The following is a 61875-nucleotide window of genomic DNA, read 5'->3' as shown; positions in this document are numbered from 1 at the left end:
GCCCAGTGTGGGCCAGCCCAGAGCCAGGACTCAGAACATATCTGCTGACTGGATGAACAGTAGCTGAGCAGCTGGCCCGAGCCGACAAGAGGGTCAGTGAGAAGAGCTGGTTAGGCGTGGGGTGGTCTGGCTTCCGCCGTCCCAGCACGTGTCCCTGGTGAGAGGTCAGAAGCTAGGTCCCTGGAACTTCCCTGGTGGTCCAGTGGTTAACACGTCGCACTTCCAATGCAGGGGGCGTGGGTTGGATCCCTGGTCGGGGAACTATGATCCTACATGCCGCATGGCCAAAAAGTAAAAAAAATTAAAGTAGGCCAGGACTTAAAAAAAAAACAAAAACACCATAAAAAAGCTAGGTCTCCAATGCCTGAGGGTCCCCCATGAGGATTTTGAAGTTGCTGCCCTAATCCCACCTCAGAGATGGGCCCCGAAAGGGGTGGGGGTGGGGCCGGAGAGAAGAGATGCTGGGAAAAGAGTGTGGAAGGGCCCCCGGAATGATGAGGAGCCCAGCTCATGGGCTGCAAGCCTGGGAGGAGGACAGGTAAGAGGTAAGAATTCCCCTGGACTTGTCAGGGCTTGGGAGACGGGTTGGCAGTGGGAGTGCGTGTTTGTGTGTTGGGGGGGGGTGGGAAGCGTGGGTGTTTGGCCTGAAAGTGATGGAGGGCTGGGAGGCTGGAGGAGTCGGGAAGGGAAAGTCCTCCTGCGCCTCAGTGTCCTTTCTCAGATGGTGATGGGACAAGGGGTGGGGCCTCTTGAGCCCATGAGCAGCCAGCACGTGCTGACAGAGCCCCCTTGCCCACTCACCCTCTGCAGCACGTGGTGCTGTACCCACTGGTGGCCAAGAGTCTACGCAACATCGCAGCCGGCAAGGACCCCCTGGAGGGCCAGCGGCACTGCTGTGGCATCGCCCAGATGCACGAGCACAACTCCCTGGGTCACGCCGACCTGGACGCCCTGCAGCAGAACCCCCAGCCTCTCATCTTCGACATCGAGATGCTGAAGGTGAGGGGCCACCAGGCCAACCCCCTACCACCCAGCTTCAGAGAGGGTGCCGGCTCTGCCCGCCTGCCCAGAGCTGGTGGCCTCCCTGACTGTTCGGGGGCTGGGTGGGACAGGCACAAGGAGTGCCTCCCTCCTAGGGCCCTTCCCCGCTCCCTCAGGTCTGCCAAGACAGGGCTTTTCACCATCTTGCTCATTGCTCTGTTTCTAGAACCCAGCACAGTGCTGGGCATGCAGGAGATGCTGTACACGTGTTTGTTGAATGGTCAGTGGATGAAGAAGTGATTCTGCTTCTGGTACCTGGTGTCCCAGGCCCAGCCAGCCCAGAGGCTGACCCCGGGCCCTGACCTGGCCTATGCCCCGGCAGGTGGAGAACCCTGGCACGTACCAGCAAGACCCGTGGGCAATGACGGATGAGGAGAAGGCAAAGGCAGTGCCGGTTATCCACCAGGAGGGCAACCGGTTGTACCGCGAGGGCCACGTGAAGGAGGCCGCTGCCAAGTACTACGACGCCATCGCCTGCCTCAAGAACCTTCAGATGAAGGTGCTGCCTGGGGGCTGTGGTGGGTGAGGGAAGGGGTCCGGAGGGGCCCAGGGGGCCCAGGTTTCAGCATCTTTTCCCCTGTCCCTGCCTCCATGCCCCCAGGAACAGCCTGGGTCCCCCGACTGGATCCAGCTGGATCAGCAGATCACCCCACTGCTGCTCAACTACTGTCAGTGCAAGCTGGTGGCCGAAGAGTATTACGAAGTGCTGGATCACTGCTCCTCCATCCTCAATAAGTATGACGGTGAGTGCCGGGCGCCAGGTCACCAGGGCAGGGAGGCAGCCTTCCACATCACCCCCGCTCTGAACTCCCGAGGGAGCCTGACCCAGTAGCTCCCACCCAGTGGGGCCGTGGCCCTGCTGTGCCAGTGAGAGAGGAATGGGGCTTGGGGGGGGTTTGGCATCCTCAGGGCAGGAGGGCTCCGTCCACGCCGGGCCCCTGGTGTGGGCAGTCAAGGTGGGGTGCTGGCTGGCCCCCCTTTCTCATGCCCTTGGGCACTTGCCGCCCACTGGCGCCCCCTGCAGACAATGTCAAGGCCTACTTCAAGCGCGGCAAGGCCCACGCGGCGGTGTGGAATGCCCAGGAGGCCCAGGCTGACTTCGCCAAGGTGTTGCAGCTGGACCCGGCCCTGGCGCCTGTGGTGAGCCGTGAGCTGCGGGCCCTGGAGGCGCGGATCCGCCAGAAGGACGAGGAGGACAAGGCCCGCTTCCGGGGCATCTTCTCCCACTGATGGCGCCCCGCTGGCCCGGCCGCCCCGCCCACTGCTGCTGCTGCCGACGCTGCCAGCCCACCCACCCCCCTACTATATCATGCTTCTCTGTATATAAAGGCCTTATTTATCTGTCTCTCTCTCCCTCTCTGGGCTTGCCAAACTGATCCACTGGGAAAGCTGGGGTCATTGCCCCTCATTTCCTGGTACTTGGGTGGTTTGGGGAGGCAAACAATAGGGGTTCTAATCCCAGCTCCCCGTTCATCAGCTCTGAGACCTTTTTGGGCCTCCATGTGCCTGACAGAGAAACGAGGATGGTCTCTGTCACAAGGGAAGTGTTTCTTGGTGGCCAAGGCCGAGGTGCCTGGGAGCCTTCAGTCTTAAGGGGGAGACGAAGCAAGTGCAAGCCAGGAGGCTTACTGCCTGGGTGAGGTGGGCTCCCGGCGCAGCCCTCCCCATCGCCCCCCTCCCAACCCCCAATCTTACGGTCTCAGCTCATGCAGGCAGTGGTTCCAGTGAGAAGCCAAGTCTGAGCCCCTGGTAACTGAAAGGCCAGCCCAGGTGGGGAGGGGAAGGAGGCTGGCTCTCCAGGTCCCAATCTTGGCCCTGCCCTCTGACCTGCTGTCTGACCCCGGGCACATCCCGGCTCCTCTTTGCCCTTCAGCATCTCTGTTGAACTAGAAACTGTGAGCTGGGCTGCCCTGTGATGCCACGCCGGTGGGCAGTCAGGCGGGATGCAGGCGGTGTTTATTTCCGTGGAGTTACACACGCTGGAAAAGCCTCTGGACCCTTGCTGCTCCCTCCTCCAGCCCCCAGGGCTGGGTCCCCCAGCATGAAAGGGAACTATCCCTGAGGGCAAACAGATGCAGGCCAGCCATGGGGCCAGGGGCCCAGCCTTCCACTGGGGCTCTTCGAGTGCATGAATAAATAACCCAAGTCCAGCCACAGTTGGAGCCTCACTCTTCGCTGTCCAGCTTGAGGCTGATGCTCCGCGCCTTGCCCCGCGCCAGGGTGGTGGGCGGCGTCCCAGGGCCCTCCCGCTCCGCCTGGCTGGGGCCCCTCGAGCGGAGCAGCTGGCTCTGCTTCCGAAGGAAGTCCACAGGGGCAGCCCCACCATAGCTGCTCTTGGCCAGGGCGGCCCTTGAGGGTCCCGAAGTGGCATGAGGGTGGGAGCCGGCCTCCAGCTGGCCCAGGTGGGCCACGTAGCCATCGGACAGGAACTGCGGGCAGAGGTGGGCAGGGTGAGGGGATGGCTGGTCTCGGGCCCACACACTGCCCTCACCTGCCCTTCCCAGGCTCTGGGCAGTGCTGGCTGCAGTACCAGGCTGGCACAGCCTGACCAAACCCCGCCGGGGAGCCTGCCCCTCTCTGGGCCTCGTCCTGAGTTTCCTCATCTGTAAAATGGGGTTTTGGAGGGAAGTAACAGCAGCTAACGTTTAGCAAGCACTTGCTTTGTGCCCAGCCCAGTGCTCGCTGACAGGCAGTAAATCACGGGCTTTTCGTGACAGCTGCGGAGATCCATTCTACAGACAGGAAAGTGAGGCTCAGAAAGGTCAAGGCTTGTGCCCAGAACCATGCCAGCGTGGAACGAGCACCCAAGGTCTTGCTCATACTCCAGCTTGAGTTACCCGTTCTGGCCTGTCCAGCAGCTTCCAGCTGCTCGTGACCTCCCAGATCCTAGGAGAAGCCCAAGTTCCCCAAAGCCGGCCAGCCTGTTCACAGCCTCCCTCCTAGGTGCTTCTTAACGCATGAGTGGTCCTCACGGCACAGCCTCAGGCTCCCATGTTCCAACTGGCTTGCAGCCCCACCTTCACTCGGCCCTCACCTGGCACTGCGCCTGCAGCTTCCTCACGGCACGGCCCACGATGTAGGTCTGGCTTGGGGGCAGGCCCAGCGCCGCATACACGGCCACGTCTTTGGGGGACCCGTAGGCGGCCACGAAGTTCAGTTCCACCTGTGGCCGGAGAGGCCAATCAGGAGCCCAGGGACGGGGGAGAGGGAGCGGGGCGGGAGACAGAGGGTGGGGTTTGGTGGGCGTTCAGTGCTGAAGGGTTAGGGGCGGAGCCGCTTAGTCTCCATCACCAGGTCTGGCTGGGGGGTGGGACTAGCCGGATCTCCCTAGTTGGCCCCAAGGACTCTAGAGACCCTTGCGGGGATGTGCGGTCTGTTAGGCTGGGAGCCAGGGCCATACGGGTGGGAACAAACGGGCCTCCTCTCGGGGCAATCACGGGGTTCGGGGGCCCTCCCCAACCACCACACCTCCTGCACCAGGCTCTGCAGGAACATCGCCTTCTGACGCAGTGGGTCGTGAGTGAGACCATCGCAGAAGGAGACGACGCCGTGGGGGAAGTTGTGCTGCGACAGCCAGGCCACCACGCGGTGCTTCTGCATATCAGGACGGCCCGTCACGTACACGATCAGGTAGCCCGCGTCCTGCCAGTGTCTGCAGGGAGGGGCGGCGGTCAGCCCCGCGCACCAGGAGTGGGGACCAGTCCTCACAGCGAGCGGGGAAGAGAAGGGGCAGCCGCTCCTACCTGACCACGTCCACGGCGCCGGCGCGCACCTTGGGGTCGCTGCCCATGATGGACACACTGGCGGTGAAGGAGCCGTCGATGCTGAAGACCACGGCCTCAGTGCCGCGGGCCACCACCGTTAGGCAGCATTCGGCGTAGGTGTGGTCGCCCCTACGGCCCGGGCGGGGGTGGGGGTGGGTTGCTGTGTGAGCGGCGTGGGGGCGGGGCCCACGGGAGCCCCGCCCCGCAGAGGCCGGGCCCGCACCACGCTCACCTGACCACCATGCGCACCGGGTAAACGCCGACGCCCAGCGCACGCTCCAGGGGCACCGGGAAGGTGAGACGGCCAGAGCTGTTGGTGACCTCGGTGCCAAAGTGGATCCACTTGCCCGACAGTGGCTGCGTCATGATGTAGATGTCCACCTAGCAGGGAGAGAGGGTCAGAGGGTCCCCCTGAGCGGAGCGGAGGGAGGGGGGAGGGGGGAACCCCTGAGCGGCGTGGAGCTGAGCGGAAGAGGGCTGAGGCTGAGGCGGGGGAAGGAGGACGGGGTTGGGGGCTCAACCTGCCAGGACCCGGAGCTGTCCAGGGAACAGGAGGCGGGACCAGGGAGCTCCCGCTTAGGGCCAGGTCAGCCCGAGGAGGGGGCTGGTCTACATGGGACTGAGGCCTCTGTGTCCTAACCTTCTCTCCCGTGAGCGTGACCACATCCAAGGGTCCATACATGAAGCGCCCATTCAGCACCTGGGGGCGGCCCTCGCACACCACCGTGTCGCTCGCCCGGTGGTTGGAGGTGACGTTCTGGCGGGAGGAGACAGTGTGAGCCCACGGCCAGGAGATGACAGGGAGGCGGGAAGAGCTGGTGAGGGGGACCCGCGCCCAGACGTGTGTGCGCGCTGCCTGGAGGAGGCGGGCCAGCTCGCTCCGAGAGAGGGGCGAGGCCCGATGGGTGGGCGCTTCTGCTGACCCCGATCAGAGGTCCTGGGGGTCCTCTGTGCGGACTGCGGTTCCAAGGGGCGGAGGCAATATAGACCCTGTGCAGAGGCTGAGAGGGGCGAGACGAGCGCCAACCTGACTTGGCGGAGGGGGCGGGGAAGAGGGAGGGGAGGAGACTTGGTGGTACCTGGGGCGGGGCCGAGGCAGGAGGAGGTGGAACCTGAGAGGGGTTTAGGGGCGGAGATCCCAGGGAGACTTGAGGTCCCTAGCGGCAGGGCACGTACCCGAATCTTGACTTGGGTGCGTTTGCGCTGCCACTTCTCCCTGGGGAAGGCCGGGCTGTAGATGGACGGCTCCTCGCACTCGGTCAGGTGTGGCCGCTCCTTCTCGATCACCTGCGGGGAATGGGCCCCAGCGAGGCCACATGAAGCGGGGGGTGGGGGGGGGGCGGGGGAAGAGTCTCTGGGGTTGCCCCTCCCCCAGCTCCGGCTCCCTATCCTTGCCTGCTTCCCCACCGCACCCCGCCCCCCACCCCGCATCCCTGGGCCCACCTGTCGCAGGATGAAGGCCACCACGTCGGCCGATTCCCAGTAGCTGGCGTGGAAGAGGTGGGGCAGCGTGACGGTGGGGAAGGCGGTGAGCGCCTCCGGGCAGTACAGCGAGTAGTCAATCCTCTTGGTCCCCCACCAGCGCTCCAGGACTGCTTGGCCGCGGTGGGCAGTGAGTCAGGGGTGGCCTCTCACCCCAGGCCCACCTGTCTGGCCTCTAGGGCTCTTCCCTCCCTCTCTTCCACCAGCCCTGCTCTTTGCCGAGTCCAGAGTTGGGTGCCGGGGCCCCCTCGTTCCAGAGCAAAGGCTCTGGGGCAAGGGTGTTTCTGCTGGGCTTCAGCGGTGGAACAAGTATCCGCACCCCCACCACTGCCCCTCACCCCCAGGCGGGGTGGCTGGCCTGACTTACTCTTAACCACTTCACTAGTGGTGCTGGGGGCAGTTGGCTGGGCTGGCGGGTCACCGCCCAACTCATTGCCCTTCCAGAAAGCACCACTGGCAGACGTGGGTGTTGAGGGCACCAACATCTCCAGCTCCTCCAGAAAGAGGCCTGAGTGGGTCTGCAGAGTGTCGGCTGTGGGTGGAGGGCAGCCTCAGTGGTGGGCTGGGCCAGGCCACCCTCCTGTCTTTCTACTGGGGTTCCAGGACTGCTTCGCCCCACATCTCCCCCATCTCCACTGCCAGCCTTCCCTGGTCAGGTCTTGGCTGAGGCTGAATTGCCCCAACATGTGGGTGGATGTGAAAGGTGGGGGCATTCTCCCGTTAGCAGCATTCCTGCCAGAATGCCTGCCACCATCACTCCAATTCAGGCCCGCTTGTCTCATGGGGCCAGATGGGTACTCACTTAAATGCATGTGTACACAACCCACATCAGGACGTGACCTCAAGTGCCCATGGAGACACAGTGCATCCCTAGACACGGATACCGCACCCCTTCACCCCCGCCCCAGTGGCGAGTGGCTGCTTTCGACGTCACTGCCTCTCTTCTTTAGTCCAGTTACCACCACTGCCCCCAGCTTCTGGGCAGAGGGTCTTGGGGATCCAGACTGCCCAAGGGGCCAGGGGACGGCTCCTGGTCCTGGGAGTGGTGACCTGAGAGAGTACCAATGATGCGGGAACTGCCTCTTGGTTGGGGGGGGCCTATCTGCATCGCTCACTGTTGGGGCCCTTCTCCTCCTCTTCCCTGTATTTTGGTTGGGTGCATACCCAGCAGCAGAGATGAGCCATCTCCCAGAGGGAACTTCTGGTAGCGGGGCACCGCCAGGGGAGCGATGGCCTGGAACTTGGGGGCCAGCAGGGGCTCAAGGCGGGAGGCACAGGGGTCGGCTGCATGGAAGAGGTTGTAGATCTGCTCGCAGGCTGGCCGCATCTGGGCCACTGGTACCCAGAAGATAAAGGAGAGAGGGGGTTCAGCTGGGCATTCTGGGAGGTAGGGGTGGTGGGGAGCAGCTCCCTGACATGCTGGGTGACACTGAAACAGCGCTTCCCAGACTGTACTCCCTGGGAGGTCCCCGGGGTCCTGCTTAAAAGTGAGACAGGTCTCTTGGCTAACAAGGGATCACAGCCTTCGATTTGCTGATGCTCGGGATGAAGCGTTCCCTAGGCCTGTTGGACCCCTTCTCAGGAAGGGCATCTGGGCGTACGAGTTCCTCCTGGTGCATGCTGGGAAACGTGGCCCTGGCAAGTCCCTTCTTTCTGGGCCTCAGGTTCCCCCTCTCTAGCCAAGAAACTTAATTTTTACAGTGGGGAATGGCATAAATGCTCGAATTTCCGGTGAGAGGGAGAGGTTGGAGGAGCTAAGGGGAGGGGCAGATGGAGGAGGAGGCGTGCCCCCCACTTGCACCCCAAGGGCTCACCCTCCAACGTGGGCATCACGGTTTTGCGCAGAGCCAACACCAGGCCAAGCGGGGAGCCAAAGAGGAAGAAGCCGGAGACCTTGAAGTCAAGGCGGGCGGCACAGGGGGCACTGTCGGGAGCCTCAGAGGTGGCAGTGGGTGGGCAGGAGGCTGTGCTCGCCCGCCGGGGCTCCCCGGAGGAGGTGGCTGGGGGGGCTGCCTGCAGGCTGCGTGCGGAGGTGGCTGTCAGCGCTGCCACCTCTGCAGCCCAGCACAAGCCCAGTTTGGGGTTGATGGGGTGGGAATGTCACCTGTTTTGAGAGCCCTCGGGCTCGGGACCAGCCATGTCGCTGGGGGTGCGCTGGGTGGGCAGGGCAGAGGGTTCTGGGCTGGCCCGGCCCAGCCCCTCAGCCCCCTCTGCCAGGGGATCCCGCATTGGGCCTGCCTCCGGGGAGAGCAGCTCATTGTTCTAGAAGAAGCAGGAGACAGAAACATCCTTAGGACTGGAGACAATTGATTTCTACTTATTTGGAAGTGAGGAAGGAGGCATGGGGGTTGGGCAGGGACTTAGAGCCAGCAAGCAGAGCCCCAGAGGGGATGGACAGAGGCAGCAAGGAACAGGCTGGAGAGAGGTCAGATTCCTGGGGCAGAGAACTAGAGCAGGGGAGTCTCCCCGCCACCCCGGCTCCTCCGGTGGAGGCGGGTCCAGCCACACTAACCATACTTCCACGGCGGCTGCTGCTCCGGCTCCCAGTGCCCACACTGGCACTGTGGCAGAGCGCATCAAAGCCCAGGATTCCGCCGACGCCGTCCCCGATCAGCACCACCTGGGGGAGAGGGCAGCGTGGTCAGGAGGGGCTGCAGCAGGGGCAGGAGGGTGGGGGAGGCTCAGCCGGCAAGTTCCCCCCAGACAACCCCTAACCCCTGACCTGCCCGCAGAAGCCGGCGCCCTCAGAGGAGCGCAGGAAGGCCGCATAGGCCTGGTTGGTGCGGGCGATGACTGTGGCCACGGCGCCCTGGTATCGGGATGATGAGGTGGCCAGCAGCGGCAGGGCGGCCAGGGGAATGTGGTCCTGGGAGCGGGACAGGCTGTCACCATCATGGCTGTAGGGGCTCAGGCTGCAGGAGGAGGGGCGGAATGAATGGGCGGGGCCTCCAGGCCTACCCCTGCCCCCTCGAAGTCCCCCTGACCTGTTAGCAAGTCCCAGCACCACGGGGGCTTTGTGGGGTCCACCAGTATCCTAGAGGGCTCTGTGATGGAGCCATAGACTAGAAACTGAGGACAGCTGGGCGGGTGACTGGCCCAGGTGTCTGACTTCCTGGCCTCTCCCCCCACCGCCCCGCCCCATGGGGGCCTCTCTGGTTCCAGGAGCCTCCAGGTGGCTGTCCACACCTCGGGGACCCTGTGTGTCCACCCCCGCTTTCCACCCCCTAGACCAGTACTTGGAGACGAGGGCATAAGCAGCCGCGCAGATGGGTGGGCAGGGCACCAGGCGCAGCGCCACGTGGCCCAGGGCCTCGGGAAAGTGGACGCGGGTGACGGCCTCGAAGGCTAGGCTCAGTGTCTGCACGTCCGCCCGCTTGGAGTCGGCATCTCCCGGGCCCGAGTCTAGGATGCTGCCACTGTGCAGGACGAGGAAGAGGGCGTGGACCTCGCACGTCTCCGCCCCCAGCTCCCCAGCGCTGTCTCCATCTGGGCCCTGCAGGGGGCACAGTGTGACGTCAGAGCGGTGGCTGGTGGGTGGCCAGGCAGAACTAAGGCTCGGGGTGGCCGGCCATACTCACTTCCGAGTCCCTGGGTGCCCGGGCCCCGTCCCCCAGGTCTTTGGTGCCCTCAGTTCCAGGGTCTATGGGAGGGGGAGAGCCAGGGAGAGAGACTGAGGGCTCTGTGGGGATGCCCTCACCTGGCACTTCAGGTGCCCCCGCTCGCTGTCTGCCTGGGCACTACCCCCTGCCCCCATCTCCCTCAGACGTGCCCCTCTCACCCGACTCCCCCAGGTCATTTCACACTTCTAGACCTTAGCACAGGCCAGCCAGTCCCTGCTGTTCCCAGAGACACCTCTCCCCACAATGCCCGTTTGCCTGGAAGATTCCTTCCGATCCTGCCCTGTCCCATGTGGTAGCCACGAGCCACATGTGCCTGTTTAAGTTGAAGTGAATTAAATTACTGTGCAAAATTTAGGTCCCCAGTCACACTCACCACATTTCAACAACTTGAGAGTCACATGTGGCTAGTGACGAGTACCTTTCCAGCATCTCAGAAAGTTCTTTTGGACACAGCTGGTCTAATCCTTCAAAATCTATACTTCCTGTATGAAGACTTCCCGGCCTCCAAATGAATTCCTCCATTCTTTGTTCTGTCTTTTTACATTCCAACCATCCATCCACCCATCCACCCATTATCCACTCATCATTCATCTGTGTATTTAAAGAGCACCCTTTCTGGGTTGACATTCATCTTAGTCCCCGTTACGTTTAGGAATGAGTAGTTCCCTGAGTCCCCACCACTTAGGGGGTGCGGGTGGCCGGTGACGGGATAGGGTACCTTTACCTGGTGTCCCCTCAGCCTCCATGGGGGAGGCAAAGGCGTCGATGAAGTCGTTGGAGTTCCACTTGGTCATCTCCTTGGGGAAGACCTCGTCACTGTCCGAGAAGCCTTCTGAAGGGACCAGGGACTGTGTCATGGGGCGGTAGGCACTGCTCAGGGCCCCCCCGCCCCCGGCAGGGCTGGGGTGCTGACCGTGGGCATCAAAGAACTCCTCCTCGGAGCTGTTCTCAGAGTCCCGGGCGATGTTCTGCATGCGCCACTCAGACAAAGTCTGGGGAGACACGCCCCCTGCAGGGCCACGCGGGCCTCAGCCTGGGCGTCCGGCCAAGGGCCGTGCTCCCCGACACCCCACCACCGGTCCCCATGCCCCAGCCTCACCCCCATGCTGGGATGAGTAGGAGGAACGGGAGGATGAAGACCACTGCTTGCTGAAGCTGGCATCGGGGGAGGCATCGGGGCCTGGGGGGGCCTCGGGCCCATCGGGGGTGCCGGCGTGGCTGGCCCCGGCCCGGGCCTCAGAGCTCGGCTTCCCTGGGGGCTGGGCCTCGGGGCCCTCGCTGCCTGTGTTGCACTTGGCCATGCGCTGTGCCAGCATGCGGGCAGTCTCCTCCTCTAGTGCCCGGATGTCAGCCATGCTCAGCTCTGTCCACTCGTCCTGCCAGCACCAGGCCTGTCGGTGGGCCCGCAGCATCACCCGGCGCAGACCTGTAGGTGCCCAGACATCAAAGCCGTGCCCTCCCCACCCCCTGTGTCCCTGCCCTGCATACCAAGCCCTTGAATTCCCTTGAATTCGGGTAATGGCTCCCTTAGGCACACCACCCACCCAGAGCTGCAAAGTAGGGAAGGGTGAGTGCTGTCCAGGCGATGGCAGTGGGAAGTGGGGCATTTTTCTTCCTGTCCTACCTACCTCCCTGCCCACAGCCTCTTTTGTCCCTCCAGACACCCCAACTCTTAGCTCTGAGCTCACCCCGACACCCCAGGAAGCTGGGAGCAATGTTTGTTCTTGATCTTTCAGCTGGCTTCCTGCTGACTTCATCAGAGGAGTCAACAATTAAGGCGTTAACAGTTAATGAAATTGTTGATGGTTAATGAAGGTGTTAATAGTTAATGGAAGTGTTGGCACTTAATGAAGCAAAAACACGATACCCATTCTGGGATATTTTCATCTTAAGCAGAGGAGTAAAGTTAGAAACCTCAGTATCTAGGAAATAAAGTAATAATGATTGAATTATAAACTTTTGGAAGGAAATGCATTAGAATCTTAATAATGGTTATATGTGGGTGATTTTCAGTTGCTTTTTTTTGGCTGTACCACATGGTGAAATTGAAAGTGAAAGTTAGTCACTCAGTCGTGTCCGACTCTTTGTGACCCCGTGGACTGTAGCCCATCAGGCTCCTCTGTCAATGGAATTCTCCAGGCAAGAATTCTGGAGTGGGTTGCCATTTCCTTCTTCAATGGTATGTGGGATCTTAGTTCCCTGATCAGGGATCAAACCCAAGCCTCCTGCGTAGGAAGTGCAGAGTCTTAACCACTGGACCTCCAGGGAGGCCCCTAATCTTATTTGTGCTTTTTGGACTTTTTCCAAATTTAGGATAAAGAGCCTGCATTATTACTCTCTGAGCTAAATTTCCTCATGTGGAATCATAATAGTCTTTACCTTGAGAGGTGCGGGGGGTGTGAAAGATATCTTGCATGGGAAGTGATTAGCAGAGGATTTGGCATCTTGTGATCAATATCAGCTTTTGCTATCAGGCCCAACCTTTTCCTCATTTACAAAAGGGACAATTAAGGAAGCAGCTCCCTGGAGGGGAGATTCCATGAGAGTCCGTGGTGGAGTGGAACCCAGGTCCCTGGGGGCCCCCGTCCTTCTTCCTGTGGGGAGCCCAGCATTAGACCTGGGAGGTGGGGCAGGGCTAAGCCACGGGAGTATGACCTAGGGCCTGCTGGAGACCAGAGCAGGAGGATGGAACTCAGAGCTGGGGTGGGAGGGACTCTGACAGCACCCAGCTTCGGCCTGCACTCCACAGCGTGTTGCCAGTTACAGCTGGTGACCCTCCTGAGAGTCTCTAAGCCTCGCTTGACCCACAGAACATTGGCGTCTTAGAATTTTAATGGATGAGCAGATGCATCTCTGAGTGTCTGAACCGGCATGAACCTCAGAGATTATGTTGCCAGCTTCTTGCCCTTCTGACTCTTCCCTGTACCTCAGGGCAGGCTCCCCCAACCCCAGTTAGGCTGCGCTGCTCCCCCCTGCCCCAGCACCCACCCTATCAAATGGAAAGGATGGTTTTATGTTTCTGTGTCCCCGGCAGACTGGGAGCATCCCTGGCTCAAACATGCGGCCTGGTGCATGCTAAGTGGAACTGCCCAGGACAGGGTGCTCACCGACGTCATGGATGAACTGCTCGATCTTGGCCTGCATGCCCCAGTAGCGGAACTCGACCTTGCACAGCTTGTAAGCGCACATGAGGGGCCCGGTCTGGGCTGCTGTGCGCGCCCAGTCATCAGCCAGCGGTCCTCGGCCTGTCTTGGCCGAGCGGTACAGCCGGGGGTCCTCTTCTGCTTTGTACTCGCCTGGGGCCACAGCATCCCGCACGATGTCGATGGTATCTGGGGGGGTTCCGACAGCCCTGAGCAACACCAGCCCCCTCCAGCCCCTGCTACTCCTCCCCAACCTCGGGATTGGGAGGGCAGCTTTTCACGCACAGAAAGCCGAGGCCAGGAACTGAGCCTGGGACTTGTCAGAGGCCACCTCTCCAGGTGGCAGGTGGTCTGAGAGGGTCTTTGGGGTCATTACTGGCTGTAGGTCTCACCCAAGATGCGCTGTCTCCGCTCAGCTCCACTCAGGTTGAAGACATTGGGCTGCTGCCCCCCATCGGGCAGGTAATAGGTCTCAATTTCAATGGAGAATTTCTCCACAAAGGGGCAGGTGTACCTGGGCAGAGGGCAGGGGTGAGGGTCACTGCTGGGCCCACCAGGGCCCTTCCCCTCCTGGCCCCTGACCCACCCCACCCACTCACCGGGTTCGGGTGTAGGGATAAGCATTCCAGGATTCCTCCTCCACCTGCAGGGCAGCCTTGGGCAGCAGTGCCCGGAACCAGCCTGGGATGTGGGAGCCCACGTGGTATACCTTGTGCGTGTACTGTCCACTGCCACCCGGCCCATCTGTGTAGGGCCGGTTGGCCAGGATCTCCACGCCACTGCCCTCACCACTCGACTCCTCTCGGCTCTTTTTCTGCAGCCCAGGGCAAGAGGAGGATGGGCAGCTCAGCCCTAACTCCGCTCCTGGGATGGGCTCCCCAGTTAGGCCTGGTCCCTGGCGCAGCTCTGAGGCCCGAGTCCCAGCCTTTCTAGGTCTCTGAAATCCCACTCTGCTCCCTTATAGCTACTGGGGTCAGGATTATAGCCTCTGACCAGTCCCCTCTGGGGTTCTGCAAGCAAAGACTTGTTCAGTCATTCAAGTATTTGCTGTCTGCTCTATTTCAGGCACTGTCTGGGCTTATATTCACTGGGATCTGGTGACGTACAGAGTAAAGACCCCTGCCTGCCCTTGTGGAACTGTACACTCCAGCGGAGGGAGACACAGTAGACAGAAAACAGAAAAAAAGCATCTTAGAGGGTTCTAAGTGCCATGGTAAAAAGAAAGCATAGACTAGGGTTAGGTGGATAGAGTTGGGGGTTGCAGTTTTGATAGGATGGGCAGGAAAGGCCTCACTGAAAAGATAACATGACCCTGATTTGAAGATGACTTGGGGGGGAAAGGAGGGTGCTGGGCAGATATGGGGTGGGGTGGGGGGTGTACTTCAAGTAGAGAGAGAGCCCGTGTAAGCTCCTAAGGGGGACAAGCTGCATGCCCTGCCAGCAAGGCGCCAGGGTGGGCAGGCTGGAAGAATCAGGAGAGTAAAAGGGATCCCTGCCTTTCTAGGACCCCAACACCAGCTCCTGCCACACCCCTCCTAGTTGGAGAGCACTAAGATCTTGTCCTTATGTAGCTCAGGAGTTTGAACATGGCCCGCCCAACCCTCTGAGGCCAGATCCCAGCCCTCTTGCCTGCTCAGATTCTGGTCCCACATTTCAGGGGACTCCTCTGGAATGGGCACCGGCCTCCTCCCCTCCCCGGGCGCCTGCCCTGGCTCACACTTCTCCGCCCAAGCCTGGCTCCCTACCTGCTTCCTCTCAGCCTAGACCTCACCCTCTGGGTTCCCTGCCTGCTCCTCTGACAGTCTCCGGCCCTGAGCCTCAGCCCATCTCCCTGACCGCTGGGGGTGGCCAGGTTCCTTCATCCTCTGGGAAACCTCTCCTAGTCTTTCTCTACCCCCTGGGACCCCTCCTCACTTTCTGCCCCCAACTCTTGCCTCCTCATGCGCTCCTCTCCCTACCCCCAGAGGATTACGGGTTCTAAGGAGGATTAAAGGAGATCAGATGGGGGCTGAGCGTTCAGCAGGGGCTGGGCACTCAGGGTGGGGAGGCACCACCAGGCCCTTCCGTCCCTCTTCGCACAGTCCTTAACCACCCCACCCCTCCCCCACACCCGACTGGGGACAGGCTCTCTTCTGCTCTGGCCTGAGCCCTCCCAAGCCCCGGGGCTGGACTGGAGGGGGATTGAGCTGGGCCTGGCCCCTTGTCCCAGGTGTGGCCTGCGCGCTCCTGCGGATACCCAGCATGAAGCATGCCCCCATCCCCTCCTCGGCCTCCTACTTGCCACCGCCCTCACCTGGATCATGTAGAGCTGGGCCACCTGGTACTCGTCCAGGCTCATGGGCAGCAGGATGTGGTACTCCTTGATGAGCATCCTGAAAGCGCTCGGCCGACCGCGCGCGGCCTCCGCGGCTCCTGGCGCAGGGCACCGCGCGGCCGTCAGTGCGGGGCGGCGGCGCGCGGCCCCGAGCCCTGCGCGCGGGCCGAGGGGCTCAGGCGCGGGGACCCCATGCCCGAGCTCGCTACAGGGCAGGCAGCGGCGAGCCCAGCTCTGCAGCCAGCGCCGCGGGGGGCCGGGAGCCGCCGCGAAGCTGAGCGCTGACCTCTTTTCCGCGCAGCCCCCGCCCCCCACCCGCCCATCGCCATGGCAACCGCGCGCTGACGCGGGCCCCCAGGAGCCGCGGGAGGTGGCCGGCGGGCTGGCGGGCCAGCCTTGCCTCTCCGGCCGCGGCGGCGTCCTAAGCCCCTCGGAACAGCATCCTTTGGGGACCCGCCCCTGGGAACCCTGGGGCCCCTCCTTCCGGGCCGCCTTCCACCACCGGCCCCTCGGGGCCCGCCCCCTGCATCCCTTTCCCCGAGTCGGTCCGTGTCCCCCACTCCTGGACATCCACTTAGAACCTTGTCCCCCGCGTGTCTCTCCGCGGAGCAGCCCCGGGCGCCCCCCGCCCCCCGCACCCGAAACTACCTTCAAAGACTAGATAACACCTCCGCCCCGAGACCTGTCTTCCCCACCCTGACGGGCAGCCCAGGCCCCAGCTCCCCTTTCCCCGCATCGTTCCTGGCCCCCAGGCACTCGTCTATGGAGCTGCCTCATCCTCCTCCAGGGCTGATCACTCTTCAGGCTCAGGCTAGAAGTACCCTACGGGCCCCCGCCCTGCAAGCCCTGCTCCGTCCACCTGCGCCCCGACTTCGCTGCCGCCGTACCCCCACCTCGCACCCACTGAGCAAGCGAGAGGCCCTCACTTCCCTCTGCTCCCCGGCGTCCCCGTCCCCCGCCGTGCTCTCTATCGGCCCGCCCGCCAACGTCCCGGCTCACCTCTAGTCTAGGGTGGACGCCCCTCACCCGGTACGGGCGGGGGCCTACGGGCCGCGGGTCGGAGCCCCGAGCGCCCCCAGCCCCGGCCGCGGATTCCAGCAGTGGCCGGACCCTCTGGAGGCGCAGCGCGGGCCCATGGCCCCGACCTTCCTCCCGGTCTGCCCGCCGGCACCCCTCCGGTCCCTCCCCGCCGACCGCCGCGTCACTGCGGCCGCCCCGCCCCCTTCCTGGGCGCGCGGCCCTCCCCACCCCGGCGGGGTCTGGGCCGCCCCGCCCGCGGCGGCGGAGGGCGGCCCCAACCTTCCTTCCTTCCCCACGGCGGTGGGGGAAGAGGCCCTTCTCCAAATGCTGGCGCTGCTTAGTTCGGCCGTGTTCTTTGGGATCCCCAGACACTCTGGGATCCTTCCTCCACCCTGGCCCGGCCCTCCAGTGTGCTATGGAAATATGACAAGAGTCCCATCCCCAACTTCTCCGGCCCTGGGAACCCGGGGCCCAGGGTGGGGGAAGCGCCTCCCCGTCCCAAGTCTGGCCAGCGGCTGGTCTCTGACATCCCTGGCCTAGCCGGTGGGGTTCCGGTGTCCCAGACCGCCAGGTCATTCAGAGGGCTGCAGTCACTTTCACTTCCAGTCTTGGGGCTCCTCCCGGAACGGGGCCCCAGCGCTTTCCCCACCTGTATCTTCCGGGTTCGTAAGTCTGGCCAATGGCGCCAAGACCGTGGGCAAAGGCTGCCAGGGCCTAGGGCTGGGCTCTTGGGACCGCACCCAGTTGGCTAGAGGGCACTGGGACGGTGCAGGGCGGCGTGGCGCAGGGTCTCACCCACACTGGGGAAACCAGTTCTCTCTCGACTCTTTCTCAGGTCCTGGGGGTTGGGAAGCAGCCTGGCTCCCTTTCTTTCTTCTTAGGGCTCAGAGATAGGGTGTACTCCGAGCCCCAGGGCTGATTCCAAGCTTAGGATGTTAGGGTGTTAAGGCATGCGAGGGTGGGGCTTAAGTGAACTGGCATTTCTACCCTCCAGGCACCTTTAGTCCAGAGAAAGAACCCTCTAGGCTCAGGCTGGAGACAGAGCCCTCCAGCTGTGGAAGCAGCCCAGGCCTTGTGCTGCCCCCTGGTGGCATCTTGTGAAGGAGGGCAGGGCACTCAGCTATTGGAGTTCAACTCTTTCCACAAACAGCTGGCAGGCTGAGGGCCAGGGAAGGGCAGGGTCCCACTCAAGGTCAATGGGCCGTGGAGGCAAGGCAAAGCTAGGTTTGGCGGGCCTCCCTCCCACTCACTGTACCCGACCATCTCCCTCCGAGTCTCTTCTTTCCCTTTCTTCGTGGCCCACCCAGGCTTAGAAGCACCAGGCTCAGAGAAACTATGAACTGTGGGCTTCTCTGGTGGTCCAGTGGTTAAGATGCCATGCTTCCAGTGCAGGGGCATGGGTCCGCAGTGCACGGATAAAAATAAATAAGTAAAATAAAATAAAAAAGACTCCGAGCTGAGAGAACAACTCCAAATTATATTTTATTTATATAAAAAGGGCGTATTTAGCAAAAGACACTGAGAAAAGAGTTGTTATGGCCCAGGAGAAAAGGCAGGGAGGCCATGGCCTTCTGAGGCCCTGCTGGGGGAGAGGGGGTCTGGGCAAAGTGGGTAAAAGTCCTGGGTAAGTGCTGAGTGCTGGAGGCCACAGAAAGGAGACAGCTCCAGTTGGATCAACACTGTTGGCAGGTCATGGGTGAGACTCACAGTGACCTCGCTGCTAACTCTTTCGGGGGGTTCCAGTTAGTGCTGCCGACTGGAGTTAAGAGCCACCCCACTGGTTCCTGGAGGGTACCCACCAAAGGACACAGGACAGGAAGCCCAGGACGGGAAGTGCAACTCGGGGTGAAGGCCAGGGAGAAGCAGGTGCTCTGCAGTGGCCAGGAAAGGTCCAGAAGCTGAGGTGGAGTCGGGTCCTGTTACGTGCGGGCGTTCCGCTCTGTCTCTGCCAGGCACTCTCTGACGAGGGCCCGGGCATGGATGATGCCTGGGGTGGGCATGGGCAAGTAACATACAGGATCTCAGCGACCCTCCACAGTCGCAGGTCTGCCCTCCAGAGGAAGACCCCTCCCTCACACCCCGTTTCCTTTCAGTGAAAGGGACTATAATCTAATGAGGGACTCGATGACATTAGAGGTTTAGACGTTAACCAGCAAATTTACCCCGCTGAGATACAGCGTTGGGTGGCATCACCAACTCAATGGACATGAGTCTGAGTAAACTCCAGGAGTTGGTGATGGACGGGGAAGCCTGGTGTGCTGCAGTCCATGGGGTCGCAAAGAGTTGGACACAACTGAGCGGTTGAACTGACTGACTGAAATACAAATTCCCTGGTCCTTCCTTAGAAACTGACTCAATTTCAGTTCAGTTCCAACACGTCTCTGGATAGTGATCCTTGCCCTCGTCTAGGCTTGGTTCAGGCGGCCTCCAGAAGTCTTTCCTTCCCTACCTTGTGAAGAGTTGTTCAGTGTTTGCCTCCTGGCCTCACTCACCTCTCTTCAGGCGTTCCATGGCGCTCTTGCTGCCAGCATAGGTGGGCCGGATCTCTTTGCCCATCTCTTCTATGACAGACAGCAGGTCGGTGTAAGTGCTCTGGGAGCCCTGGGCGCCAGGTGGTTTCATTGCCTGCGTCAAAAGAGAACAGGGCAGTGAGTTCAGGCCAACAGGGCACCTCCAGTCCTTATCCCACGGGCAGTCCCTCAGCTCCGCTCACCTGCACATAGCCCATGGAGGGAGGCCCAAAGTCATTAAACAGTGGTCTGAAAGGGCCAGCGGCTCCCGGCACAGAGCCCGATGGTGATGGGACACTTCCAGCTGCAAGAGGAGCGAGTAAGCGGTCAGCGCGGGTCAGGAGCGCCTCCTCCCGGCGCTCCAAGCCTCGGACTAGATTCGCCCCGATTCCCTCCAAAGGCACGCTCCATTCCAGGCCGCTAAACTTCAGGACAAGCCCCCCTCCCGCTGCGCTCAGCCAACAACCCTTACGCGACCACGCCCACTTTACAGGCCAGCAAACTGAGGCTCGGCGAGGACAGGCGGCGGGCCTAGCACACTGCAGAACTCGGGCCGTCTTCTCTTCGGAGACCTTGACCGCCCGGGCAGGCAAGCAGGGATGGAGCTGGGTCCTCACCTGTCGGGACCGGGGTGCCAGGCCCAGGCGTGCTGGAGCCGGGGGTGCTGCTGGGGGCGGGGGCGATGGGCTTGTAGGACATCCCCAACTCCTGGGTGCGGCGGACGCCGGCCGGCCGCTCCTCCCGGGTTGGCTGCCTGGCCTCTGAGCCGCACTCTGATTGGCAGGCCGGCAGCACGCCCCTGGTAAATAGAGCTCGGGCCGGAAGGGCGGGCGGGCACGAACGATCCTTCACTCCCGATTGGCGCGTGGAGATGTCACTCGGCCCTCCTCATAGGCAGAGACCGGCCCCAACAGGCCGCAACCGCTGCTGATTGGCCTCCGCCTTCCGGACCTCGCACCTGTCTGCTTCGGATTGGGCGGTGGCCGACACCCTCCACAATTGGAGAGTTCGCGGCCCGGGGCCGGCGCGCTTTCAATCCGATTAGTCCTCAAGCCTAAGGGGCGGGGCTTCGGCAGCCTGAGAGCTGGGTCTGGTCCGCCGCGGTTCGCGCCGAGCTGGGTTCCCCGGCGCGGGTGCCGCCCTCGCACCTCACTCACGTTGCTTTGTACGTCAGCGTCCCGCTGCCCCGTCCCGGTTCGGCTGGGTTGTGGCCGCCGCTGCCGTCACCGCCGCGGCGCGCGCGCGCGCGCCTGTCCTCCGCTCTGGGTGCCGAAGGACGCAGGGCTTTGACGTTCCCAGCCCCGCGCCCCACCCTGTGCGCTTTTACGTCACCTTTCACCGGTTCCACAACCTGTCCCCGATTCGCGCATGCGCCCTCCCCGAGGCCTCCCCCATATGTTCCCATGGCAACGGGTCCTGCACCTACGCGGGTGATGCGCCTCTCCCTTCCAATTGCCTGGACTTCGGGTCTAGGTTGGTGTAAGGTCCAAGGGCGACTTCAAAGACTCCTCAGCCTGCCTCTCCCCCCCCCGCAACCCCACCAAATCCCCATGCCGGTGACTCATAATGACAATCGCAGGAACAGCTCACCTTGAATACTTAAACTGTTTGTCGGGCCCTGTACCATGGACCGTCCTGGATCATGGACTACAGCACCATCTGGGGTCAGACTGATGGTTGGAAGCTTAAATCACGTCCGCTAGCTGTTTGGCCTTGGGCAAATCACTTCAATAGGCCTCAGTTTCCCCGTCTGTAAAATGAAGACATTCAGTTCACTTCAGTTCAATAGCTCAGTCGTGTCCGACTCTTTGCAACCCCATGGACTGCAGCATGCCAGGCCTCCCTGTCACATCGCCAACTCCCAGAGTTTAGTCAAACTCATGTCCATTGAGTCGGTGATGCCATCCAACCATCTCATCCTCTGTTGTCCCCTTCTCCTGCTTTCAATCTTCCCCAGCATCAGGGTCTTTTCCAACGAGTCAGTTCTTCGAATCAGGTGGCCAAAGTATTGGAGTTTCAGCTTCAGCATCAGTCCTGCCAATGAATATTCAGGACTGATTTCCTTTAGGATGGACTGGTTGGATTTCCTTGCAGTCCAAGACACTCATAGGGTTGTTGTGGGGATTAAATGAATATTCATAAAGTGTCTACTGTTTCATTTCCTTTTTCCTATCCATATCTCCACTAAGATCCCTCCCCTCAAATCTCATTCCTCACAACCCTGGATCTTAGACTCTCCTCCAAACATTAACCTTTTTCCTGAGACTCTTCCTCCTCCTCAAAATCTCATGCCCCTCCCCACCCCACCCCTACCCCCGCCAGCTCTGTAGATTTTTTTCATGCCGAGGACATTGTTTATTCATTCAACAAACATTTTCTCACTCCATCCTCCATCTCAGGCCTTGTGCTGGACACTGATGGAAATGAACTAGTCATGGTTTCTGTCCTCAAGGAGATCCTAGTCTCAAAGAGAGACAGACAGGGAAGTAAAGCCACACAATAGAGTAAGACAGTGTGGATTCCTGGGGCAAGGAATTCCAGAGGGACAATTCCTCTGGAATTCAGAGTAAGGGTCCAGCCTTGTGACATCACAGAAGGCTTCCCAGTAGAGGTGACTTTCAATAGGTGAGTCAACAAAGAAACTGATGTTTTTATACAATGGACTCTTATTCAGCAATAAAAGGAAATTATCTACTCAGAAAAAGACACAGACATATTGCTAAGTGAAAGAAGTCAGTCTGAAAAAGACACATGCAGTATGATGCCAATGATATGACATTCTGGAAAAGGAGACTTATACAGAAGGTAAACAAGGTACTGGTTGCCAGGAGTTGGTGAGGGGTAAAACTGAGTAGGTAAAGCATAATCTGGAAATTGGAAATGAGTGGAGCCCATAAGAACACAGACAAAAAGCACTGCACCCTCGTTGATGATGTGGTTTCCCATGGGAGTATGGGCTAACAATTCTCGATGTTGGAATGAGAAGTTACAGGTAAGTGAGGAGGAGGAGGACGCTAGAATGATCCATGTGGTAATGGACCAGAGTTGGAGATACCAATAGGAACTCATGTTTAGCTTGATATAAATACAGTTGGTTATATGCAGAAATACTTAAAATGTTTTATATCCACAAGTTGGTGTACATATATACATCCTCATTCTATTAGAGTGCCTAGAAGCAACTTAACAGCCAGATCTTGGTTTCAAATACCATTCTCCAATAAAATGAAGCAGAGTTCCTTGGAGAAATGGCTGACTCTAGGACTGGGACCCAAAATATGCAAGATAATTCTGGAACAGCTAGTAGTGCCAGAAAGTAAGAAAACGCTAAAACAAAACTCAAAACTCCCAAACCCAAGCCCCTACAGTGATGGGGGTATGTCAGAGGGGCACAGGAGCCAAATGAAAGAGCTCTCAATGGCCAAAGGTGGAGCACTTTGAGCAAGAAAATTGATAAAATAGTACTGGATTATAACTTGTATAAAATATATATTGATATAAAAAATAGTGAGCAAATAAATGGAGAAAAGACAAATCGACCTTTAATAGGATTGGATGTAATAGGAGAAAGGAAATGAAATGAGTAATTTTACAGCACAGAAACCTGACAGAAACACTACTCTCAGCCAAGTGATCAATGTCAGAATCAATGATGATGTCATGTTGATAATATGGATAGTATATGTTGGGATGAGAACGCCATTCTTTTTTAAATATTTATTTGGCTGTGCTGAGTCTCAGTTGCAGCATGTGGAATCTAGTTCCCTGACCAGGGCGATTGAATCCCGGCCCCCTGCCCTGGGAGCCCAGAGTCGTAGCCACTGGACCACCAGGGGAGTCCCAGGAACCCCATTCCAACTGTGGTAAAAACAAGCAAATCCCAATTTAGGGACATTCTATAAAAATACCTGACTGGTATTCCTTAAAACTGACAAGATAATTAAAAAAGAAAATCCTGTAAAACCATGACAACCAAGAGCACCCTAAAAAGACATGATTTCTAATGTAAATGGTGTCCTGGAAAGCACTCTGGAACAGAACAAGGGAAGAGATGAAATCTGCATAAAACGTGGTCTTTAATGATAATGCATCACTACTAGTTAATTGGGCTTCCCTGTGGGCACAGACCGTAAAGAATCTACCTGTGATGTGGGAGATCCAGGTTCAATCCCTGGGTTGGGAAGATCCCCTGAAGAAGGGAATAGCTACCCACTCCAGTATCCTGGCCTGGAGAATTCCATGGACTGTCTAGTCAGTGTGGTCTCAAAGAGTCGAACACAACTGAGCAACTTTCACTTTCACAAGTGTTCTTGCCTTGAGAATTCCATGGACAGAGGAGCCTGGTGGGCTACATAGTCCATGGCCTCGCAAAGAATCGGACACGCCTGAGCGACTTTCACTTCACTTCGCTCACAGTTCATGAGCAGTGTCAGAAGTACCATTCTAATGTAAGATGTTACTAGAGTGTTGTGGTTCATTCTGTGTGTCGATCTGACTGGGTCATGGAGGTGCCCGGGCCGTAGGTCCAACATTATTTTGGAGTGTCTTGAGGGAGCGTCTGGATGAGATGCATTGAATCTGAGTACTAAGTAAAGTGAATGGGTCTTCCCAGTGTGGGCTGAAGATCTGAATGGAAAAAAAAGGCTGAGTGAGGGAGGAGTTTTGCCTGCCTGACCTTTGAGCAGGGTCACCAGGCTTTTGCTCTCAGACTGGAACTTCCCACATCAACTTTTCTGGTTTTGGGGCCTCTGGGCTCGGACTGGAACTATATCACCAGGTCTCCCATATCACTAGCTTGCTGACTACAGATCTGAGGATGGCTCAGTGCCCATAATTGCCTGAGCCGATTCCTTAATAATAAATATCTTTACACTGACACATCTCTTATTGGTTCTGTTTCTCTGGAGAGCCTTGACTAACACATGGGAGAAACTGGATGTGAGGTATTCAGGAGCTCCCTGTCCTGTCTTCAGTATAATTCTGTAAACCGGGAACTACTCTTAAATAAGTGGATTAACATCCTTATCGGGGTGATGGTTACCTGGCTGCATATGCATGCAAAAACTCACTGAACTGTACACTCATCCATGTTACTGAATGTACATTATACCTCAACTATTAAAAGTGAAACTGAGACTTCTCTGGTGGTCCAGAGGTTAAGAATCTGCCTTCCAGTTCTAGGGACACAGGCTTGATCCCTGGTCGGGAACAAAGATCCCGCACGCTGCAGGCCAACTCAGCCTGAGCACTGCATCCACTGAACCTGCACGCTCTGGAGCCCATGCTCTGCAATGAGAGATGCCCCACATGCTGCTGCAAAGACGCTGCTGCTGCTGCTGCTGCTGCTGCTGCTGAGTCACTTCAGTGGTGTCCGACTCTGTGCGACCCCAGAGACGGCAGCCCACCAGGCTCCCCCGTCCCTGGGATTCTCCAGGCAAGAACACTGGAGTGGGTTGCCATTTCCTTCTCCAACGCATGAAAGTGAAAAGTGAAAGTGAAGTCGCTCAGTCGTGTCCGACTCCTAGCAACCCCATGGACTACAGCCCACCAGGCTCCTCCGGCCATGGGATTTGCCAGGCAAGAGTACTGGAGTGGGGTGCCATCGCCTTCTTCACTGCAAAGACCCAGTGCAGCCAAAATTAAAAAGAAATAAATACAGTGAACTTAAAGTAAAAATCTCAACTGACAGCTTCTCTTGGAAAACCAGGAGATCCTGTAGCTCTAGCCTATTCCAACTGGCAGCAGCCAGTGGAGCTGGAGGGCAGGTGCCCCCTTTAGACGGGGGAGGGGTTCTTGGCTCCACATAGTTGCCGCCTGCTTATTGGTCTTTGTAGCCCTGGTCCCTGCTCCAGCTGTGTCTGCTTGGAACTTCTGGGCTAACAGCCTTTTTGGGGTGGGAGGGCGTGTGGGGGATTTAGGGGAGCTGTGGGCACTGCTGATGCCAGCAGATACACGGCAGCCAATTAAAACCTCCCCACCAACCGTCCCCCCTCCCCAGTTCCAACCATAGCACCTACCAAGCTGGGGCCAGTGGGAGGCTGACCTTGAGCAGGGTCTGCTCTTCCCCTGGCCCATGTCCATCATTCTCCCCAGCCCCTGCAGAGGGGACAGATTTCTTCTCTGGCAGTAATGCCATCTGTGCGTGTCGGTGGAGGGTAGGGGGAAGGAGGGTGGACCATGGCTCCCAGACAAGCTGCAACTCCCCCCTCATCCCCAAGCCTGCCAGACTGGCAGAAGAGATCACCTAATTGGGGATTAAGGATTAATTGTGATCTGCCAGGCAAGTGGTGCTGAGGCTGCTGCAGCCAGCCCTGGCACCTCGGTGTCCAAGCTCCAGACTGAGCAAGGTGCTGGTGGCTGCCTGCCTGATCTGTCTCAAGGCCATCTTGTTGGCACAATCACTGAAAGCTCCTCCCCTTTCTGGGCCTAGAGGTCAAGTTCATCCTTCCTCCCAGCAGGTGGGAACGGTGGCTGGTCATGCAGGGCTAGAAGAGGCCTCAGCCTGTCCAGGGTCCACTCCGACCTGAAGGCTCCCTTTCTGGTTGGCACTGTGACTCTACAGTCCCCAGGCCTAGCTGAAGTCCCCCTGATGCTTCTTCCTAACATGTGTGACTGTATGCCAGTTCCTCATCCTCATGGAGCCTTCCAGCGCCAGGCACAGGGACTGGATCATCCCAGGGGGCAATGGGGGGCCATGGCCAGTTTCTGGATAGGAGTGTGACAAAACACAAATGGCATTTTAGAAAGAAAAATCTGGCAGCACGTGCTGCACGGCCGGGAGCAGGGAGAGGACAGTGGAGCTGGGAGAACTCCCGCACATTGCCGGGACCTGGCTCCCAGGTCCCTCGATATGGAAAGTGGGGCTATGAAGACCATGGCAGGGCTGGAGTGAGGAGCTGTATCATTTGGTTTCCCTGGGAGGCAAACACCAAGGTGAAGTTCGGAATGTGAAAAAGAGGAAGTATGATAAAGAAGGATTGGGCAGAGAGTTGCTGATTCGGGGCTGACCCGACCACACCTCGGCTAAACTAGAGCGGGGAGCTTGGAACAGAGCCCACTTGTGTGCGTGGTCAGTGGCTGCAGGCTCCGGGGAAGAGTGAGGTGTGTGCCCAAAGGCTGAGATATATCCTGAAGGGGCCTGTCAGCTCCCTCACCCCCTGCAGCCCACCAGCAAGTTCTTTCTTGCAGGGAGCTCTGAGCTGCGCCCCTCTAAGAGGAAATGGGAAGGAGCTTGGGAGAAGCCCTTAGGCACATGGTCTTCGGTTGTAACCTTGGATCCAGAAGAGCACTTCACAGGGTGAGGGGCCACCATGCACCCACCTCTGGGAGAAACAGGTTGGGTTTACTCATCTGGGAACATTTCCCAGTACTTGCTCTGGGCTGGCTGCAGGATCTAGGGAGGGCCCCTTACCCACCCAAAGTTCACAATCGAGAGGACTTCACTTTGAGGGCCAGATACCTGCAGGATGAACAAGTGAGCAGTGGAACCTGTGTCCCCAGCTCGAACATGCTTTATTGTCAGAGAAACAGAGCTGGGCAAGGGGGCTTGGTGGAGGAGGGGGGTGGAGGTGTTGCAGGCAAGGGCTGCGCACACTGGCCAGGGCAGGGAGAAGAGGGGGAGGGGTCCAAGCTGGAGGTGAGGGGCTCCAAGAACACACTGGCAGGCAGTGGCTCTGGTCCCAAGTCCTGTCTGCTGCTTCCAGCTTCTGTGCAGGCTCAGCGAGACATCATTCGCACAAACTCTGCCAGGACAAAGCCAACATTTCAGTCTGCTCTCTGGACCTCGACACCCTGGAGTGAGGCGAAGATACTGGCTTCGAGGTGGGAGGGGGTGTGGTCAAGGGCAGGACCTGCAACGGAGTCCCCTGAATTTGGTGGAGAAGAGGGGCTTTGTCTTATGGGGGAAAAAAAATCTTGTAACTGAACCTACTTTCCTCTTTGCTTTGGCTGCTAGGAAGCTCGCGAACACTTTTGGGCCTACCTTGGAGAATTTCTACACACTGACTTTCCTTATGTGTGTTAGTCACTCAGTCGCGTCTGACTCGTTGTGACCCTATGAACTGTAACCCGCCAGACTCCTCTGTCCATGGACTACTCCAAGCAAGAATACTGGAGTGGGTAGCCATTGCCTTCTCCAGGGGATCTTCTTGACCCAGGGATTGAACCTTGGTTTCATGCATTGCAGGCAGATTCTTTACCATCTGAGCCACCAAGGAAGCCCTGACTTTCTGTGAAAGTGAAAGTTTCTCAGTTGTGTTTGGCTCTTTTCGACCCCATGGACTACACAGTCCATGGAATTCTCCAGGCCAGAATACTGGAGTGGGTAGCCTTTCCCTTCTCCAGGGGATCTTCCCAACCCACGGATCGAACCCAGGTCGCCTGCATTGTAGGCGGATTTTTTTTACCAGCTGAGCCACAACGGAAGCCCAAGAATACTGGAGTGGGTAGTCTGTCCCTTCTCCCGCAGATCTTCCCGACCCCAGGAATCAAACTGGGGTCACCTGCATTGCGGGTGGATTCTTTACCAGCTGAGCTATGAGGGAAGACTTTACTTTCCTTGGCTTCCTTTTATTATTTAATCCTTGTTTTCCCTCTGTTGGGAAGGGGTAGGCTTCCTGGATCTAGACGCTGGCTCCATCCACTTCTTTTGCTAAGCACCCTCGCTTCCCTAAGAACCGACTTTCTCCTCCTTGTGGGGTTAAGCCTGGCTTCCTCCCAGGTTCTCCTGATGGTTAGCCGGCAGAGGAGATAGGTGTGCTTAGCACAGAGCCTGGCACACACACAGCGGTTGAGGCTCTTCCTCTGTGAAAACTCGCGCAGGGTCCGCGGTGCTGAGCGTGGGGGAGCGGTGGGCTGTACCTTCGAAGTCCACCAGGCCGTCCCCGTTGAGGTCAATGTCGCGGAGGATCTCGTCCACCTCCCGCTGGCTGAGCCGCTCTCCCAGCAGGGCCTTCAGGGCCGCCCGGAGCTCACCCAGGCTGATGCAGCCGTCCCCGTTGGTGTCGAACTGCGGCGACACCGGGTCACGAACCAGTCATTCATTCGCGCGGCCCCGCCCTCACCGCCGACACGCAGGCCCCGCCCGCCCCGGCCCCGGGGACCCCACCTCCCGGAAGGCGTCCCGCAGCTCCCGGACGCCGATCATGTCCGCGGTCTCCGCTAGCAGCTTGGGGCCCATCAGCTCCACAAAGTCTTCAAAGTCCACCTTCCCGCCACCTGGGGGCCACGCCCAGAAGAGACCCGGAACCATCAGAGACCCCTGCCCAGCCCTGGCCTCCTCCGCCCTCCCCTCCTGGCCTGTGTCCCTCTCCCCGCCCCACTGAATGGGCCTTTCCCTCCCTCTGGGTCTCCTAGGCTGTGTCTCCTGCCGGCTTCCCTTAATTTTCCTGAAGAGCTCAGTTGGGCTCAAGTTCCTGACTCCAGTGACCTGGCTGTGTGACCTTAGGCAAGTCACAGGGACCTTTCAGAGACTGTGGCTGAGTGCTAAGTCGCTTCAGTTGTGTCCAACTCTTTGTGACCCCATGGACTGCAGCCCGCCAGTCTCCTCTGTCCATGGGATTTCCCAGACAAGAGTACTGGAGTGGGGTTGCTATTTTCTTCTCCAGAGGATCTTCCCAACCTAGGGTTTGAACCCCGGTCTCTTAAGTCTGCTCCGTTGATAGGCAGTTTCTTTACCACTAGCGGAGACTGTTGCCTCATCTAAAAAGTGGGCATGCTAGCCCTTGACCCACCCACCTCACGGGGGATGGTGAGATGTCTGGAGGCAGAGAGCTTGCCGTGAGAACAACCAAAATCCCAGGTTCTGGGAGCCAACCTGTGTAGCCACCTCGGTTCCCTGAGCTGCCCGGCTGCCCTGACCGTGGTCATGGCCACTGGAGAACTGGGGGTGGGACAGGTCTCAGGCACATACTGATTTGCTGGGAGATCTCGATGAGCTCCATCTCGGTGGGCATGTAGCCCAGCGTCCGCATGCAGGCCCCAAGCTCCTGGTAGCCGATGTAGCCGTCCCGGTCTCTGTCAAACTCCTGGAAGGCGGCCTGCAGCTCTGCCAGGCAGGGCGGGGTCAGGCCTTTCCGCATGTCCCCTGGGACCCCAGCCTGGATTAGACCTTCTCACCTTGGTCCTGTCATGTCCTGCTTTCTAAACAGTTGTTTCTCTTTGCTACCCCAGGGTCTTTGCAAATGTCATTCCTTTCATTCACTCTGCAAATATTTAAGGGACATCTGCTCTGTGCCAAGCGCTACTCTCGGTACTGCAGATGTGGCAGTGAAGAAAGAAAAAGATGAAGGAGAGAAAGAGAGAGGGAGGGGAAGAAAGAGAGAAAGGGAGAAAGAAAAGAAGGAAGGAAGAGAGGAAGGAAAGAAAGAAAGGAGAGAGTGAAGGAGGTGAGAAAGAAAGAGAAAGGAAAAAACAGTCCTTGACCTCATGGAGCTCACATTCTGGAACATTCTTGGTCTTTATGCCACCTATTCAAGGAGGTCTTCCCTCTCAATTCAGTCCCCTCTGGCTCTTAGGATCACTTCCTTGAGAGTGCATAGCACCATTTGTACTGGCAGTTGACCTGTTGACATCTCTCTCCAGAGGACACAGTCCAGATCTATCTGGTTGGCCACGTTTCCCAGTACTCAGAACTGGGCCAGGCCCACAGTGGGCACCCAGGAAGTGTTCGCTGGATGAATTAAAGGGGGACCATGTCCCGCTGGGCAAATAGAAGCAGGAAACTGACAGCTTGGGGTTCTCTCAACCCCACCCTGCTCAGTCTGGTCCCCATCTTCCCGCTTGGATCCCCTCCAGCCTGCTTGCTCCCAGGTCCTCCTGGAGACTGCTCAGACCCCCACCCAGTGCCCCCCACTCTGGAAACTATAGTTCTTTCCCCAAGCCTTTACCTTCAATCTCCTCTGGCCGCAGCTCCCGGTCCTGAGGGAAGACAGAAGGGTTAAGAATGCCCTGGACAACCCCCTAGGTACCTGCACCTCCTCTTTCTTGTTCTCTGGGGCCCCCCACTCAGCCCCACAACATGCAGGCACTCCTTCCCTCCCACCATTCATGCTGATGGGCTGGGCATCTGGGCCCCCCTTCCTGTCCCCTGTGCCCCGCTCCTGGAGCTCCATTAGCCAGAGGTGGAGCTGGGGTTGGGCAGACCCTCCGGCTTGGCCATGTCTCTCTTGTTCTCTCTATTCCTCTTTGGGGGCCCTGTCTCTTCCCTGCCCATCCCCTTGGTGGCTCCTGTCTCCGCTGTTTCTCTGAGACACTCTCTGCCCCCCTCTTCTCTCTTTCCTGGCCTGTTTCCCCAGGTCCCCCCCCGTTTTGATCTTATGTCTGTTTCTCCATGCCTCTCTGTCCCCCACATTCCTAGATCTGTGAGCCTTTGCTCTGAGATCCCCACTCAGTCCTCTCCCCCCGACTCAAGGAGAGGCAAGACGTGGGGGCAAGGGTAGGGACCGGAGGCAGGCAGGTGGTGGCCGTACATACGAGCTGGGTGGCGGCGATGCTGGGCCGCAGAAAGATGCAGGCGGGCCCCACCACGCTGCTGAGCACGGAGTAGCCCTGGACGCCCGGCCCAGGGGCCCCCGGCTCCTCGGGACTGGGGCTGGGGCCCAGGCCATGGCGGGACCCCCCTGGGGGGGAGCCAGGCCACTGCCAGCGGTCCTGCAGCAGAGCCAGCCATGAGCTGGGGCAGTGACCCCTCTCCACCCTCACTTGCCAGCCTCTCCCATTGTTAGAACCCAGCACAGGACAGTGGAACCTCACCATCAACACTCTCGACGAGAAGGGTCCACTCCCTTACTGTTCAGTGGGGCAAACCGAGGCCCAGAAAAGGGGCAAGGCACAGGGCCATGGTCACTCCAGAGGGCAAGGGCAGCAGCAGGAAGGGGGCAGTTGGATGGGCAGTTGGGGGGCCTGACAAGCTTGGCAGCAGAAGGCCCAGAGATCTGCAGGAGCCAAGACTATGATGGGTCAGAGTCTGGGGTCTGCCAGGGAAGATCTTGGTCGACAGTGGTGAGCGCCAACCCACTCATCCCCTGCTGTGCCCACCTGTGACCCCAGTCGGGCCCTGCCCACCCCATCAGACCCTTTCAGGGTCCAGCCCAGCCTCCCGGCCTTGCTTCTCCCCCTTAACCCTCCTACCTTAGGCGCCCGGTGCCGGGGCCGCTTGGCACAGTTTCCCATGGGCCCTTGAACCATGCCAGTCCTGGAGTCCCTGGGGCAGCCCAAGGCTGGGCCTCAGAGGATGCTGTGGGCTCCCACCAGCTCCCAGTGAGAGTCTGAGATCACTGCAGGGGATTTTCCAAGGGTTTTGTGGGGAAGATCGCGGGCGGGTGGGCAGGCGGGGAGCCCGGGGCACAGGGGCTTGGGTCCTAATCTGGGATTATCTCTGAGCATCTCTGCTGGTGAGGGTGGCCACTTGGGGCGCAAGGCTCCCCCTGGAAGGCACAGCTTCCCCGTGCTCACTCCTGAGGGTCTTGCAGACACGCCCTCTCCAGCATTCTCTCCCTCCAGCCCAATCTGGAGAGATTTAATGTCTTCAGAAGCAGTGCCTAGACCTGGGAGGAGGAAGCCAGGTGCCTTGATTGCCAGGGTGGGCTGGGTCATCTCTCCAGGAAATGGCAGACCCAGGAAGCACCTGCCCCTCCCAGCTGGACCCCTGCTGTCACCTCAGAGCATCCGCCCAACCTGCCTGCCCTCGGCACCCCTGCCTGGACCTGCCCCAACCTGGCTACTTAGGCGAGGACCCAAGGACAGCTGACTGGGCTCTGCGGTCTGGAAACAGGGCTCAGTGATGGCAGAGGTTGTGGGGGATGCCAGCCTCTCTCTGGACAGCTGAGTGGCTGCTGGCCCATCCATCAGAGTGCATGTCTGAGCTCCCCTCCCTGGGCTCAGCCCTGGGTTTGTCCTGTGGGGCCCCGGCTAAGGCGTGCGGTCCCCGCTGTTCCCTCACGGTTCCCTCAGCTGAGGATGACCCCACACCCCGGCCCCCTTTACCTGCCCATAGGCGGCCTGCACCTGAGCCTCCAGTTCCCGAAGGAGCGCCCGCCGCCTGGTGGCTGCTGGGCTGGCAGGGGCCCGGCTAGGCCCTGGCGTGACCTCGGAGGGGGTGGGGTCCCCCGTGGGGAGGCTGCCATCTGCCGGGCCCTGGGGAAGGGCCATGGAGACGAGCGCTTGGCACCTCCTGCCGTCTGAGGGGCACTGCCCACTCCACTTTCCCAGGGCCTGCGGGAGGGTGGCCTTGTGGGCAGCTGCAGGTATGGTTCCCGCAGGGTCCCTGCTACTCTTCTTCCTGTTTCTGGCTCCAGGGGCTGGTGGGCCTCAGGCCCTCCAAGAACCCCATCTTTCCTAGCTCCCTGGACCCCTCACACAGCCCCTCCCTGAAACCCTACCTTGACACCCACCGCGCTCAGGCTACCACAGACCGTGCCCGGGGCTCCTCGCGTCACAGCAGCCTCTCTGCTCATCTCCCCATATGCCCCTCCGCCTCTGAGTCTGTGTTGTTCTCTGCCCCTCCCTGGCCCCTCTGCTCCGGGGGGTCTCTCTGTGTCTGTCTCACCTGCCGTTTTCGCTCCACCCCCTGCCCCCTGCTGACATCTGCCCAGCTGTGTTCCTGTGGGTCCTTCTGCCCACTTGTGCCCATCTCTTTGTCAGTTGCCTCCCTCTGTTGGGTGAGACTCTTTCCCATATCAGTCTGTCCCTCTTTCTGTCTGTGCATTCTTGCTCTTCCTGTTCTCCGTAGGATGCCCTCTCCCAGGATGGCTCTTGGACTCTGGAAAAACCATCCCCCTAAGCCCCATCCCAGATCTGCCCCCCTTTCCCCAACCCAGAGCCCTGGGGTATCTCTGCACTTGCCCACCACCCCACTTCCGCCCTCACCTCCCACCTAACCTGTGCCGACCTCCAACTTCCTGCTTCTTGGGGAGAAGGGTGAGGGTGGGCCAGGCAGCCTGCAGCGGCCTCTTGTGTGCCCCTCCCCCCAGGTTTTGCCCCTAACCCACTTACCACCCAGCTGCCGGCTCCTCACCTCCCAGAATGAGGTCAGTTGTCCTGCCCCGGCCCTGCTCCGGGCCCCTCATGATTTATTCACCTAGCCCCCGCACCGGCCTTTGTCCAAGGGAACCAGATCCCACCAAGCACCTGCCACCTGAGCTGGTGGCGCTGGCCTCTCTTGCCACAGCATGGCCATCCATTCATGTATTTCTTTTGTAAACACTAAAGGTCTGCCGGGATCCAGCCCCGGGCCAACACGACAGACCCCTGCTTTCAGGCACATCTAATTCAGAAAAGGGCCGAGAGACAGTCTCCAAGAGCTCTGGGGCAGGGACCTAGGCATCAGGAAGGCTTCATGGGGGAGATGGGCAGATGGGCAGCATTCTAAGCATTGCCCTCTGATGTTTACCTGGGTGAGTCCCAGGGTCCCAAGCAGGGACCAGCTGTGAACATGGGGTGTTCCAAGGCGCTGGAATCCAACAGGGTCTGTGGGTGGAGGCCTTCAGGAGGGAGGAACGGCTTGTAACCCCTGCAAAGGCCACAAGAGGTCGGAGAAAACTCCCAGGAGACTCGATTTCAGCAAATGTTTGTGGACCCCCTGCTGTGCGCCTTCCTGGGACCTCCCACCTGGTTTGCACCTTCAGAGCCGACTGGAGGGGTGAGCACAGGGAAGGGCCTGACCGGCTGTCAGAGAAGGAGTGTGGGGACCTTGATTGGATAGGGGCTGGGGAAGTGACCTGTGAGCCGAGACCAGAGGGATGATGGGAGTGACCACATGAAGCGGGGCGGGTGGACTTGCAGGCAGAGGGAATGGCCTCCACAGAGCCCTGAGTGAATCTGAGCAAAGGCCAGGGTTGAGAGGCCAGTGGATGCCGGCCGGTGGTCAAGGGTGGCTCATTGTGACCATTCATGTTGACCATTTGAAGGCTCAGCTTCAGCATCCTTCAGTCCCTCTGCACCCTGGGTCACAGCTCCTCCCAGAGGCCAGGCGTGCACAGCATCCCCAGAGGGACTGCAAACATCCCTTAGAGAATTCTCCTGTTTTCTGCATGGTCTTAGAATGGACCTGCAGGCCTGGGATCTCCCCTGCATTTGCTGTGTGACCCTACGCAAGGTATTTCATCTCTCTGAGTCTTACTTTCCTTATGGAAAGTGGGTAAGAAAGTTTCCTTATCTGGAAAATAGGGATTGACCTAGTATTTGCCTCATGGTGCCTTTGTGAAAATTAAATGAGAAAAGACCAATCAGGTTCCTGGTGTATTGGAAAGGCTCAAAAAACTGTGCATGTCACATGAGATGAAAGAATCCATGTCCAAATAACCTGCTAAGAAGGTGGGGAAGTGTTGAGAAATGTGTCCCAAAGTATAAGCCAAAGAAGTGGGGACTATCACTGGTCAGGGTATGTGGGCTGGAAGCATTTTCAATGAAGGAGCAAAGCCTTCATGTCCAACTCCAGGGTCCAAGATGCCCAGGTGGATCAGTGGTGGACAAATGAATGGATGGATGGTTTGGTAGATAAGTGAGTGGTTGGATTGGTTGCCAGATGATTTGATGGGTTTGAATGGTTGGTGGTGGGAAGGATGAACAATTGAGAAGCTGGATGGATAGACAAACATGGATGGAAGGATGAATAAATGGACAGGTGGATGTATAGTTGAGAAGATAGATGGGAAGTTGGATGAATGAATGGATGGACAGTTGGGTGACTTCATGGAAGGATGGGTAGATGATTTGATGGCTAATGGTTTCATAGACAGATGGTTGGTTGCATGGATAGATGGGTGAATGGAAAGATGGAGGTACAGACAAGTAGAGGATGATTGCGTAGGTAAATGAGTAGCGGCTGGGTAAATGAGATGGTGGGTAAACGGACAGGTAGATGTTTTGATGGACTACTGGTCTAATGTTTGGTTGTCGAATGGCTGAATAACTGGGTGAAAGTGAAAGTCACTCAGTTGTGTCTGACTCTGCGACCCCATGGACTATACAGTCCATGGAATTCTCCAGGCCAGAACACTGGAGTGGGTTCCTTTCCCTTCTCCAGGGGATCTTCCCAACCCAGGGATTGAACCCAGGTCTCCTGCATTGCAGGCAGATTCTTTACCAGCTGGGCCACAAGAGAAGCCCAAGAATACTGGAGTGGGTAGCCTATCCCTTCTCCAGAGGATCTTCCTGACCCAGGAATCAAACCAGGGTCTCCTGCATTGCAGGTGGATTCTTAACCAACTGAATAACTGGGTAGATGGGTATATAGATGGACAGACAGATAAATGGAGGCTGGGTGGATGGACTTGCTGTTGAAGGTCTTACATTCTTTAGTCAAAGAGTTCATTAGGGTAAAGACCATATTGTACTTGTTTCAGTGTCTTCCCTTATGTCCAGTCCAATCATTGCTGAGACACACTAATCAATGTGTGATAAAGACCTGTGCTTGGGGACTTCCCTGGTGGTCCAATGGTTAAGACTCTGCACTACCAATGCAAGGGGTGTGAGTTTGATCCCTGGTTGGGGAACTAAGATTCCACATGCTCCACAGCACAGCCAAAAAAAAAAAAAAGACTTGTGTCTATCTCCTCCTACTCTGAGTTGAGTTGTAATTCCCCTAAAGGCAAAGATGATGGTTCCTTCTCTACCCAGTTCCCCACAAGCCAAACCCAGGCGTGGCCGGTGGTAAGATATCACATAAGTTATACACACACTCACCAGGACAGCTACAGTGAAACAGACGAGCAGTAACAATCATTGGTGAGAATGAGGAGAAGTTGGAACCTTCACAGGCCGCTGCTGGGCTTATACAATGGTGCAGCCACTTTGGAAAAGAGTTTGGCAGTTCCTCAAAATGAGTTACCACGTGACTCAGCAATTTCACATTTAGATGTACACCCAGGGGAATTGATAAGTCCACACAAAAACTTGTGTGTAACAGTGTTACAAGGTTCATAAAGTGAAAGTTGCTCAGATGTGTCTGACTCTTTGTGACCCCTGGAATTCTCCAGGCCAGAATACTGGAGTGGATAGCCTTTCCCTTCTCCAGGGGATCTTCCCAATCCAGGGATCGAACCCAGGTCTCCCGCATTGTGGGCGGATTCTTTAGCAGCTGAGCCACCAGGGAAGCCCAAGAATACTGGAGTAGGTAGCCTATCCCTTCTCCAGCAGATCGTCCCACCCAGGAATCGAACCAGGGTCTCCAGTATTGCAGGCAGATTCTTTACCAACTGAGCTATCAGGGAAGGTGTTACTCATAACAGTAAAAAAATGAAGCAACCCAAATGTCCATTAATACATAAATGGGTAAACAAAATGCGTATGTCCAGACAATGGAATATTATTTGGCCATAGATAGAAATGATGTCCTGACCCATCCTACAACATGGATGAAGCTTGAAGACATTACGCTAAGAGAAAGCAGCCGGACGTGAAAGGCCACATCGTGTATGATTCCATTTTTATGAAATACCCCAAAGAGGCAAATCCATAGTGACAAAATAGATGGTGTGCGTGCGTGTCAGTCACTCAGTCGTGTCTGACTCTTTGCGACTGTAGCCCACCATGCTCCTCCGTCTATGGGATTCTCCAGGTAGGGATGGCAGGAGGGGGAATGAGGCGTGATGGCTAATGGATCCAGGGTTTCTTTTTGGAGTGATGAAAATGCTCTGGAATTAGTGGTGATGATCACACAACACTGAATATACCAAAACCCACAGAACATACACTTTGTAAGGGTGAATTTTGTGTAGCAATAAAGCTCTTACATATACTTTGCTGCTGCTGCTGCTAAGTCGCTTCAGTCATGTCTGACTCTGTGCGACCCCATAGACGGCAGCCCACCAGGCTCCCCTGTCCCTGGGATTCTCCAGGCAAGAACACTGGAGTGGGTTGCCATTTCCTTCTCCAATGCATGAAAGTGAAAAGTGAACGTGAAGTCGCTCAGTCGTGTCCGACCCTTAGAGACCCCATGGACTGCAGCCCACCAGGCTCCTCTGTCCATGGGGTTCTCCAGGCAAGGGTACTGGAGTGGGGTGCCATTGCCTTCTCCGACATATACTTTAAACTCCACCAAAGACAGGGGCTGACATATACATGGACTGGAGGTGGGGGATGGACACAGGAAGCTGCCTGCCCCATGCAACTGGGAAAGCTGTGCTCTGGGCCTCAGAGGAAGAGGCCCCAGGGTGGCCACAAAGCTAGACCACAGGCTGGGCTGGGGGAGCCAGAGGACTGTGGGTAAAAGCAGTCAGCAGAACACTGCAGCATGGTGCTAAGGCCTGCCCTGCGGGCCGGAGTCATGACGGCTGGGGTGTGAGCTGGCAGGTGGCCTGCCGGCTGGCAGGGTGTCTCCAAGCTCCCAGGTGTGTGATGCTTGTGCACAGAAGGAGCACAGGCATGCCAGGCCAGAGCGGGTAACTGAGTCTTTCTGAGCCTTGGTGTCCTCTTCTGCATAATGGGAACATGACCCCGTTCCTCCCAGGCTGCGGTGGAGATAACATGAAACCATTTATGCAAAAGCTCTTTGTAAGCTGCTAAGTGCTGGGCAGATGTTCCTGCAGCTGTGAGTCAGGGATAGATCCCAGCTCTGGGGCCACCTCCCCCACCCGCTTCCAGCTGTGGGCTCCATGAGGCTCAGGGATGCTCCTAATCGGGCTTGCCTGGGGTTTTCCCACACTTGGGCTGGATACTTCTACACCTGGGGAAGGACAGCTTCCTCTTTCGGGTGGCTTTGATGGGAAAACCAGGCTCAGTCAGGCGCCAGTTACCAAGGAGGACCCCACCCACTGCCACCCCCAGCACCAGGAAGGGGCAGCCATGAGAACCGGGCTGCGGGTGCAGATGGGCCCAGAGGGAGGCTGGTACAGGCCCCGCCTGGAAAGACACAGCCCTCCCAGGCCCAGAAAGTCTTGCTCACTCCAGTTCATCTGTCTTTCCACTCACCCGTATCCCTTCAGCCTGTATTTGAAGAGTTGTTGTTTAGTCGCTAATTCGTGTCTGACTCTTTGCAACCCCATGGACTGTAGCCCACCAGGCTTCTCTGTCCATGGGATTTCCTAGGCAAGGATACTGGAGTGGGTTGCCATTTCCTTCTCCAGGAGATCTTCCCGATCCTGGGATTGAATTCATGTCTCCTGCACTGGCAGGCGGATTCTTTACCACTAAGCTACCTAGGAAGCCTCTTACAGAGCCCTTGCTGCTGCTGCTGCTGCTAAGTCGCTTCAGTCATGTCCGACTCTGCGACCCCATAGACGGCAGCCCACCAGGCTCCCCTGTCCCTGGGATTCTCCAGGCAAGAACACTGGAGTGGGTTTCCATTTCCTTCTCCAATGCATGAAAGTGAAAAGTGAAAGTGAAGCTGCTCAGTCGTGTCCGACTCCCAGCAACCCCATGGACTGTAGCCTACCAGGCTCCTCCGTCCATGGGATTTCCCAGACAAGAGTACTGGAGTGGGGTGCCATTGCCTTATGCATACAGAGCCCTTAGACGTAGTCAATAACAAGGCCCTGCAGAAGACCGTGAGGATTGAAGGTGATGCCCTGAATCCAACCCGATGTATTCACTAGCCCTCTGACCTTGGGAACATCACTCTGTGTTTCAGTTTCCTCCTCTGTAAGATGGGATCTGAACAGGACCAAGTCTTAGGGTTGTAATAGGTGTAAATTTCTCAGCGGCAGCCCTCAGTCCCTGAGGGTTTGCTATTATTATAAAGGAGACAGGCTGCGGAAATGGGTGTTTATTGAAATAGCATTCATTCAAGCAAAAAGCATTTATGGAGCACCTACTGTGTGCCGGTGCTGGGGCGCTCAGTCCTGGCCCTCTGGGGGCCCTGAGGATGCTGTGTTCAGGTGCGGTGAGGAGGCCGGTAGTGGCGGCCCGGTGCTGAGTGTGGGAGCCTCTTGTAAAACCGCTGCACAGCAGGCAAGGTGCACGGCTGCGGAGAGCCGGTGGGCCCCTCCGGCCCGGCTTCACCACACCCACACCTCGCCCCAACCCAGATCCGCTCGGTGACTCGGCGGATTCCCGGGGTGGGGCGTCGGGGTGGAGCAGGACCTTAAATATACGGGCTCTGGGTCCTCCCCACTTCCTGCCACACTTGAACTCCGCCGCCTCCAGTGAGTAGGGTCTGCACCGTGTGGGGGAAGGGGCCGGCCGAGCCACCTCCTGCCCGGGCGGCCTGACCCCCGATCCTCCCGCATCGTCCGGTCTGTCTGCCTACCCTAGTGCCGCCCTACACCATCGTCTACTTCCCGACCCGAGGTGCGGCCGCTGCTCCTTTAGGAGGGCGAAGGGCCCCCGGCAGGACGCGCAGTCTGGACAGCGCCCGAGGCGGAGGCGGGACCCCGGGGCGGCGGGGCGGGGTCGCGGGCTGGGGTCCCGCCGCAGCGTCCTTTGTGGGGGCAGGGGGCCCGCGGGCGGTGCGCTCTATTCCTCCCTCTCGGGTCCCTCCCTGGGGCGAAGTGGGCTGGGCCTCCAACCCTGTCCCCTGGCCCAGACGCTGTGGGGGCCGGGGGCTGCACTCTTTATCCGCTGCTCATCTTCTCAGGGGGCTCAGACTCTGGTCTGTGTCCTGTCTCCACATCCAGCTCCCATCCACTCCTGACAGGGGGCTGCTGCGAGGCTGGGGTCTCTGCCCACCCCCACTGCCCCATCCTCCCCTCCCCCAGGGCGCTGCGAGGCCCTGCGCATGCTGCTAGCCGACCAGGACCAGAGCTGGAAGGAGGAGGTGGTCACTAAGGAGAGCTGGCTGCAGGGCCCACTCAAGGCCTCCTGCGTGAGTGACGGCGCCCAGACAGGTGGGGCAACCCTTGAGTAGGGGGCAGCTGAGCTCAGTGTCCCTTACCAAGCCGTGCCCCACCCCTCCCAGCTGTACGGGCAGCTCCCCAAGTTCCAGGATGGAGACCTCACCCTGTACCAGTCCAATGCCATCCTGAGACACCTGGGCCGCTCCTTTGGTGAGTCCCGAGGCTGAAGGCAGCGCAGTCCAGGGAAGCTCCTGAAGGGTCCCACCCAGATGTCCTGGGATCTGGTCCTACGGCTGGGGGAAGGGCCAGATGGCCCTAGAGGAAGGGGCAGGGCCTGGGTTAGGAGGGTTCTAGGTTACAGGGCTGGGGCTTCCAGCACCCCCAGGGCAGGGACCACATGGCTTGGGCCGGCAGCCCTCCTGGGTTCATCGCTTGCTGGATGACAGCTCAGAGGTGGTCACTGGCCACCACAAGGTACATGCTGCTGTAGTCTAGAGTCACTGTGGGTGTGACCAGGAGCTTCAAGGCCGGTCTCCTCCTGCCTGGCCTCACCTGAATCTGCAAAGCCTGGTGCACACAATGAGCAGGTCTGTGGCCTTGTTTCAAGGGTGGCAGGAATGTGGCTTGGGGAGGTGACTGCCTCTTTTTCGGCCAGCTTGGGGGTTGGGGGGTGGGTACAGGAGGATGTGGGAAGGGGATCCCACATCAAGGAAGTCAGGGAAAGGGAGTGGGAGCAGCCAGGCCCAGGCCCACCCTGACTTCTTCGAGAGCCAGGGTGAGAGGACGGGGGCCTCTGGTGTAGCCTGCCTCTCGCCATCCTGCCCCATGCAAGTCCTGCACTCAGAGGGACACGACAGTCTGCAGAGCCAGGTTCTGGCCAGGCCCCACAACCGGGTACCCCTCAGGCCTGGGGAGGCTCAATCAGAGCCTGGCTGGCCCTTGCAGGGGGACAGCTTGGAGGAGGAACCGGGGGTGGCTTGGGCTGGGAGTTCCCGAGTCCCAGGGACCAGGGTCTGGTCTCAAAGACGCGCGCCAGGGCTCCTGCTGGGTACGTTCCTTAGGCTCATGGAGACGGGAGTGGCAGAATTGGGCAGAGCGGACCCCCCAGAGCAGGAGACCTGGGTGTCCAGACCTGAGGCCTTCAGGTCTGGGGGAAGAGGGGAGCACTGGGTGGGCCAGACCCCAGCCTGAACAGAACGTGACCCTCCGCCCGGCCGCTGACACAGGGCTCTACGGCACAGACGAGCGGGAGGCGGCGCTGGTGGACATGGTGAACGACGGCCTGGAAGACCTCCGCAGGCACTGCGGCCACCTCATTCACCACAAGCGCGTGAGCCGCTGGGGCCGGCGCTCAGGGCTGGGGCGGGGAGGCTGCCCGGGCCCAGGCCCACCGCAGACCACCGCAGGCATCACTTCCTTTCACAGGAGGAGGACAAAGCCCAATATGTTCAGGAGCTGCCGGTGCACCTGCAGCCTTTCGAGACCCTCCTGTCCCAGAATCAGGGGGGCCAGGCCTTCATTGTGGGCGACCAGGTGAGCGCTGGGTCCAGCCATTGGAGGTCCATTTCTCAGATGGGCAAACCGAGGCCCAGAGCAAGGCCGTGACTGGCTCCTGGAGCAGTCAGTGTTCTGCCCCCTCAAGCAGCGCCCCCTCTCTCCTGATCCCACTCAAGCCCTCCCGCCCCCTGCCCTACAGATCTCCTTCGCCGACTACAACCTGCTGGACCTGCTGCTCAATCATCAGGTGCTGGTCCCCGGCTGCCTGGACCCCTTCCCCCTGCTCTCAGCCTACGTGGCCCGCCTCAGCGCCCGGCCCAAGCTCAAGGCCTTCCTGGCCTCCCCGGAGCATGTGAACCGTCCCATCTTTGGAAGCCGCAAAATATGAGCCCAGCCTCCCCTGGGAGAGGGGCTGCCCTTGAGACGAATAAACACGGTGAGAGGAAAGCTGTGCTGTGGTCACTGAGGGACCGGGTGGCCACTGGGGATCCCCAGCCCTTCCCAGACTGTCTCAAAGAGGATGAGGGCTGGGCTGGGCCTTGAAGGAGCTTCAGGCCCTCAGAGCTGCCAAGACACAAAGAGGAGTTCCAGGTCCAGAGAGGAAGGTGAGATTCCACGCCTGCAAGATCCACCCTGGAGGGCTGCCTGCAGGAGGAGGTTGACCTCCCCAGGGCCACAGCAACCTGGGAACCCTCTCCAGCTGAGAAAAGGGCCTCCGTGTAGGGAATGCGCAGTTCCTGACAGCTGCGTGATGGGTTCCGTCACCCAGCACAGGCAGGGTGACTGGTCTCTGCTCTCTCCGGTGCTGTGCACACGAACCACTTGGAGTGACACACACCCTCGAGGGTTTCACACGCGTGTCCATGCTGCCTGTTCTCATGTGTGCCACGGTCACCCGCAGGCAGTGTGGCAGGTGGCCAGCAGGGCCCAGGTGTGTGGCTGAAGACCGCCCTGGGAGTTCTGGGCACGACGTGCTGCTTGGGGACCTGGGAGGGGGTTAGTCAAGGTCCTCCAGCTCCTGGGGCCTCTGTCAGCGCCCCCTCCCACCATGGGAGCATCCTACCACCTGCCCAGGCCCAGCTCAAGTCTCCTTCCTGCAAGGCTGTGACTGCTCAGCCTGTCCAAGGCCTCCTGCTGCTCCTGGGACAGTGTGGAGGCAGATAATTCCAGAAGGCCTGCATTCCCAACGCAGAGCTCTCATGGCTCCTCGCTGCTCTCCAGGCAGAGTCCTCAGAATGATGAGCCTGCCAGGCCTTCCTACATCTGAATTCTCTGGTTTCCAGAACTTTCCCCGCCCCAGCCACCTGGTTCACCCTTAGAGCTGCTCTCTGCTCTCCAGACAGCCCACCTCTCCTGCCCCTCCCTGCCTTTGTGCCGCTGACGACCCACTTCCCTGCCTCCACCTCCCCTCCCCCACTTTCCCTGCCACCCCCCACAGTCATGCCCCTCAGCCCTCTTCCAGGTTCCCTGGGCACTTCTGCCTCTCCACTCTTTGGGGTCTGGCCTGCCCAGGTGTCGCCCCTCCAGCCCTCCCCCGTGAGGTCAGAGACTGGATCAAGTTCCGTTCTGCCTCCCTTGGCCCCAGGGGAGACGCTGCTGACTCACCTTTGTTGTTGCTCAGTCGTGTCTGACTCTGCGACCCCATGGACTGCAGCACGCCAGGCTTCCCTGACCTTCACCATCTCCCAGTTTGCTCAAACTCATGTCCATTGAGTCGGTGATGCCGTCCAACCATCTCATCCTCTGTCATCTCCTCCTGCCACCCTCAATCTTTCCCAGCATCAGGATCTTTTCCAGTGAGTCGGTTCTTTTCATTAGGTGGCCAAAGTATTGGAGCTTGAGCTTGAGCATCAATCCTTCCAATGAATATTCAGGCTTGATTTCCTTTAGGATGGACTGGTTTGATCTCGTTGCTGTCTGAGGGACTCTGAAGAGTCTTCTGCAGCATCACAACTCGAAAACATCAAAATCTGTGGTGGTGGTGGTTTAGTCACTAAGTCGTGTCCAACTCTTTGCAACCCCATAGACTAGCCCACCAGGCTCCTCTATCCATGGGATTCTCCAGGCAAGAATACTGGAGTGGGTTGCCATTTCTTTTTCCAGAGGATCTTTTAAAACCAGGGAGTGAACTCAGGTCTCTTGCATTGCAGGCAGATTCTTTACCATCTGAACCACCAGGGAAGCCCGCAACCTCCTTTAAGACACGCCACAAGCCAGGATTCGAACCTGGGCTTTCTGGTCCCAGAACCCGTGCTTGTAACAACTCTCCCAGCTTGAACCACTATTTTTTATATCCCGGTCCAGGGTGACTGCAGTTACTAGGTGCCCTGCGAGCTGGTAACTCTGGTGACCCCCTTCCCCCACTCAATTATATGGAGACAGGAACCCTAACAGGTTGGGCTTCCAGCCTTTCAGGGTCGGGGTGGAAGTGAAACTGGTTCCAGTTTAAAGGCTGGATCAGGAACTTCCCTGGTGGCACAGAATCCGTCTACAAATGAAGGGGACATGGGATTGATCCCTGGTCCCGGAAGACTCCACATTCCAAGGAGTAGCTATGCCTCTCTGCCATAGCTACTGATGCCCACACACCTAGAGTCCGTGCTCTGCAACAAGAGAAGGCACCCAATGAGAAGCCTGTGCACCGCAGTGAAGAGTAGACCCCACCCTCGACAACCAGGGAAAGCCCGGGTGCATCAACAAAGACCCAGTGCAACCAAAAATAAATAAATAAAGAGTTGCAGGGGGAAAAAATGAGGGGGGGCACTGGAACATTTAAAGCCTGTTGATCGGATTTGCTCTCCAGCTGGGGAGGAGGGACAAGCGGTTACAGACTCAAAACGCCAGTCCTTGTGGGCGCTCCCAGTCCTCAACCAGCTGCAGCTGGGTCAGAAGAGGTGGAATAAAGGGGTTGATCCCAGTTTCTGTGAGGGTTTGCCCTTTGGTGGCAGCTCTGAGACTCGATAATCTCCCTCCCTGGGGTATTAGACCAGGGAGGTTGGGGGTTAGGGGTTTAGGGAGTCACCGCTGACCTGTAGAAGCCCAGCCTGCTATGGGGCCTTGAGTCTAGGTCTCAGCCTATGGGCCCTGCTCTGCCGCCACTCCAGAAGCTGCAGGGACGTCAGCTGAGTCCTTCCCAGGCTCGTCTCTGGCCTGCACCACCTTTTCCTGGCTCTGTCAAGGTCCCGGATGGCTCTAGCTTAGGCTCCATTCCCCGCCTCCAGCCCACTCCCCCCGAGCCCACTTGGTGAGCCACCTGAAGACTCTTTTCCCAGCCCTGGAGCCCTGGCTGCCTTTCCCCAGGTGTATACCCTCTCTGCAGAGAAGGCGATGGCACCCGACTCCAGTACTCTTGCCTGGAAAATCCCATGGACGAAGGAGCCTGGTGGGCTGTAGTCCATGGGGTCGCAGACTTAGAGTCGGACACGACTGAGCGACTTCACTTTCACTTTTCACTTTCATGCATTGGAGAAGGAAATGGCACCCCACTCCAGTGTTCTTGCCTTGTGGGCTGCCGTCTATGGGGTCGCACAGAGTCGGACATGACTGAAGCGACTTAGCAGCAGCAGCAGCATACCCTCTCTGGGCCTGTTTCCTCTTCTGACATCACGAAAGGCCACAGTGTTTTCCAAGCACCTTCTGTGTGCCAGACACTTGGTGGGCCTTAAAACTTCCATTTTACAGATGAGAAAACTGAGGTCAGAGCTGGAATTTGCACCCAGGCAGACTGACCGTCTAGCCTACATTCTTTCCCAAAGAGCCCCAGAAAATGCTCTCAAATGTGCTTTGCACGAATCTAGCCGTCAACGGGAGTGGTTATTTGCAATGTTAATGTTAGTGACTTGTTAAATTTCCTGATTGCAATCAAGAGGGAGCCACAGGAATTTTAGAAGCCAGAGCACAGGTCATGTTCAACCGCTGGCCTGCTTTGCAGTTTGCTTTCAAGGCCGAGAGGCTGGAAACCAGCTCTGCAAACATGTGGAAGTGAAACCAGGGTGAGCACGAACAACTGGGAGGATCCTCTCATGACCCTATGGAGACGTTTACCCCCAAGAACTGTTGAGTATTTGTCCAGGAAGTGCTTTTGGCAGCAAAACTTGAACTCCAAATCTTCCTCTTGGAAGACTTTCCACCGGGGTGGGGGTGGGGAGCCTATACATCTCCAGATGGGATTTTCCACAAAGTCAGGAAAATAGCCCAGGATCCCGCAAGCTCTGATTACTATTCCTCCAACTTACTTGCCTGAGCCTTGATCTTAAGAGAAGCATCTAGGGGAGAAAATAAACGAAGGCTTTTAGTTCGCCCATTGGCTGATCCCCAGCTGGGTTCTGGCTCAAAAGTGTGTCAACCTTGAGAAAATGGTGGTTTCTCAAAGATTTGGGCTCAGTATGTTTAAGTCTCCAGCTAGACCTACTGATTAGGCCACATCTGGGGAAAGTTGCTGGCTCAGTGTTCAAGAACCCACCTGCCAATGCAGGAGACGTGGGTTCCATCCCTGGGTCAGGAAAATCCCCTGGAGGAGGAAATAGCAACCAGCTCCAGTATTCTTGCCTGGAAAATCCCATGGACGGAGGAGCCTGCTGGGCTACAGTCCATGGGGTTGCAAAAAGTCGGACATGACCTAGTGAGTAAACAACAACGAGAGTGGAAAGTTACCATTTTGAGAGTTTGAAGCAGTGGCTTTTTCCTCTTATGCCAAAAATAAGGCAACTGGTAATTGGGCTCATAAATCAGGCTCGGGGAGACTGAGACACACAGCTGACTTGGTCGCTCAGCTCTAACCTGGTAATGTCTGTGGGCTTCTCTTCCTCTGACTCTGCGAGCCTTCATCGTCTGCTACTGGTACCAGCCTCTGCCCTCCAGACACGTGTGACCCAAACCCAAGCCCTAGCCCCGGGCACAGTGTGGTCCAAGGGCTGAGCCCTGGCAGGGAGCTGGGCCCATCAGAGTCCTTCCCTGACCCAGGCAGGGCAGTGCTGGCCAGGCACCAGGAGCTTCCTCTGCAACCAGAGCTTTCTTTTCTTCACAAAAGTCTGTGAGGGGACTTCCCTGGTGGTCTAGGGGTTAAGAATCTGCCTTCCAATGCCGGCAACACGGATTCAATCCCTGATCAGGGAACTAAGATCCCACATGCCACGGGGCAACTAAGCCTGTGCACCACACCTTCTGAGCCCGCCCACCCGCCGCAGTGAAGGCTCAGCACAGCCCCTGCACAAAAAGAGTCTGTGAGGGTGTGACTTCAGAGCAGACTGTGGGGTTGTTTATAGCTGAGAGAGTTGAGCCTATGTGTGTGTGTGTGAGAGAGAGAGAGAGAGTTTTCAGCTATGATTCCAGTCTCCAAGAGGCCATGTCCTTCCTCTGATTTGTTCACATGACCTCAGACATGCTTCTTGTTTGGAGTTGAGCTTCTGTGATTTCAGCTGAAAGAGACTGTGAGAATTGTCAAATATGTCTACAGATGCATTTTCCCCGTCAGAATTTGGAGTCAATCTCCTATCCCTTGGGTGTGGCTGGACATAGTAACTTGTTTCCAGCTCACAGGTGTGGGAGAGATGGTGCAGATTGTCCGGGACTAGGTCGTGGAAGCTTTCTGGCTTGCTCCTGGTTCCCTCTCCCGGTTGCCAGCCAACCAGGAAGACACTCAAGCAGCCCTGGGGAGAGGTTCAGGTGATAAGGAGCGGAAGCTTCCTGCCAAGGCAGCACGAAGTCACCACCCACGTGAGCAAGCCGTCTGGAGGGCCTCCTCCAGCCCCAGTCGAGCCTTCAGATGGCTGCAGCCCCAGCTGCAATGCTGACTGAAACCTCATGAGAGACTGTGTTAACTACGTGTTTTAATTTCTAGTTTTTTTTTTTTTGCTTTGCTGGGTCTTAGATGCAGCATTTGGGATCCAGTTCCCTGACCAGGGATCAAACCGTGGCCCCTTGCATTGGGAGTGTGGAGTGTCAGCCACTGCACCACCAGGGAAGTCTGATTTTCTGTATTCTGATGCTCTGACTTCTAGGGCCTGACTGACCCTGCAGGGTTAACTAATTCTCACTGGAAAAGACCCTGATGCTGGGAAAGACTGAAGGCAAAAGAAGAGGACAGCAGAGGGTGAGATGGGTAGATAGTTATCACTGACTCAATGGACATGAATTGTCTAAACTCTGGGCCACAGTGGAGGACAGAGGAGCCTGGTGTGCTGCAGTCCAGCACTTGGTGACTGAACAACAACAAAAGCAATGGTAGACGATTGGCCTGACAGTGTGCCTTTCAGATGCAAACTGACCAGTTCAGAGCCCATGTCCCGCCTCCTCAACGGGCTCTTATACCCTGGCCGTACACCTGCCACAGTCACCCCAGGGCCAGGTACCAAACAACCAGAGATGGCCCCTATGCTCCTGAGCCCACTGCAATGATCCAAACTCCCCAATCCTTGGCCTGCCTACCCTGCCTTGTGTGTTTCTTTCCATGGAAACCACAGTAGAGGCTCTGCCCGAAGTTTCCCATCTCCCTCTGCCTCCTGACCACCCCCGGTACATCCTCGGGTGGACGCTCCCCCACCCCTACCCCAGGATGGCATGCCCCGTTCTCTTGGGATCTGTGAGAAACTATTTCTTCGATGGCAGATGCCTCTTGATCTGTTGGCCTTGCCAGACCTAAATAATAATAAAGACTATATTTAAAACAGTGACTCTGGGCAACAACCCCACAGTCAAGCCACTCCCAAATTTCTGACCCAGAGAAGGAGATAATAAATGTTTATTATTTTAAGTGAATAAACTTTGGGGTCATTTGTTAGACAGCAGTAGATAACTAATACAGGGTCGGAACCAGGCCAGCAGCATCTGGTCCCAGCGTGGGATGGACATGGAGCAACTTTCCGGGTTCATGAAGCAAGGCAGGTGTTCTGAGGTTTCATGAGCTACTTCCCAGAGGTTTTCTGGTTCCTTTGGTTGAGGTTTGGTGTCTTCTCTGACACCACTGGGCACAAGTGCTGGTTAGTCCTCAGGATAAAGGTACATTCTTCAAACAGGAATCTTTGCTTTGATGATCTCAATTCCTGATTGCAAACCCAGCGCAGCCCAATGCCCCAGTGCGTATTCCAACAATTAGTGTTTCCATGCAGGTCATTCACACTGAAGAGCAGCTAATGAGCTTGGCTTCAGGTCCCATCCCTTCCCCTCATTTGCTCTGTGATCCTGATCACCATACCCAAACAAAGCAATACATCTAAAACAGCTCTGGACTTTCCGGGTGCTCCAGTGGTTAAGAATCTGCCTGCCAGTGCGGGGGACACAGGTTCAATCTCTGGTCAGGGAAGATCCCACCTGATGTGGGGCAACTAAGCCCATGTACTACAACTACTGAGCCACACACCTTGAGCCTGTGCCCCACAACAGGAGAAGGCACTGCAACCAGAAGCCGGGACCCTGCAATGCACAGTAGCCCCTGCTCACCGCAACTAGGGAAAGCCCACGCGGCAAAGAGGACCCAGTGTAGCCAAAAATAAAGAAATCGTTAAAAAATTCTTATCTGTGTCTCCCCTACTGCTTCTGTTTCTGGATAGAACGCTGACTAATACACTATTTAAACAGAAGCATAGGATATTTCCCTGGTGGTCAAGTGGCTAAGACTCCACACTCCCAATGCAGGGGCCCAGGTTTGATCCCTGCTTAGGGAACTAGATCCCACACTCTGCAGCTGAGACCTGGAGCAGTCAAATAGATACAAATAAGCAGTTAAAAATAAATTAATACAATTACATTTAAAATAAAAAAAAAACAGAAGACTCACCTATTGAGGGCTGTCTCTGAAAAGATTGATTTTCTATCTGTTGTGATTAGAACAATCCATTTGGTTTTTATTCTTTAAAAAAAAAAGTTAATTTTAATTGAAGGATAATTTCTTTACATTATTGTATTGGTGTCTGCCATACATGAACATGATGGCTTTTATTCTTGAATAACATGTTGATTTTAAAAATTGAATAAGAAAAAACTTGATTTAAAAAACTTTACTTGGAGAGGAAATCTCAAAGTAGTAATATTTCTTTATTTCATTATACATGCAAGTGCTCAAATGATGACTTGGCTGAAAATGTTGAACTTCAAGTTTTGCTAGAGGTCAGCATATCATTAGTTGTTTTCTTTCCCCTCTTGCTCAAGTGCATACTTGTGTAAATGTATGGTGAGAGAAAAGATGCCACCTTCCCAAGATGTTGAGATAGCCCCTAAGGTAAGGGTGATGAAAATACCTGCAGAGCTGGCTTCTTACAAAAATTGTGTTCAGCCATTTATTGAACATTTACTATGGGCCAGGCATTGAGCTAGAGGTTTTCTTTATTTTTTAAAAAAAATTGGGGGGTCTTCATTGCTACATGCAGACTGCCCTCTACTTGTGGCACACACTTCTCACTGAGGTGGCCGCTCTTGCTCAGGGCACAGGCTCTAGAGCGCAAGCTCAGAGTTGCTCTGAGCCACGTGGAGTCTATTTTATACATAGTAATTTGTATCTGCTAGTCCCAAACTCCTAGTTTACTTCTCCCACCCCTTTCCCCTTTGGTAACCACAGATTTGTTTTCTGTTTATAAGTCTGTTTCTGCTTTGTAAATAAGTTCATTTGTATCACTTTTTTAAGATTCCAAATATAAACAATATTGTATGACATTTGTCTTTTTCTGACTATTTCACTTAGTATGATAATCTCTAGGTTCATCCATGTTGCTGCAAATGGCATTCTTTCATTTTCCCACTTTTCCCTGGTGGCTCAGACAGTAAAGAATCCATCTGCAGTGTGGGAGACTGGGTTTGATCCCTGGGTTGGGAAGATCCCCTAGAGAAGGGAATGGCTACCCACTCCAGTATTCTGGCCTGGAGAATTCCATGGACTGTATAATCCAAAGGGTCACAAAGAGTCAGACACGACTGAGGAACTTTCATTTTCACAATTTATGGTAGGTGTGCTTAAGCATGTGTGTGTTGCTGCTAAATTGCTTCAGTTGTATCCAGCTTTTTGCAACCCTATGGACTGTAAGCCCGCCAGGCTCCTCTGTCCATGGGATTCTCCCCTCAAGAATACTAGAGGGGGTGGCCATTCTTTTCTCCAGTGGATTTTCCTGCCCCAGGGATCAAACCTGTGTCCTCTGCATTGCGAGGAGGATTCTTAACCACTGAGCCACCTGGGAAGCCTCCAGACTAACACATATATCCTTCAGTGGGTAAGTGGTTAAATATCCCAAGGAATATGACTCAGGAATAAAAGGAATGAACTGAGACTTCCCTGGTGGTCCAGTGGCTAAGACTCCATACTCCCAATGCAGGAGTCGGGGGTGGGTTTCGATCCCTGGACGGGGAGCTAGATCCCACATGCTGCAACTAAGAAAAAAAAAAAAAAGACTCGTGCCAAAACTAAAAGACCGAAGATCACAGGTGGGGCAACTAAGACCTAGTGCAGTCAAATTAATTATTTAATTGATTTTCAAAAAGAGGAATGAACTATTGATTCACAGGGCAACCGGAATCCAGAGAAGTGTGCTGAGTTGGGGGGGGGGTGGAAAGCTGATCCCAAAAGCTTACATACTGTTTGATTCCATTTATATAACATTCTTGTCATGACTAAATTATAGAAATGGAGGACAGATTGTGGTTGCCAGAGATTAAGGACAGGCAAGGGGATTGGAAGTGCTGTGGAGCTGGGGCGGGGGTGGGGGGGTGGAGGGGGGAGAGACGCGGGTGTGGTTATCAAAGATGATGTAAGAAATCGTGTGGTGAGGAACTGTTCAGGGTCCTGACTGTGGTGGTGGATGCGTGAACCTACACAGGTGATAAAATTGCATAGAACTAGAAACGGCAACCCGCTCCAGTGTTTTTGCCTGGAGAATCCCAGGGACGGGGGAGCCTGGTGGGCTGCCGTCTATGGGGGTCACACAGAGTCGGACACGACTGACGCGACTTAGCAGCAGCAGCAGCAGCAGACACACACTCACAGGAGTCCCGCTGAAGCCAGGGCACTCTGCACAAGATGGTTAGATTGTATCAGAGTCAACATCCTGGGTGTGACTTTGTAGCACTCCAGTTTTGCAAGATGTTATCTCAAAAGGAAAAGTTTAGGTCAAAAAAAGTAAATAGATATAAAGGTTCTAATTAAAAGACACAGGATGTCAGAATGACAAAAGAACATTAAAGTCCATTCTCTGTATAAGAACACATTTCAGGCCTAGGATGGAGAAGCTGAAAGTGAAAGGGTGAAAAGGCATGCTGTGCCAGTACCACCTGAAAGAAAGTGTAGCTGCATCAGTATCAGGACAACAGCGCTTGGAAGCCAAAAGTCAATACATAGTGAATGAAAAACTTAAATATAGAGAGGGGATTTTGTTAATGAGAAAAGCCTCAATATTTATCCAGAAGTAAAAAGACTCTAAGTTTGTATGTATCTAATACCATGGCCTCAAACTTTATAAAGCAAAACATGATGGAATTGCAATGAGACATACACAAAGCTGAAGTCATTACGTGTGTGTGTGTGCATTTGCCAGTCTTGTTTCGTTTATATTTTCTTTCCATCTGTATTCAGATATTTTAACATGCTTCTCTTAGTAACTGATAGATCGGGCAGAGAAAAAATTCAAAATAATATGGAAAAGCCAAACAACCACAGAATACACTTTTATTTATTTATTTGGCTGCGTTGGGTCTTAGTTGCGGCATGGAGGATCTTTCCTTGCAGCACATGGACTCTCTAGTTGTGGCTCAGTAGTCGAGGAGCATGGGCTTAATTCTACTGCATTTGGGATCTTAGTTCCTTGACTAGGGATTGAACCTGTGTCCTCTGGATTGCGAGGAGGATTCTTAACCACTGGACCAGGGAAGTCCCAGAATACACTTTCTTTTCCATACGCGTGTAACATATACCAAAATTGATTCCGTAGAAATGTCAGCGCATTCCAGTGGATTGAAATTGTAGAGTCCGCTGCCTATGCACAGTGAAAGTGAGCTAAAAGCCAATTTCCAAAAAGACAATTTAGATGGTTGTGATTAAAGGACTATTTCAGGAGCTGAGTCCTCATGCCAGCGAACCACAAGTACCACAGAGAATCACTGCTTCATAGAAAGCAAACCAATATGAAAATGGTAAAAGACAAATTTACCTCAACTTGTTTTTGGAAAATTAGTTAACTTATTTATTTAATTTTAATTTAATTTGAGTCTTCATTGCTGTGAGGGCGTTTCTCTAGTTGAGGCGAGTGGGGGCTACTCTCTAGCTGCGGAATGCGGGCTTCTTATCGCAGCGGCTTCTCTTGTGTGAAGCACAGGCTATAGGGTGTGAGGGAGCAATAGTTATGTCTCGCAGGCTCTAGATCACAGGCTCAGCAGCTGTGGTGCGTGGGCTGAATTGCTCCCTGGCCTGTGGAATCTGCCCAGATCAGGGATCAAACCTGTGTCTCCTGCATGGGCAGGAAGATTCTTTACCACTGAGCCACCAGGGAAGCTCAAATGTGTATTTGGGTTTTTAACTTTAGGGATAAATTTTGCTGTTGTTGAGGTATTATACATCCATAAATACATAATTATGCCTACAGTGCACATACTGTAAAGTACACTCCTCTTTAAGTGGATTTTGTGAGTTTTCAGATTCATGCAGACCTCTGCAGTTACCACCAGATCAAGAGAGAGAGAATGTTTCTAATACCTCAACCCCATAAAGTCGCCTCAAAGTTAGTGCCCTCCAAACCACACATCATTCTGGCTCCTAATGCCATAAACTAGTTTTGCATGTTTCTGAATTCACATAAATGCAGTCGTATACCAGGCATTATTCCGTGTGGCTTCTTTGGCTTAGTGTAATGTCTGTGGGTTTCATCCTTGTGGTGTGTGGCAGCGTCCGTTGGGTGTGTTAGTTGCTTAGTTGTGCCCAACTCTTTGCGACCCCATGGACTGTAGCCCGCCAGGCTCCTCTGTCCATGGAATTCTCCAGACAAGAATACCAGAGTTAGTTGCCATTCCCTTCTCCAGGGGATCTTCCTGACCAAGGGATCGAGCCCAGGTCTCCTGCCTTGCAGGCAGATTCTTTACCATCTAAGCCACCAGGGAAGCCCTCCACTGGGTGACCGTATCATCACTGACTGGTTGACATCTGGGTTGAATGTCTGGTTTGGGGCTATTATGAGTTAAGGATCAGCTTATTTGATTGTGGAAGCTTGGTAAATCCAAAATCTGAAGGGTAGGCTGGCATTGTCTACTGATTTAAATGTCAATCTCATCTAAAAAAAAAAAAAAAAACCTTCAGAGAAGCATCTAGAATAGTATTTGACCAAACATCTGGGTACTGTGGCTTATTCAAGTTAACACATAAAATTAACCATCACAAATATATACCCAGGAGTGGAGCTTTGGTAGAGAACATGATTTTTCCAAGTAGTTGAATCATTTTAACACTCCCACCAAGAAAGCATGAAAGTTCCAGTTGCTCTATGTCCTTGCTAACACTTGGAATTGTCAGTGCTTCCAATTTTCCTAATGGATGTATAGTGGTAATCTAATGGTTTTTATTTCCTTGATGACTAATGATGTCACACACCTTTTCTTATGCTTGAGGCTTGTGTGATATTGCCACACAAACTATTTCCAAACAGCAAACTCTTTCCCCCCCTTAATTTTATTGAAGAATAGTTAACTTCCAGTGTTGTGTTAATTTCTGCTCTACAGCAAAGTGATTCAATTATGCACATTCATGTATTTTTTTCATATTCTTTCCCATTTGGTTTATCACGGGGTATTGTTTGCAGTGTTTTATGCCATTCAGTAGGACCTTGCTGTTTATCCATCCTCTGTATACAACAAGCAGTTTTATTTTATTTATTTATTTTGTTGTGGCGTGTGAGATCTAGTAGCCTGACCAGGGATGTAACCCGGGCCCCCTGCATTGGGAGTGCGGAGTCTTAACCACTTCCTTGGACCATCAGGGAAATCACAAACACTCTTTTTTAAAAAGATGAGAGTTGGACTCTGAAATATGGGCACAGGTGGCTAGTACTCTGCTCCCCTTTCAAGCCAAAGGTTTTAAATATTTAGTCATCACATACTAAATATTGAGTTTGGCCATATAAAATATGCTTTAAGAAAAGAGATTGTTTACAGAAACATATTCACTTTCGGGGGCTGGAAAAAACCTTCATAGCCATTGCCTACCTTTCTGCTTCTTTGTTATTACTCTTTAGTTACTCGGTCGTGTCTGATTCTTTGCAGCCTCATGGACTGTAGCCCACCAGGCTCCTCTGTCCCTGGGATTTCCCAGGCAAGAATACTGGAGTGGATTGCATTCCCTTCTCCAGGGGATCGAACCCAGGCCTCCTGCATTGCAGGCGGATTCTTTACCACTGAGCCACCTGGGAATTCTTGCTTCCAGTTGTGTATTAATTGACTATAAGTTCAACTGCGGTTACAAAGCTTTCAAATAACAGAAGCTGAAACAAGTTAGTTCTTTTCTTGTTCAACTAACGGTACAGAGTCATCTGGATGGGCTGGTATCCACTCCCCATGGTGGTGGAGACCCAGGCTCCTTCCGGCTGACTCTGTCACATGGTTGGCCCATCTCCTGAGTTCCAGCCAGGGGAAGGGGGTCTCTGAACCACACCTGCTGGGGTGGCACCTTCTGGGGTTTACCATGCAGTTGGTAAAATAAGTTACTTGCTGCCAATACCCAGTGTGACCCCACGCAGCATTTGGTTTGGAAGTTCTGACTTTCAATCGACAATAATTTCTAGTGAACAGGCCTTGCAAAAATCCTCAGCAAAAGAGAGGCAATGTTATCAAGAAGTCCCTTTTTTCTCCATTTTCAGCACTTCGGGGTGGTGGGGGAAGAGCGGCACGGATCAATTCATATTCAATCAGTTATTTTAAGGAATCAAGGTCGGGGGGGGTAAGCTGCCTACTGTATAACTGGTTTATTTCAGTTCTGTTTCATATACAGGCCCCCAGGGAAGCTCCCCCTGGGCTCTGCCCAAGCCCCTGTCTGACTGGGGTAACACATCCCTGGTTAGACAGCAGCAATTCTCTCACATTCTACCAAGCATCTCCTGAAGCCCACAAACATGCCACCACCACAGGGCTGGAGGGCTCACTCCTAACACTCTCTCATCCACTTGTGTTAGAATGATTTGGACTGCAAGCCACAGAAACCCCACTCAAAGCAAAGTGAACGGACTGACCTAGCCGGCGGGGAGAGGACGATGCTTCTGACTCGAGGCTCACCGGCTCAGCTCCAGCCCGTCCCAGTTTCCCTGGCCCCTCACCCCTGCTCCCTGGACCGCTGCCCCAAACCAGCGGCCTGCCCCAAGCCATGTCCTGGTCTCGGACTCTGCTTTCTGGGGAGTCCCAGCCTGAGACAAGGAGCTTGTTATGATAAGTTTTTTGTGAGTATTTTCAACCTTGGGAAGGGGAGTGGCTGATTTATTTAGTCCCACGGGTTTTGTTGGTAGAATCTGTCAATGCACAGGGAGGAGGGGATCAGGCAGGTTCCATGGGCTCAGGGACTCTGTCTCACCCCGTGCTGAGTTCTCAGTGCCTTGACCAGTTCCTGATATTCAGTAGGTGTTCAAGAAAAAGCTGTGGAGGGTGTGAGGGGGTGGGTGGTCCCGCTGTTCTTGGGCAGCATCTTTTGGTCCTGTCTCTCTGTGTCAAGTTTCTTCCTGGGTTGCACCTCCCTCCTGGCCGCTGAACTCCCTGGCTGTGCCTCAGGAGGGTGCCAGAACCTTGACATTTAGAGAGGAAGGGTGCTCCCCACAGCCCAGGCCCTGCACCTGACAGTCCCTGGCTGGGTGTTTCAGGATGTGTGCCTGGAGGAAAAACCTTACCAGTTTCTCCCACACGAGGTGGGAACTCATCAGCCCCTGGCAGGCGTGGGGATGGCTCTAGGGTGGGGTGCGCTCCCTGGAGCTAGTCTCAGGGAGCAGAGATCCTGAGAGCAGAAAAGGCATCTACCCCAGAATAGATGGGGAGGATGAGAGGTCTGGATCCTGAGTTGACCCATTGGGTTCTGACCACCTTCCCTCTGCTAACTGGGGAGGTGGGAGAGAAGAATCTGTGGCTCTATTTGGAGTGCAGGGCAGCGGGCAGGGACCAGGCTGGGTACGAATGATACCTCTGTGTGCCAGTATCATCTCATTTAATCCCCACAGCTTGTCTCCACTTTGCACGAGAGGAAAGGGAGGCACAAAAATTCTAAGGAGCTAGGCCAAGGTCCCTGAAAGCGTGTGGGAGCTATAATGCAAGCCGCTTGGCCCCAAGATTGCACTCTTGCCCTTGAAGCCCAAGAGGGGGAACTATAAGCCAAATGCCTTCTTGATTGCTCAGTTTGTGGAGGCCAAGCTTTCGAACTATGGTATTGGAGAAGACTTTTGAGAGTCCCTTTGACAGCAAGGAAATCAAACCAGTCAATCCTAAAGGAAATCAACTCTGGATATTCATTGGAAGGACTGATGCTGATGCTGAAGCTCCAATATTTTGGCCATCTGATACGAAGAGCCAACTCATAGGAAAAGATCCTGATGCTGGGAAAGAGGGGAGAAGGATAAGGGGGCGACAGAGGATGAGATGATTGGATGGCATCACCGACTCAGTGGACATGAATTTGAGCAAACTCTGGGAGACAGTGAAGGACAGGGAAGCCTGGCGCACTGCAGTTTATGGGGTCGCAAAGTCACAACTTAGAGACTGAACAGCAACAACTCAGCTCTGGACCCTAACTGTGTCTTCCCAGGCTTTTAGTAAAGCAGGCAGGGTGCAGGCTGGTCCCTGAGAGCCATGTAATGGTGAGGTGTGGTCTGTCTGGTGGCAGGGCTATCATTTTTAAATTAAAAAATTTTTTTTCAAATTTATTTTGGGCTGCACTGGGTCTTTGTTGCCACACACGGGCTTTCTCTAGTTGTGGTGCACATGCTTCTCATTACGGTGGCTCCTCTTGCTTCGGAGCACGGGCACACAGGCTTCAGTATTGTGGTGCACTGGCTTTAGTAGCCCCCAGGTATGTAGGATCTTCCTGGACTGGGAAGTGAACTCGTGCCCCCTGCATTGGCAGGCCGATTCTTAACCAACCCCTGGACCACCAGAGAAGTCCCTGGGCTGTTAATGTTTTATTTATTTGCACCACTTGGCACGCAGGATCTTAGTTCCCCCACCAGGGATCGAACCTGTGCCCTCTGCAGTGGAAGCACAGACTCCTAACCACTGGCCCTCCAGGGCTGTCCCAGGGCTGTTGCTGCTACTTTCTCAAGGCCTGTGCGGGGAGAGCCGTGCCTGCGGCCTTCCCCTGTCCTCGAGCGCTGTGGATGCCCGCATCCTGGCGCTAAGAGGACACAGACCCTGGAAGAGCCTTGCTGGCACCAGCTGGCCCTGCTCCAGCACGGCTGGAAATGCAAGCCCTTCTGGGGTTTCCTGTTGCTCCAGGAGGTTTGAGGGGATTACTCTGAACGCTCACCTGGTTATCAGCTTGTGCTGGGACACCACGAATGATGTGAGCAGGGCCCTGGAGCCCCAGGAATCTAGCCCCAGTCCCTCTCAGCCCTCTGGGGAGTGGTGGGGTGAAGTCGTCTTCCCTTCGTGCCCCTGGCTTGGCCTCTGAGGCCTGACTGAGCCCAAGCCCTTGGTCACACTTCCCATGGCAGTTCGGTGGGCATAGAGTGGCACTGGATCAGCCCAGGGCCGTGGGCTTTCCCTGGCATCAGCCTGCTCTTGGGGACCGGCTCTCCCGTGGGAGGTGGAGCTCCCAAGATGGGCTGCTGTCAGCATCTTTCAGCGAGGCCTATGGCTGGGCCCCCAGAGGTCAGGCAGTCATGGTGACCAGCCCGTGTTTGGCCAGGCCCCTCAGCAGGCTGCTGAACCCACCATGGGAGGGGTCCAGAGCGATCTGAGGGGGAGCCTCCCCATTCCGGGCCTCCTTCTCCCAGGGCCTGGCTCACAGAGGTGTCAGCCCAGGCTGCTGGGTGCTGTCGGGTTTGGGGGAGCAGAGAGGGGCTCCAGGTCCCTGGTCTACTTTCTTGCTTCGCACCCTGATTTGGCTGCAGTGAAACTCCACATGGATTCCTAAGAAAAGCATGGAAGCTAGCTTTTTCGAAGCCGTCGTATCTAAAATGTCTATCTTTCCATTTGACCCATCATTTGGCTGAGTGGACATTCATGGCTGGAAATCATCCCCACCTCAACCTGGAGGTCCTCTCACCTCTACCCTGGGTTGATGGGGTAAGGAGGTGGTGGTGGGGGGATGCTGGGGCGTGGGGATCTAAGGCCAGTCTGATTTCACTCTTTTGTGAGCAGTGCTTTTTTTCCTCCAAGGAAGCGTTTAGATTTTTTCACTCTGGATATTCTGAACCTCCTCAGCCATGGCTATAGATGTCAGTCTTTTTTTTTTTTCCCCCTTCATTCCCCTGGATTCCTAAGGTTTTTCAGTCTGGGGATGCATGTCCATTAGCTCACAAAACCCTCTCCTACCACCTGTGCAATAATGTCGTTTTCTCTGCTTTGTTAGTTGGATGGCAAAACTCTTGGTTTCATTTTTCTTGTCATTAGTCTTTTTCTTTTATCTGCTGAACAGTAACAACAACAAAAAATCATAAACCATCTCTTTATACTGCAATCCTTTAGTTAGATTTTTGTGTTGGCAATCATTTTGAACTTCTAAGAATTCTCTCTTCTGTGCTTCAGTTTTCCTCTCCAGGGAGATGCTGTACTGCCTGCTGAGAAGAATTCCCTTCTGAACCGAAGGGCAGGACCAGCTCCCCAGCCCTGGGCACACTGATGGCAAACAGCCCTGGGCAGTCCGTCCTCTTTGGAGCTGCTTTGGAAGACATTCGAGTTCACGCCTGAATTCACGCCTCCTTCCCAGCCCACATCCAGTGACTGGTTAGTTCATATTTTACTGGAAGTTCTGCTTATTTATTTATTTGGCTGTGCTGAGTCTTTTTTCAGAAAGTAATTTAATTTATCTATTTTTCGCTGTGCTGGGCCTTCATTGCTTCCCGGGCTTTTCTCTGGCTGTGGCGAGTGTGGGCTACCCTCGAGTTGCGGCGCATGGGCTTCTCATCGCCGTGGCTTCTCTTGTTGCAGAGCACAGCCTCCAGGGTGTGAGGGCTCAGTCGTGGTGGCTCCCAGGCTCCAGAGCACAGGCTCAACCTGTGCTCAACTAAGCACAGGACCACAACCATCCAGTTGTGGTCCACGGGTTTAGTCACTCCTTGGCATGTGGGATCTTCCTGGGTCAGGGATTGAACCCATGTCTCCTGATTTGGCAGGCAGGCAGCTTCTTCACCACTGAGCCACCAGGGAAGCCCTTGTGCTGAGTCTTAGTTGCGGCATGCAGGACCTTTGGTCTCTGTTGCAGCGAGGAGGATCTTTAGTTGAGGCACGTGCGATCCAGTTCCCTGACCAGGAATTGAAGCCCCCACTCCCTGCACTGGTAACGCCAGTCTTACCACTGGACCTACCAGGGAAGTCCCCAGTGAGTGGTCGACAAAGGAGTAAAAACACTGAACCTTTGTCTGAACTCAGGACAATCTTCCAGAACCATCCAGCTTCCACACTTTCCACAGGGTTGGCTGAGACCTTCACGGATACCCCACTTCAGCTCAGTTTATCCTCCACCCAATCCTGTTTCCTTCCTTTCTCTCCCCTGGGTGTTGACCCTAAGAACTCTCCCTATAAACCTTCCGCAGGCAGAGCTCTGCTTCCTGGAGAGCCAATACAGCAGCTGGTAACAGAAGTGACTCAGAAAGCAGACACCCAGTGGGAGTCTGGAGCAGGGTCACTCGTCATCCAGCTGGCCGTGACGGCACGCCACGCTGGTAGCAGAGAGAGCTCCTGGCCCAGGTAACAGAATGACTGCCATACTTTAACTGGGGAGGGAGGAGGCAGTGGAAAGAAATGTACCAGCTGTCCAGCTAGATCAGGCACGTGAGAAGCAGGAGGGCAGGTGTACCTACAAGGATGGTGGAATCAGATGTCCACTGCTAAGCTTGATTGATGCTTTGGGAAAAAGACAGTGAAAGGCTGAGCGCATTGAATTGGGATGAAAACCTATGGGGTGTGAAGGAAGAGAGCTAGGCTTCCACCTCCCTGCAGAGCTGGAGGGCAGAGTGCCAGGCCAGGAACTTAATCCAGAGAGCAGCTGAGCTCTAAAGAAGGTATAGTTTCCATCGAGGCATATCTGCTGTGCCCAGGTCAGGAGACTCTGCCATACAGCAGGGCACATCTGGGCTGACACCACCCCCCCCAAATTCTTGAATCTCCAGCTTCCCGCTGAACCTTCAAGCCAGAAGTGGCCCACTACTCTCGGTTAAGGGCTAATGCTCACCCCCACCCCTGTCCCACTTGCTTGAAGAAGGTGCATGCAAGACAGCATGCAGCGCCCCCTCCCCTCCCCCCGCCAGCCTCTTCCAACCACTGTGCAAATAACTAGGTGAGATCACCATACGACTAGGTGAGGACAAGCTGGGCTGATAAGGGAGGAATAAGACCGCCTTCAAAGGAGCCAGAGACCCAGATGACACAGACCAGAAGAATGTGCCAGGGGCTGGATGGTAATCAAAGGAATCTAATGTTGAACCAAGGAGAGTTTATTGACCTGGGAACACTCTCCAGGGTTATTGGACTCAATTTCTGGCAAGGACTCCAGGAAATGGGGCACTAGAACTGTTAGGGTGGCTCCTAGCAGTAATATCCACACCAAGTGAGGTAGAAATGCTAGGATTGCCATGATAGATGGTGGAAGGTACAGGTACAGGTTAAGTCGCTAAGTCGTGTCTGACTCTTGTAACCCCACGGACTGTAGCTTGCCAGGCTCCTCTGTCCATGGACTTTTCCAGGCAAGAATACTGGAATGGGTTGCCATTTCCTTCTCCAGGGGATCTTCCCGGCCCAGGAATCGAACCCGGGTCTCCTGCATTGCAGGCAGATTCTTTATTGACTGAGCTATAAGGGAAGTGCAGGTATAAGGCTCAGAGAAGTAGGCACGCAGGGCTGGTTATTCTGTGTAAGGCTGGGAACTCCACATAAACCAAAGAAGTAAAGGTTGCACTGGTGAGAGGGCCCCAGCCTCGCTATGAGTCTCATGGCCGTGCCCCTCCGCAGGCCAGGGCTGACAGTAGGGGAAGCTGTACAGATCTGGGTTCCCCATGGCAACGGGATGCCAGAAGCCTGAAACCACGTAGCCAGGTGGGTGCTTACCCAGAAGGAAATGGGAGCAATTACTGTTAAAAAAAAAAGAGAAAGAGAGAGTAGAATCAGAGTCAGGCTCTGATCAGCAGCTCAGGTCCTGATTGCAAAGGGGTATGTTTGTTTTCTCACTTCAGAGCAGAAATTTGGTGTCATGGTGACAAAGAGGGAGAAGAGGAAAAATATCGTAGCATTTCTTAGAAGAAAACATCTCCCTAAAGAACATATCCAAAGTGCAACCGTGGCGCTCCCTCTTGCTGGAGCTCCGGATGCATTTAAAATTGAAGCGCAAGGAGAGGATGGAAAAGTCCTTCTGGACCTGTGGTTTTCAATTGTTGGAGATTGAGCGCCCCCAGGGGACATCTGGCACTGTCTGGGGACATTCTTGATCATCCAGGGAAGGCTGCTGGCTCGTAATGGGTAGAAGACAGGGGTGCTGAGAGGCAAGCTGCAGAATACAGGGCAGCCCTGGATACAGAACTATCCAGACCACAGTGTTTGGAGTCACATCTGAGAAGCTCCCTTTTATTTTATTTGAATTTATTTATTTATTTGGCTGCATCAGGTCTGATAGTTCACGGCATGTGAACTC

The 61875-nt window shown here is 55.8% G+C and overlaps 5 protein-coding genes across 15 annotated transcripts in view; 2 read left to right on the top strand and 3 right to left on the bottom strand.

Annotated features, from left to right (window-relative positions):
* The window catches only part of AIP (aryl hydrocarbon receptor interacting protein), a 6172-nt gene extending 3786 nt beyond the window's left edge, over window positions 1-2386 (top strand). The window contains exons 3-6 of one of the 2 annotated variants that reach the window (XM_005903564.3): window positions 811-999; window positions 1364-1540; window positions 1643-1784; window positions 2066-2386. In XM_005903564.3, coding sequence (XP_005903626.1) covers window positions 811-999; window positions 1364-1540; window positions 1643-1784; window positions 2066-2271 — 714 coding nt within the window. In that variant the 3' untranslated portion in view covers window positions 2272-2386. The remainder of the gene's footprint in view (window positions 1-810; window positions 1000-1363; window positions 1541-1642; window positions 1785-2065) is intronic. The other variant, XM_014480745.2, reaches the window with a different exon arrangement.
* Window positions 2387-2980: 594 nt separating this feature from the next.
* On the bottom strand, window positions 2981-16565 carry PITPNM1 (phosphatidylinositol transfer protein membrane associated 1). 4 transcript variants are annotated; one of them, XM_070358928.1, is made up of 24 exons: window positions 16364-16565; window positions 15344-15462; window positions 13650-13864; window positions 13443-13564; window positions 13015-13239; window positions 11007-11333; window positions 10821-10916; window positions 10626-10739; window positions 9866-9927; window positions 9524-9780; window positions 9010-9199; window positions 8800-8907; window positions 8392-8549; window positions 8102-8307; window positions 7452-7622; window positions 6655-6819; window positions 6249-6397; window positions 5982-6092; window positions 5446-5562; window positions 5038-5186; window positions 4785-4934; window positions 4510-4693; window positions 4076-4204; window positions 2981-3470 (listed from the first exon to the last, which is right to left on the bottom strand). In XM_070358928.1, the coding sequence occupies exons 2-24, from the start codon at window positions 15419-15421 to the stop codon at window positions 3207-3209; spliced, it is 3747 nt and encodes a 1248-aa protein (XP_070215029.1). In that variant the 5' UTR covers window positions 15422-15462; window positions 16364-16565; the 3' UTR covers window positions 2981-3206. The 4 variants fall into 4 exon arrangements, with proteins under 4 accessions (XP_070215029.1, XP_070215031.1, XP_070215030.1 ...); XM_070358930.1 differs by having other exon boundaries at window positions 10632-10739; XM_070358929.1 differs by having other exon boundaries at window positions 10626-10736.
* A 1276-nt stretch (window positions 16566-17841) lies between these two features.
* On the bottom strand, window positions 17842-20192 carry CDK2AP2 (cyclin dependent kinase 2 associated protein 2). Of its 3 annotated transcripts, none has more exons than XM_005903566.3 (4): window positions 19512-20192; window positions 19098-19198; window positions 18877-19009; window positions 17842-18371 (listed from the first exon to the last, which is right to left on the bottom strand). In XM_005903566.3, exons 1-4 carry the CDS (start codon window positions 19591-19593, stop codon window positions 18304-18306), a joined length of 384 nt encoding a protein of 127 aa, XP_005903628.1. In that variant the 5' UTR covers window positions 19594-20192; the 3' UTR covers window positions 17842-18303. The 3 variants fall into 3 exon arrangements, with proteins under 3 accessions (XP_005903628.1, XP_014336230.1, XP_014336229.1); XM_014480744.2 differs by having other exon boundaries at window positions 19386-19525; XM_014480743.2 differs by lacking the exon at window positions 19512-20192 and adding an exon at window positions 19367-19425.
* A 6197-nt stretch (window positions 20193-26389) lies between these two features.
* CABP2 (calcium binding protein 2) lies at window positions 26390-31080 on the bottom strand. 2 transcript variants are annotated; one of them, XM_005903567.2, is made up of 7 exons: window positions 31024-31080; window positions 30367-30543; window positions 29781-29811; window positions 28805-28939; window positions 28001-28110; window positions 27754-27901; window positions 26390-26636 (listed from the first exon to the last, which is right to left on the bottom strand). In XM_005903567.2, exons 1-7 carry the CDS (start codon window positions 31078-31080, stop codon window positions 26611-26613), a joined length of 684 nt encoding a protein of 227 aa, XP_005903629.2. In that variant the 3' UTR covers window positions 26390-26610. The 2 variants fall into 2 exon arrangements, with proteins under 2 accessions (XP_005903629.2, XP_070215730.1); XM_070359629.1 differs by lacking the exon at window positions 30367-30543 and having other exon boundaries at window positions 28799-28939; window positions 31024-31065.
* A 7821-nt stretch (window positions 31081-38901) lies between these two features.
* Window positions 38902-41539, top strand: LOC102271929 (glutathione S-transferase P). Of its 4 annotated transcripts, none has more exons than XM_005903583.2 (7): window positions 38902-38975; window positions 39085-39120; window positions 39528-39634; window positions 39728-39815; window positions 40832-40935; window positions 41031-41138; window positions 41302-41539. In XM_005903583.2, coding segments are annotated over exons 1-7 (633 nt in total). In that variant the 5' UTR covers window positions 38902-38974; the 3' UTR covers window positions 41491-41539. The 4 variants fall into 4 exon arrangements, with proteins under 4 accessions (XP_005903645.2, XP_070215213.1, XP_070215212.1 ...); XM_070359113.1 differs by having other exon boundaries at window positions 38960-38975; window positions 39447-39634; XM_070359112.1 differs by having other exon boundaries at window positions 38956-39120; window positions 39467-39634.
* The last annotated feature ends 20336 nt before the right edge of the window (window positions 41540-61875 follow it).

Source organism: Bos mutus, chromosome 22 (assembly GCF_027580195.1).
Source record: "Bos mutus isolate GX-2022 chromosome 22, NWIPB_WYAK_1.1, whole genome shotgun sequence".
Lineage (NCBI taxonomy): Eukaryota > Metazoa > Chordata > Mammalia > Artiodactyla > Bovidae > Bos > Bos mutus.
The sequence above is the reverse complement of the archived record's forward strand: the minus strand, read 5'-3'. Positions and strand labels throughout refer to the sequence as shown.

What these genes read in the sequence shown, in the direction of transcription:
- PITPNM1 (XM_070358928.1), bottom strand. Translation starts at nt 15,421, where the DNA reads ATGCTCATCAAGGAGTACCACATCCTGCTGCCCATGAGCCTGGACGAG. An exon ending in GCGGAGACAGCGCATCTTGG is followed by an intron (nt 13,240 to 13,442) that starts GTGAGACCTACA and finishes GAACCCCCCCAG; the next exon opens with ATACCATCGACATCGTGCGG. An exon ending in CCCGAGGGCTCTCAAAACAG is followed by an intron (nt 8,308 to 8,391) that starts GTGACATTCCCA and finishes CTCCGCACGCAG; the next exon opens with CCTGCAGGCAGCCCCCCCAG.
- CDK2AP2 (XM_005903566.3), bottom strand. Translation starts at nt 19,593, where the DNA reads ATGTCCTACAAGCCCATCGCCCCCGCCCCCAGCAGCACCCCCGGCTCC. An exon ending in TGGCACCCCGGTCCCGACAG is followed by an intron (nt 19,199 to 19,511) that starts GTGAGGACCCAG and finishes CTCCTCTTGCAG; the next exon opens with CTGGAAGTGTCCCATCACCA. An exon ending in CATGGAACGCCTGAAGAGAG is followed by an intron (nt 18,372 to 18,876) that starts GTGAGTGAGGCC and finishes TGCCCACCCCAG; the next exon opens with GCATCATCCATGCCCGGGCC.
- CABP2 (XM_005903567.2), bottom strand. Translation starts at nt 31,080, where the DNA reads ATGGTTCAAGGGCCCATGGGAAACTGTGCCAAGCGGCCCCGGCACCGG. An exon ending in CCCGGCACCGGGCGCCTAAG is followed by an intron (nt 30,544 to 31,023) that starts GTAGGAGGGTTA and finishes GCTCTGCTGCAG; the next exon opens with GACCGCTGGCAGTGGCCTGG. An exon ending in CGGCCTGGTGGACTTCGAAG is followed by an intron (nt 26,637 to 27,753) that starts GTACAGCCCACC and finishes TTGTCCTGGCAG; the next exon opens with AGTTTGTGCGAATGATGTCT.
- LOC102271929 (XM_005903583.2), top strand. An exon ending in ACCTCATTCACCACAAGCGC is followed by an intron (nt 40,936 to 41,030) that starts GTGAGCCGCTGG and finishes TTCCTTTCACAG; the next exon opens with GAGGAGGACAAAGCCCAATA. An exon ending in CCTTCATTGTGGGCGACCAG is followed by an intron (nt 41,139 to 41,301) that starts GTGAGCGCTGGG and finishes CCTGCCCTACAG; the next exon opens with ATCTCCTTCGCCGACTACAA.